The 59552-nt window shown below is 37.6% G+C and overlaps 1 protein-coding gene across 1 annotated transcript; it reads right to left on the minus strand.

The window, feature by feature from the left end:
* Positions 1-2242: 2242 nt before the first annotated feature.
* LOC141441688 (uncharacterized) lies at positions 2243-53822 on the minus strand. Its single transcript, XM_074106496.1, has 8 exons — positions 53000-53822; positions 51261-51447; positions 33368-33467; positions 31160-31268; positions 14126-14217; positions 12952-13144; positions 5657-5805; positions 2243-2642 (listed from the first exon to the last, which is right to left on the minus strand). The coding sequence occupies exons 1-8, from the start codon at positions 53820-53822 to the stop codon at positions 2511-2513; spliced, it is 1785 nt and encodes a 594-aa protein (XP_073962597.1). The 3' UTR covers positions 2243-2510.
* Positions 53823-59552: the final 5730 nt, after the last annotated feature.

The raw sequence follows: 59552 nt of genomic DNA on the forward strand, positions 1-59552 counted from the left end.
TTTTGAGTTGATACTGCTCTTAATCTAGATGTGCGATAAAAAGTACGGCTAAATGGTAATTTACCATTTTGAATTTGGACCAATGACAGTAAATAATTTCGAATAACCAAAGAAATATTTTATATTCTGTCGTAATATTTATTTATAATAATCTTTAGATGTTTTAAGTCTAAAGTTACAACAACCTACTTACATAAATAGGGCAACGGTTTATAAAAATACATTACATATTGTACAAAAGTTTTGAAAGTATTCATAGACGGAGAGATAATTTATTTTGGGTCGATATCGGCTCGCATACTTATGAGAGTCCGAATGTAATGTTTGTCAGAATGATCGTTTGTCATAACTCTTTTTTCTCTGAATCCAGTAATTGATCAGAATTGGTATAAAATAAACCTAACCTAACCTACAGTTTTCTAAAGACATTTAAAAATTTCAGAAAAATGTATAGGTTCAATCGGAAAAAAATATGATAAACGATGATTCGGATAAAAATTACGGTATGACTAGCGAAGAGTATGCGAACTTTGGCGCTCCCATTTATTTATATCAAATGTTACTAGACGTGTGTGCAGTAGCGAGTATCAAACAATTTAACTTAACCAATCACAGTCAAGCAAGTATTTGAATTCAAATTAGAGAAAAGTGAATACCATAATTTATTATGTTGAAGAAGTATTTACACAACCTAAAAATAAAATCGTAATTTACTCAACATAAATAACTAGGTTTGTATAAAAAGTAAGGCGTCTTTCATACTTAGCATGCGTGGGCGACATTATCATGTTCGAAAGAATATAAATTTAACAGATGACACAAAAAACAGAGTTTAGGCAGTCGGTCTAGAACTATCGACACATTGAAATGTATTTTCTGAATTAAGAATAAAATAATATTATTAAAGATTAAGTGTGTTATTGTGGACCACCGCCAGTCCACAACAGTATGTACCTATCTGTCGTTACCACAGAACTAATAATAAGATGAATAGAAGTGTCGTTCTAAAAACACGACCACGCATATCAGCTATATTTTTAGCTACTTGAAATGCCACATTACTATCAAATTTAGAAATTTTACTACTCGATTTTTGCATTTATTTTTGCTTTTCTCATTGGCTACGAATAAAATACAAATCATTAGCTGTCTGGAGAACACATTGTTTTACGGATTGACGAGGACCTAGGATTGATTCCCGGTTTTAGCTTTTCTAGTTTTAACAATTTGTTCCGGTAATAGTATAATTAAGAAAAAAAAGCCATACATATGTTTATTTTCTCCGGCCAATCTGCAACGATGTTAACGGTTTAAAAAAAAATACGGCGGCAAGCCTTGTAATTTTTTCTCTGTGTATCTGTTTTCTGTATCGCTTACTAGGTCTGGTGTACAATAAAGAGTCTTTGTATTGTACTGTATTGTATTTGTACGGAAAAACGTGAGTTTATTGACAGCACGTCAGCCAAAAAAAGCCAAAATTACTTGTGAAAGAAAAATAAACACGATAACATGGATTCTTCTTATTATATTTAGTTATGTGGCGAAATCAAACAGGTAAGTATATCTGACATTCCCTCGATGCTGATAGCTGAAAACATATTTTTCCCCATCCATCAATCAATTCACGTTAGATTTTCAGACAACTCGTAAAGATATAGATTCTTAGGGTGTCAGAAGCGATCGGCATCAAATCATATACCTATTCACGTATAACTCCAAGCGTATTAGTCGGGAATAGAAAATCGTACATATATCGTACCTTACTTACCTTAGGGCTTATTTCACCACTTGTCGAATAATTTTAAGTGTCAGATAAAAGTAATGCCGTCTTTGTTTATTCGGACACAACAACAGGCATCACTGATATCCGTCACTTAAAGTTAGTCGACAAGTGGTGAAACAGGCCCTTAGTATTTCAAAAAAATTCGAAATATTATAGTTAAAGCAAATGGTTGGGCAAGTTTTAAACTAGTCAAAAGAAAATTAGGGCCACTTGAGTGTCATCGGTTAGGTGAAATAAAATATATTTGACTTAGGGCCCGTTGTTTGATCAGTAGTTAAACAAACTTAATAGTTAAATGTATGGCAAACATAACAATACCTAGTCAACGAATTTCAAAGGAAATTTGACTATCTTTAACTATTGATCAAAGAACGGGCCCTTAACCGATTAAAAAATATTTGCGTTTTAATTATTTACATTTAATTAAATGAAAAGTATTTGTATTGTGTATGTCGTATTTGTAAAAGTAGAAGTAGTTTTAGACAAGGAATGGTAGGTATGATGGATTGGTAATTTTCCAATAAAATTTAATCATATGGATTTCATTTAATATTCACATCCTTAAAGAACATAACGTACCCACCAAAGTTTTTTTTAGTTACCTACGTAATAGGCCCCTGCGTACCAGGGTATCATGGAATACAACAAGTATAAAACTGTCCATTCATCATCCAATTCCTACTCAGCGAACGGGCTCGGTAAGAGAATATACCAGGCAAGCAGAAGATTACAGGACGTGTAGATTTTCGCACGACTTGGACTTAGAGATGTCATTGATGCAGATCTTCTGGAGCAGTTCCCGGGCGATGTTCAGCGAGATATGTGTCCTGGAGCTTGCTAATTTCGGCGGTTTCGCTTCCTGTAGAAAATAAAATATGGTAAATATACTCAAGGACTGAAATTCCTCGATGGTTTGACAAGATATTGAACATCGATTTAATCTTAATTAAATTTTAGTGTATACTAGACTTTTTGTATTTTTCCCTTTTTTAGGGTTCCGGAGCGAAAATGGCAAAAACGGAACCCTTATAGTTTCGCCATGTCTGTCTGTCTGTCTGTCTGTCTGTCCGTTCGCGGCTTTGCTCAGATAATATCAATGCTAGAAAGCTGTAATTTTGCACGGATATAAAAGTAAACAATGCCGACAAAATTGAACAGTTAAAAATTAAAAAAAAAAATATTTTAGGGTACCTCCCATAGACGTAAATTGGGGGTGATTTGTTTTTCTCATCCAACCCTTTAGTGTGGGGTATCGTTGGATAGGTATTTTAAAACCATTATGGGGTTGTTCAGACGATTTTTCGATTCAGTGATTTGTTTCCGAAATATTCAAATTTAAAGTGCAAATTTTCATAAAATCGAGCGTCCCCCCCCGCTAAAATCTAAACTGGTGGGTGGAAAAATTTGAAAAAATTCAGGATGGTAGTAAATATCAAACTTTTAAGGAAAACTATAACAGCTAAGTTTGCTTGAGAATTATTAGTAGTTTATGAGTAAATAGCAGCCTAGGGTATAAAATATACCTAAACTTGGAAGATTCCGTATAAAATACGAAATCCTGGAAAAATTAAAATATTACTTAATTTTTCGTAATGGCTACGGAACCCTATTTTGGGCGTGTCCGACACGCTCTTGGTCGGTTTTTTTAAAATACCGAAAAATAAAAAATGGACACGTTTTTAAATCGAAACAAATATTTGGATAATCCGACGGGTTCGAATGTGCACCTCCTAGGCTTTTTCACTTTAATAATTAAGATCTTGTATAGTCGACAAAGAAATGCCATTACCAACCTAAAATTCTATGTATATCAGTCGTACAGCTTAGAACATCAAAGGCTATATTCACTTACTAGCTTTTGCCCGCGGCTTCGCCCGCGTGGAATCCGGTCATCGCGCGCTGTTCCCTCGGGAACTGCACATTTTGCGGATAAAAAAGTAGCCTATGTCACTCTCTGGCCCATAAACTATCTCTGTGCCAAAAATCACATCGTTCTGTCGCTCCGTTTCGACGTGAAAGGCGGACAAACGTACAAACACACACGTTTTCGCGTTTATTATATTAGTATGGATAAGTCAGTCAAACAATCAGCCATATTATATTTATTCTGATGTAGGATCTGCTATAAGAAATGGTAAACACTTAATTGATCGACTAAACTTTGGAGGACTACTTTAAAGTTAGAAACTTGTTGGTATATTCGAGCCCTTTCCACAAAGTGCGAGGTCATTTACCTGCTATATTCGTGCACAATAGCTCAGTCTGAGATACTATATACTATCGTATTTATATTTCCTTTTCTAACCAGTGGGCGTGTGCAAAAGAGATGGTGCTAGAAGGTTGTAAAAAGCGCTTGCACAAAATGTTTTAAATTAATCAGGAATATTTGAGCAGATGGTTGGGTTTGTTTGACTGGATATCTTTAAATATATTCATATCAAATGTTTCCATACATGTACTGCGTCGAAGACTTGACTACATTTTTATTAGGAATTGCGATGCAAAACTACAAGATTTTTTAGATAAACTACTTAACCAAATCATTTACATATTCCACATTGATGTTCACACATTGTATGTGAGCTTGTATCACATTTTGCGTGTTAAGTACCCTGTAATAGGATATGTTTAAGTTTCGATACTATACTAATCATATACGACAGCAATACAATATAATACAATGACTCTATAATGAACACCAACACATACGAGTATTTAGTAAGTAGTTCAGAAAGAAGGTTATTGGAGATTTAATCATCAAAGAATATGTTTTAAATTAAAGAGCGGCTGCTATCAAAAAGATTGAATAATATTGAATCACAATTCAATATTTTACGTTAAAAATACGCCCGACCCGCCACAGAAGATATTTTGTATAAATATTTAAATTTATAACGACATCTGAAAAGGTTTAATTAAAAGATTTTACTAAAAGCGAATCTTCAAGGTATTTTGCGGCAAGGGCCATTAGAAAATTCACCAATAACTCGAATTGTTTGCTCTTTGAGTCTTAGCGGGGAATATTGCTAAAGTTGCGCTTCATTACGGGGTTGAAAAGGTGTTGGTTTACAAGTGATCCTTCGACCAGGGCAAGGTATCGTGATTCCCAAAATATTTCTCTTCCCCTGTAATTAAGGTTTTATGATGGCCGCTTCTTTAAATTATTCATACGAAAAATCTTAATTAATTTTTGCTAGTGATTACTTCTCTTCGGTGGTTTGGTTCTGATCTTCCAAATAATAATTTTCATTTCATTACTGATACCTGTTGGACGGGAGCGATTTATATAAGTAGTATCCTTTGCCCGCGGCTTCGCCCGCGTGGAATTCAGTCATTTGGAACTGGCATTTTTCCAGGATAATGAGTAGCCTATGTCATTCCCTGGCCCATAAACGATCTCTTGTCAAAAATCACGTCGATCCGTCGCTTCGTTTCGACGTGAAAGACGGACAAACATACAAACACACATATATAATATTATAAATGCGAAAGTAAGTAGTGAATATATATATATATTTACACCTTAACGTCGCCTTATATAGGATCCTACTTCAATTATAAATGTGAAAGTTTGTGACTATGTTTGTTATTCTTTCTCTGTATGAATTTGCATAAAAGTTGTATGTAGGAGCTGTACCTACGTCTGGAATAACGCATAAGTTATTTTCTCTCCCAATATTCCGGATACGTATCAAAATATAGGTTTTAAAACAGTAATGGACAAAATTTGTTGAATTTTTGCATAAAGTAACGCAAATCATAAGTAACACGTTGTGTAAGTATTTTTGCTTAGTTTAGTACTAAATTAATGAGGGCTACTTGACAGGCGAAATATCGATAGATCATCACCTTTTTTGTCATTATTGTCATTACCTTGACTTTCTTCGCTTGCTTCTTCTCCCGGCTCTCCTTGAGCCGGATCTGCTTGAGGATGCCGACCAGCAACTCGTCCACGTTGTGCTGGATGCCTGACGATGTCTCAATGAACTTGCAGTCACGCGACGTGGCCAGCGCCTTACCCTCTGCGACAACACAGACATGAAACCGGATACAACCCGCAACTTCTTTTGCGATGTGAAAATGGTTCGTACGTGGCACTAGGAGCCTCTGCTGCCTTTATTAAGATTTTTTGTTTAAGTGCGGTAGATGCTGACTGCAACAAGGTTCTACCGTCACATACGAACTTATTAAGGTATAGTCCTGCCCCAGCCTCGTGCCATGCCATTATTTTTTATACCTATTAAGGGGCAAAGGTGGGGGGGGGGGGTTGCACGCAGCTACTGTTGTGCGTTATTGGTTTCAACGGAAGACCAGCGTCGGCTGCAAGGCCTATTATTATGCTGGGTTGGGATCATTTCGTGACAATTGTATCTGTTTTCGTTTTCCTCTTTAAACAATGTTAAATCGAAGAATTTAAATCTAGTGAACTTGTCCTGTAGATGTTGATTATTTCACTTACAAAACATAATTAAGATATATATATTATATCGGTTCGGATAGTGTTTACTTCCAATTTTATGACAGTATTTTAAGAGTAAATAAGTTTTACGAAAGAAAAAAGCAAGAAAGAAGACATTTACTCACTAATACGGAAGACACACGAATACAATTAAAAAAATATACATAATGAAAAATAAAATTTCCTTTTTAACACAAGCTTTTTTGCAGACTGTACTTTTTGTTGACTGTACGTGCATTGTCATCTAAACTACATATCCGTACCGAATTTCAAGTCGGTACTATTAACCGTTGTGGAGTTCCCTCCTGCAGAGACGATCCTGGCAGGACCACCAAAATGTCACTACCAGATTATTGTATTGTTACCAAATTTACATAAGTATACCAAATTTCAAGTCAATCAAACCATTGCAAGTAGGTCAAATTAAGCTTCCAAGATTTGACCCAAACAAACAAATAAAAAAGTCGTTTAACAAACAGGGCCAGGGGCCTACCACGCTCTCTTAATACGATTCAGTTTAGGCTCTAAACTGAACTGCATCGCTATTTCGTACCACGACGTTACTTTTGCGATTCAGTTCAAGCACGGTTCAGCGACAGCTATACAGCATACACTTCAAGCGGTTTTCGTACCATGACGCTAACTTGAGTGGGAATTGAATCGCTTCAGTGTCAAATTTAGCGATTCAGTATAAGTTACCATTCTGTCAATTCTTTTGGAATTTTAAGTGTTTTACTTGGAATATTTTAAATTTCAAGAACTTTTAAACTTTTATTCAAGTCTTATAACTTTTCATAGACATTGTGCTTCTTAACTCCTCATTGATCAAACTAATTTTTCAGTGAGAAAAGACTTGTGGATTACTGACAGCGTTAACATTTTATTTGTAATCAACACAACGGTTGCTAAGAACACGGAATGACATAGAGTTATGGTTTTCCAAAATAAAGAGGTTTTAGTATACAATATTTGGTTTGCATATAGCGGCATCCCTTTCGCGACTTAGCGTTTCAGTTTCGGACCAGAGACAATATGGGTCTTTCATTCACTTGTAAACCATTGAGACTCAGCTCTGAGAAATAAACGTCGTGGTACCAATTTCGACAATAGTTTAGGTGCTAAATTGAACTGCTCTGCGTTTGGATCGTTTATGAAAAGATCATGGTAGGCCCCCAGTTAAGTAAAAGCTTATAAAAAACTAGCTCAGGACAGGGTTTTCTAAAATTAGTAATTTGAAAATTAACTAACATTTAAAGTTTAATTGTCTGCATTAAAACCTAATAAAGAAATAAAATAAAATAAATATAACGGGACAATTAACACCAATTAACCTAGTCCCAAAGTAAGCTTATAGCAAAGCTTGTGTTATGGGTACTAAGCAACGGATAAATATAATTATTTAGATAGATACATACTTAAATACATATTAAACACCAAGACCCGAACAAACATTCGTATTTTTCATACAAATATCTGCCCCGACACGGGAATCGAACCGGGACCTCAAGCTTCGTAGTCAGGTTCTCTAACCACTAGGCCATCTGGTCGTCAATGCACTGAATTTGCCTAGAAATGCGTTTGAAACTACAACTTTTGCCCACCAGTTACCACCACACCCTGTCCACCCTGTATTAGTTCAAGGGGTTATATTACACTCGTAGTACGCAATATTCTATGTTATATTGTGAACCCGACCGCTTCTCCGAGCCATTACATTACATCGTCGTATCCTACGATAAGAGCCACAATTACAAAATGCTCACTTTTCAGGAGAAGATTTTTGTGTTTCTTTCAAAATATAAGTAGCGAATTGATAATTTTGCAATTAAATAATGTGTATTAGGGTTCTAGGGTTCTGTTAAAACAAAATTTATGTTCTTAATGATACATTATAGATAGATTTTGTCTTTAAATCCTTTTTCGTCGGACTAAATGAGTTTTAAAGGGCCATAAGCTACATTGTGCCTTTTATCGTCGAAAAATTCGAGGCCACAACTACCATTAGGACCAAATTGTAGTTGTTAAAATATTTGCGTTTCAACATTTTTTTAATTTTAGTATTTTTCTTGTAATACAGAAAGAAGTGGCAAATAAGAAAAATATTTTATTTTTATTTTCTAAGATTTTTTAAATCATAAAGCGTAGGTACGTAGCCACAGTGATTCCCTAAAATAAAACAAGTCCCATTTAAGGAAGCATAAGTGAAACTAAAAAAAAATCATACTTAAAATAAATATTTAACTTCTGAAACTCAAAATATTCTCTACGCTCTTAATATAAAAATAAAATTGCACATTATTATTTACTCAGTCTTCAGTACTCATTGGGGATCTTTCCTTATTCTTTCTCATCGTCTGTATCACCCGCAGTAGCAACACCTCTTTTCTCATGAGGTAACGTTGTAAAAAAGTCATGAATCCTTCAGGGTTTTTTTTATTTTATTTTTTGATTGATACAAAGATACTTGTCTTTATTCACTTTTATAGGGTCCGTGCTTGCTTTTGCAATATTTGTAACTAAACTCCTAGTCCCTCTATTCGCCTTTTATTATATAAGTCGTTATTGTTTTCTAGTCGTCGCGAAAATCGTAACTAAGTATATTAATTGGTAATAGGGACCAAATATTGGACAGTGTAAGTTAAGAAAATAAAGATTAACTACATTTCTTTAAAGACAACGTTTCATTATTTCTTAATGTGGTGAAAGATTTTTTTTGACATTCATAAGTGCTTGTTATAGCCTAAATTGAATAAAGATATTTTGACTTTGACTGAATATTTACAGACTGTTACCGACAACAATAGCGGGCTTGATGTTTAAGCAAACCAAGTTAATCGCAGCGCAGATTTTTGTCAGAGCTACAACACATAAATAGAAGACAAATTGATAAAGACTAAATTTTAAATAAAACTCAGATGCATTAAAAAGCAGTAGCCATCATTGTACAAATTAAATGAAAAATAAAATGTTGGTGATATAATTTTGGAAACTTTCCCGGAGTCACACCGAAGTTTTTGTCAACTTGAAAACCTTCAACTTCTCGCTACTAACCTATACCTACTGAATTATTTTTGCATAATGTCATCGTCGAAGAAAAAATTACGAATAATTTCTTCTCTCTGCATAACTATATCATCTAGAACTTCATCGGTTTCTTTTTGTTTTCTACAAGGATAAAATTTTCATTCTGACACGGAATTGAGCTAAACTCCAAAATTGTCTTTTAATCATTGCACATTCTACATTTTTGCCAGTTTTTTCAGGCGAAAACAATTCAGCAGTAGCAGAAAGTTAAACTTTTCAAGTTGAAGAAAACTTCGGTGTTGCTCCTGGAAAGTTTTCAAAATTATATCACCAATATTTTTTTTCGTTTTATTTAAAATTCGGTCTTCATCAATTTGTCTTCTATTTATGTGTTGTAGCTTTGAAAAAAAATCTGCGATTAATTTGGTTTGTTTCAACATCAAACCCGCTGTTGTTGTCTGTGACGGTCTGTAAATAATAAGAAATACTGAAACGATGTCTTTAAAAAATATGCTTAGGTAATCTTTATTTTCTTAACTTATGTACACTGTCTAAAATATGGTCCCGATTGTTAAACAAATAATCTAGATCTTGTTCTTTTCAGGTTCTACTTGAAACTTCTCGTTTTATTTTTTCTGTAAATAGAAATTAAACAGCACAGGCAAAATATTATTAATAATAAACAGTCACAGAAACCATGCCGAATTTTATAAGAAACATAAGAGAATAATATTCTAGCCTATTGGCCGACTGACAAGAAATTAGAAGGTAAATAGATATAATAATGCCAAAATATACAGCGAAAAAGGCCTCAAGTGCCATAAGAACCCAAAAATCAGATATGTAAAATCACACCTTCCAAATAATTATTGTTATCAATAAGCAATTATGTTCATTCTATGAAGCCGAAATGTTAGTAAACTGCCCAAATATATCTTTAAAAAGCGAATATTTGAGCAATAATTCAACAAAACATAATTCGTACATAGAAAAAGGACACTACCGCAATTGTGGCCACACATTTTCTATACAAATAAAATTGAGCTATTACGCGATAGAAGACCGCAGTAGCCGTTCGGGCTTTATTCTAGGTAATATTAACTACTTCATTAAATTGTGTGAATTTCTTCATTAAACTATGTAAATATATAAATAAGTAACCTAAAAAATAAATAATACAAAAGTAAACCTAAAATAAGTAATAAACAGAATCAGAATAATGAAAAACTTTATAAATCAATTTCGCTAAATTTACTTGGTGTTTACTTCTTTTGTTCAGCGCCATCCTTTGTAACTATTTTCATTAGTGTAAGTGCTCGACGATTCGTTTTATGGTTTTCATTGTCAATTAATGAAAAAATAGATGATCTTACAAATTAAATAAGCATTACGAATGCACGCCACTCTTCCGGCGCTGTCCGCCGAGTACCGCCGAAACGGCGCTTGCGCCCCCTCGTCGCACCCGCGTGTCTCCTTTTTGCACGGCGAATAAGGACAGCAGCGTATTTCTGGCTTTACTCCGCGTTAGAAGTGAGACATACGTAATTGTGGCTTTTTAAAATTATTTTTTTACTATTTTATAAAAAATATTAAAATTATAATTTTAAGTTATAAACATGTATCTTGATGTGTAGAATTCAATTTTACAATAAAAACTAAAAGCCCTTATGGTGATAGTGGCTCTTATCGTAGGATACGACGACATTGACTTAGGATGTTTGCCTCAACTTGAACGGTAACACTGTTTATTTAGTTATGTCCAGATATTACAGACGTTGGAAGGATGGCTGCAATATAGGTACAGCGTATTTTTAAATAAACACAACAAACCAAACGCGTATAATGCAATCAATTTTAAGTTTAGCGTTTAGCATGGCCTGCCAGATCGTACCTACTTAATTAATTTTTGAAAATTATTCGTTGAGCGGAGCAATGTTTGGCGTACTTATAAATTAGACACGGGAGAGAGAAGTGGATTTCGAAACAAAGTAACGATCATCTAGTGATAGATTGCGTGCTGATTTATTTTAAAAGGAAAAAAATCGTATTTTTTCAATTTTTTATTACGAGTCTTTGGGGTCTTTACTAACTTCGCTTAAAGTTAACGGCATACTTTACAGTAATACACGCGTATTGGTCAGTTTACGAGAATATAAATCTTTGCAGCTACTAAATAGAATCTTAATTTAGGTATTCAAGTCTATTGAACAAGATAAGGGACTTATAATCCTGTTTTTTTAATGTTCTTATGCTGCCACATACTTAGAAAGTGCTTTAGTATATACGCACGAGGTTTCCATTTGGAATTTATCACGAGCTTTACGCTGAAAGAAAACATCGCGAAGAAACCTACACAAAGCTACAAAGCAATTCATAGGCGTGTGTGTGAAGTTCTCAATGTGCACTGGGTCTGCGTGGGAACTACGGTCCAAGCACTCTCATACTGGGAAGAACTCTGTGACTTGCTGTTATATATATGCTGAGATGTTAGTATATGCGCGTGTTAGGGCGAGAAGGATAGATGAAACCTTTTTCCTTATAGGCAATGAGCCTGTAAAAGAAGTGGCAGTCGTAAATAAAAGTAGTAAAGTTCCTTTTTCATGCACACGTGCAAACAGCTGTTATTTTAGGGATCCGTATCTTAAAAGGACAAAGGAATCCTAATAGCATTTGCTGACGCCGACACCAATTGTTACAAACTGTAATAGAATCTAATTTTGTAAGGAATTTTTTGTAATGCGTTTTGTGGCAATAAATAATTTCCTTATTTCTTTCTTACTTAATAGGATAATTTCGTTATTCATGGAGGTATCAAGTTGAAATAATTATGAAACATTTAGGGACTACTCATAGCTCTTGGAAGTGTAAAATAAATACGTTTTAGGGTATACGCAATCCATACTAATATACTTAAATGCGAAAGTGTGTGTGTTTGTGTGTATGTTTGTCCGTGTTTCACGTCGAGACGGAGCGACGGATTGACGTGATTTTTGGATAGTTTATGGACCAGAGAGTGACATAGGCTACTTTTTATCCCGGGAAAATGCACAGTTCCCGAGGGAACCGCGCGCGATACCCGAATTCCACGCGGGCGAAGGCACGGGCAAAAGCTAGTTAACATAGGTATATAACCTTTAACCTCAGCCTTTGTATATTTTCACACATAAACCGGTATGTGTTTTTCTTTTCACTTCTATAAACCTTCGAGCTGTTTTTAGCGTAACATACACACACACACAATACAAGCTTTACATCATCACAATCATCATCATCCTTCTCTCAGAATGATAGAGCTTGGGCTGTAGTTCCCACGCGAGCCCAGTGCGGATCGGGAACTACACACACACACCAGACATTTTTTTCCTTCACCACAAAGCTAGGTAAATTTAAAATGTAATTTTGTATACCTATGAATTTAAACAAAAACAGAATTTGTTTTTTAACAAAAATTACACATTATTTTTTACATTTGAGAATGACAAAAATAAGGAATTCTCGAAAAGATCGTCAAGAAACTGGGCCTGTAGCCTGTAGGTACTACGAAGTGCAAAATTCGAACTTCGTATCTTGCCGTCACGCTGACGCTTCTATAATAACCTACGACATACGAACTTCAATTTTAGAATTTTGCCCATGAATGCTTCAGTTCATAAAATTCAGTAACTTTGTTTAGAACCTTGCTTACCATTAGTAGAAACCTGCCGCGCCCTGGCCAGGTCAGCCTTGTTCCCCACCAGCACCACGGTCCGCTCCGTGGTAAACAGCTCTCGCGCCAGATAAGCCAGGATCTCTCCAGCCCGCGTGAACGAACTCTTGGCCACCACGGAGTATATCACCACGCAAGCGTGAGGCTCGTACGTCGACAGGCAGTTCTCAACCTGTAGACAGGGGTATTCTTTAGAAAGGCTGTTAGCTGATGGTCTTCCTGTGGTCCTAAAAGGCGGTTAAGGGAGTTGATGTGGGAGTAGGCAGCAGCATTCTCTATTGCCAATGGGTGATTCAGGTGTCGTGAGCAGGATCAGCCCTAACGGATTCACTTAGTTAAGGGGCTGTTTTACCATCCATTGATTAGTGTTAACTGGCGGTTAGGTGTGATGCCGTCTCTATTTATTTGTTCGAATAGACGGAGACGGCATCACATTTAACCGTCGGTTAACGCTAATCAATGGATGGTGAAACAGCCCCTAAGGCTTACTTTTGATCGTACCAGTATTAATGAGATTAACGTTATTTTTTTTAATGTTGCAAAAATAAGAATCCTTCATTTAAGTTGCCCCTGCCGAACCACCCATAAAAGATTGCCATAAGCACAGCCGCAACACTCTGCAATTAAAAGTGTGGGGTTTTACAAAAATATGATTGAACGATCCATTATCAATTACTGATGGCGTAGGGTTGGTCTTGCTCTCGTCTCCCGAACCACCCCGTATAGGCTTGCATTGAGTCAATTCCCTGGTGACCCTGACCCTGGTGATAATGACCCTGGTGTGGGGGGTAACCTCCCTACCCTGAAATTGACCCAATGCACGGCCATGTTAATTACGAACTCTGAACTCCATCCCTGCGGCGTGGAAAGCAGGGGGAAACTATTTTTCCACAAAAGTTGTCAAGAAGATTTGCTACCAATCCTCTGCCAACCACCCGCTTTGTTAATAGTGAAGTAACTCAGAAGATTATATTATGCCTTCAGCTAGATTTTAAGATGTAGCGATACTGCCACCGCAACTTAATACAGCAAATGTTATGAAGACCAAAAATTTTAACATTATGCTCTCTTATTTTACAAAGACACTAATTAGGTATTGTTACTTTTCACTAGAGCATAGTCAGAAAAGAACAGTTGTTTTTCTATTACTAACCGACATTTCAGTACTGGGGTGGTCTATAAATATTAGTTCAGACTCTTCGCCGTCCAACAGGACGGACACAGATTTCTCTCCGAACTCATCATCTGGAACAACAGGCATATAGTTCAACACCGTGCCTTTTAATCGGCCTTTTTGTTTATGACATCATCTACCAGTGGCGAAGCATCCATAGAGCCCTATTCCCACCGACTTGCCCATATTTACAAATTAGGAATACAGGACATACGTGATTTATGAAAGATGCATCCGATCTTTGCTTCGGCTTTACCATGGAAATATCAGACGCTACGCCACTGTCATCTACGTAAACATAGCTCATGGCGGATAATGCTGCAATAATTCTCTTCACCGCAGATGTAAGAGATACATAAACTGTGAGCAAGTGATACACGTAAATCAGAAAATGAAAAGGCGCCATTTTTCGCTACGAATTTCGTGATCTGGCGGATTTTACGATCGGCCGCCGACGTATACATGTTTAGCAACATTTTTGGTAAGTAAAAGGAGCAATCCGACATGCACTACGTAAAATCCTTCCCGACTTTAGGACTGACTTCATTACGTCTTCAATGGCCCATCCAGCGTACTCGTACAATAGAGGTCAATGTCTACCTAATTCCAGCCCAATTTTGCCGAGTTTCCCCTCGTCTCATCAATGGGAGAGAAAGAGTGGCATAATTCGCGCGTGTGGTATGCCTGCCACGTAAGGGTGAGGCACGCCATGATTACACGTCCTGTATTCGACACAGTGTAAGTGATATGGAATGGAGTGTAAGTAATACAGCTCTATACGCCTAAACTTGACTGGTGTTATGAAATTCTTATTTAGATTGAAAGTGAAAAAATAAAACAAGCAGGGATCTACCAACTAGTCCGGGAAACCGTCTAGTCCTATGCCGTAATATTCGGATATTCGACATTTTATAATATACTAGATTTTGCATACGACTCCGTTCGCGTAGAAATATGAAAAATTTGTGTCCTATTCAAAAAAAAAGTCGGTCAAGCCGTTCCGGAGGAGTTTGGTCACAAACTTTGTGACACGAAAATTTTATATATTAAAGAAAAGAAGATTAGTATAGTCACCAGCATTAATATCTGCCACAGCGGAGCGTGCAAAAATATCTGACACGTCCTTCCACCCCTAGAAATGAGTCGTATGCACGCTTGTTGTGTCAGATATTGGTGCTGGTGACAGTACTTATTCCAAGCAATAATTGGATCCTGGTGGCAAACTGTCGTTTACTGTGGATTTTAAGAGCGAGGTTTTTGTTCAGCAGTGGACGTATTCCGGCTAACGATGTATAACGGTGAGACAGAGCATCTGTTTTTCAGTCCACTTCTAAATCACTTAGACAGTGCCGAATAAGAATCGGATAACATTTATAAATAATTTTGTTTCGGCAATTTTTGTACGTTGCAAATGAGTGTGCTTGTTAATAAATTGAGTATTTATAAGGTTTGGTGGATTTAATATCAGGATTTAACAACGAAGGGGATTTAACAAAGAAGGCAGTTTTATTCATAAACGAAAACTAGATGATTAATGTGATTTTTAGCGACAGGCAGAGGAATACAAGCAAGTCAGTCATCTGTTGATCACCACCAACTGGGTACCCCTCATCTGACATAATCTTGTTTGTTCGAAACTCACTTAGCATAACACGCGTCGTATAAACTTTTTTAGCAGAATAATTACTTCACATAAACTGCATTTGCCATAAGAATCATTTGGCATAATTATGCATAACAATATCACCGCCCTATTTTCTCAAGAAAAACCCCACAAACGGTGTGTTTCCACTAGTTCCATTGACAGTACTAAAATAAAGCTCTATAATAGTACTGGCAATGGAACTAATGGGAACACAGAAACGAACTGCGAGGCTACTCCGAAATTTGAAAATTGAAGTTCGTGTCGTTCCGTCCCTCTGACACTTATACTATTTAATACGAGAGTGAGAGGGACGGTACAGTCACCAGCATTAATATCTGCCACAGCGGAGCGTGCATAAATATCTGACACGTCCTTCCGGCCCTAGAAATAGAATCGTATCAGATATTTATGCACGCTTGTTGTGTCAGATATTGGTGCTGGTGACTGTACGATACGAATTTCGATTTTCGAATATCGGAGCAGGCCCTCAGCTAGCAGAAAAATAGGTTAGTTAGGTTACAACTGAGATTTCACAAAGAAACAAGCTGGTACCAGCAAAGTAGATAAGTTAAGTTAGAACTGCGAGCCTATACAGAACTTAAATCCTTTCTCACACCACACAAGGTGTTAGGTCAAACAAGATTAAGTATGCGATATTTACCAATATCGCATAATCACGCGATATGAGTATCGGCGATATGGTAATTCTGCCAAACGATACTCACACGAATACTCAACGTGAATCTTTACAAAATTATGTTGAATACCCACGGTCTATTTAGTTAAAAAAGCTTGGCGAATTTTGTACACAATATTAGCGTTTCAAATCTCATTTATTATTCACGTCAAGCTCGTCCACTAATGGCTCGTCAGTTTTAATATAAAGTCTGAGGTTATTATTTTAAGCTAATAACCCAAAGGTTAAACTGGAACACATTGAATTACTGTGTGAAAGCGGTGGACCCAAGTGGCGAGTTGTCGTTCCGCGTGGTGTTTTAGGGGGGGGGATGGGGGGTCTTTGTTCAACAGTGGACGTCTTCCGGAGATGATGATGATACTCGTAACGATGTTAACTTTCACAACAGTCAGAAATATAATATAAACATAATGATTGTGTTCATTAATATTAAACCTCATTATCACATTGACATACATACGAGGCTTTGGGCTAATAACTTGTAAATTGCATTTTACCTTTTTATATTATCATTTTTTATTTTTATTTTTCACGTATAAAATATTAATAAAATTGTAAGGTATACTCCCACTCAAACCACGTAGCTGTGATTTTGTTTCGATTCTTTAGCTGCTATGGATAAGGAGAAAAACGAGTTTGGTTTTTTTTTAAATACATTTTTGACATTATCTCTGTGACGGTTCAAGATAGAGGGCTGAAAGTTGGAGTGATTACTAGTAATGAGGCGACAAACAATTGACATTCACCAATTCAACTATTCCTCACAGGGGCCACATGACCTTCCTTAGCCTGTTAAACCCTTTGTACGTTAAACAGGAACTATACTAAGTCAATAATCAACACAAATTTTTCAAACACCGCCCGTGAAAAAAAATAGGCATTTTGCCTTTTGGGTGTTTTCGGTTTGAGTTGTTTTAATATTTTGTCATTTCTGTCATTCAGTATTTGAATGAATTGTGCATTTAAATCTTGAGGTATTTAGATAATATGACATTTTAAGTCAAAGTCGTAATGAATTTCGTTTATTTTAATACAAGAGACAATTTGACATTTTAGGTATTATGAGCCCATGGTTATTTGAATATTAGGGGTATTAGTGAATAAGGTAATTATGAAATTTAGTGGTTTTAAGCCCAAAGCCAAACGAGTACAACATTGACTTTATAAAGTTTGCTATTAATGAACTTAGACGTCAATATTTAATATTTCAATAAAGATAACAACTTACTCGATGCCTAGACGACAGTGTTACTCGTATATCACTGCATTTGCACCAAGCATTCATCCAGTAAATAATCTACTAACAATTTACAATTTTCACACGCAATTTTTTTTTTTTTGTATAACATAGGTAAGTTACAAAGATTTTTAAGATTTAAAGGATTCTCTATGTTTTTATGATGTGTGTTGTCTCTATTAATGCGCAACTACTCGTACTACGCTTAAGACTTGACGATTTTCTTCATTCCTGAATCGAAAGATGTATTATGAAGAAGAACAATAGTTTTAGGGGCTGTTTCACCAACCATTGATTAGTGTTAACTGGCGGTTAAATGTGATGCCGTCTCCGTCTATTCGAACAAAACAAATAGAGACGGCATCACATTTAACCGTCAGTTAACAATAATCAATGGATGGTGAAACAGCCCCTTAGAGTATCATGAGAAGAATAATGTCGTCACGCGACCTCCGCGACAATAGTACATAGATACAAAATGTATTAAAGGCATATACGAGTATGTAATTATCACAATTATTTTAATGCTGTCAAAGTTTCAAAGATAAATAAATTCGTTTTAGTATTCTAAATACATTTCCTTTATATTTTCCTATCTTTAAAACACAACAACATTTTTCGCATGTCATAGAATAGTTACAGGATGGGGTTGAAAGAAATGATGCGCGATTAGAAAATACAGCTTCAGGTCTCATCCGTGCAATACGGCGAGTGCAAATTTCACGCATTTCGCATTATTTGCAGATTGTTTACTGGATATAGATACACTGTGTCAATTCCGCCTGAGTAAAAATGTCGCACACGAATTTCAACTTCAAAACAATCCTTTTCAGTACACTTTTCCTTAATTTAACGACACATAGGGTGGAACAGTCTGTAGGAAAAATCTTAAGCAAATGATGGCTCCTCGTGGAGCCATTGGTTTTAAGGATATAAAGGGCTAGGTAAACGGAACTTACCACGTTTAGCTTCACCACACGAGAGCAAGTAAAAAGAAGTTGTGTTATTCACAAAAAAGTCAGCGCCAGTCAGCCAAAGAGTTAAAACTAAGGTTGCGGTCACGGGCATAGGCAGGAGCGATTTACAGCCAAGCAAATAAAAAGTCACTTTGAAAATAAATAGTGAAATTATTAGTAAGTAGTCTGGGGCATTTCAAATACTGTCATGTTGACTTTGAAGAAACAATGCAGCCCTCAACTTAGTGTACACAGATCTATTGAATAATGTTTTTCCATCGTATTTTGTCGGATAACTTCGTTTTTATCTTGCTATCTCAATTAGCTGCAGTAAACTTAAGTGAGCTAGTTGAGAAAGCAATGTTGCGAAATACGAACTTTTCCGACAATATACGATGACACAACATTATTCACTACATCTGTACATACAACGAAGAGATATCTTTATAACTGTAATAGTTTTTTCTCAAACATGACATGAAATATTGACGTTGTGTTACAAATAATAGGCCGAGAAGTATCGCGCTGCAGGCGCTGCGGCTCGCCTGCCTACGCGCGGTCACTCTAGCGGCCTGCAAAGAGATTTCATACAACTTTGCAGGCCGCTGGCCGGCAATGCGACCGTCTATTGTTTAATTCAACGCGTGCTCTGCGACACGGCGCACGCCCACACCCAGCACCACCACCTGCAGCCGCCGCGCCAGCAGCCAGCTCGACACGCGCGCACACATTAGGGCGACCAGACTAGCGTCCCGCCAGCTTGATTTCTTGTTTTTTTATTTTATTTCATATCATGTTCGAGAAAAGCATTATAAAGTCTTGGCCGGAACGTGGGTTTGCCGGCCTCGCATCCCTATCCGGCCTCGCTACGCTCGGCCGCCTATATCTGCTTGGCCGGCAACCCCCTACTTCCCGGCCTTAACAGTAATGTACTATTTATAATGAAGCGGACAATGTGATAGTTATTTGAAATACCGAAAAACTGACGCATTTACAAAGCAAACAAACTAAAAAGCAAGCATGAGAACAAACGTGATAATAATGAAATAGGGACGTAAACACGTACTATTTTTAATCTATTTTTCTCAAAAATGTCCGTAAAAGTTGACATTATTCTTTACATATCAGAAGGTGAAGTGCATAGTTTATGGTCAGCGAAAAATTAAAAAGTTAAAAAGATTGCAGGCGCGCTAGCTCGACAATAATGAATTAGCGCGCCTGCAATCAGTCACATTTTTTTTTAAAGTTAAAAAGGCCATGGAAATGTTGGCACAAGTCGTATACAGCCAAGTCTAATGGCCGGTATCAGATAGTTTGTTGGAACTCCGGACTTTTTCTATTGGGTTTGAAATAGCTTGTGGTGTTTTCGGTGGAAAAATACACCTGCAGTTTATTTTTAATGAAAAAAGGCGGGAAAGCATAAGAAAAATATTGGAATAAAATTAAATTTTATAATATATTTTGAGAAAAAGTTTATTCTATTTCAGAATTATTCACCATTTTTGAGAAAAGCTTTATATTAGTCTCAGCTGGAATAGCAATTGCTGGCTTCGTATTAGTTAAACGGACTCGCAAGCTCGTCCGTTTAATACTCATACTCAGACAGCAATTGCCTACTTCCAGGCCACGACAATAATCTACTATTAAAGTCTTAAAGAAATCAATGTCTGTGGCCTTCCTTCTAGAAAAAGGACAAAGCTCGAAACATGTCAAGCAAAACTAGATCGTAATGTTATTATCATTACACGATTGTGAGTTGCATGCCAAACATACAACGTGAATCTACAGTATACCTACGAGGGTTCTAGGATTTGTTATGTACATACAAAAATCTAGTAGATCACATTCAATAATATGGGTATTGTCTTACGCGCATTTGCAATCGCAATCATTTCGATCTGTCAAACAGTATAAAATACTCGTAGCAGCGGAAAGATATGATCGCTAGCACCTGCACATTTTACAATAATACTTAGTCTCAGTTTGTTTCATTAGAAAAATATTTTTAATCTTATTACGGTTATGGATAAGCCAAATGTACGATTTCTTTTCAGCATTTGATGTACCTAAAAGGTGAAAAACGTGATACGAAATTAATATTTCCAGCTAAACTCTAGTATTATAATGAAATAAACTCAATTGTTTATACGTAAATTGTCTGTTAGGGTATTCATACTTGGTAAAAATTAAATCACAAACTCAATGCATTGGGCATCTCAAATCAAATACGACAAATGAAAATAATTTAATTAATTGTTCAGAATTAACTGAGAGAAACTTTAAAATTCCACCTTGTAAACACATTATCCTTGTTGGTCGCGGCGCAGTTGGTCAAGAAATAGAAAATTAAAATTAATCTGTTTTCTAATTTTCGAATTCACTAACGTCGAGTCGGGAAATGTGAGGAGCAATATGTTGGAGATTAAGTAAAGTTTGACCAAATCTTTTGGTTCTATCAAAAGTAAAGGAATAATTTGTGTAACAGTGTGAAACGTGTGTACCTAAATTGTGGAGGTGATTAGGTATCATGAACGGGACTTTCTTTTTTTATTTAAACAAAGAATATTAGTGTAAACAATATCGCTGATTCCATTATGTGGTTAAAAGACCCAATCATCATACATTTTTTTTGATGGTGGAAGCATTTTATACCTACTTTTACTGAACGTAGTAACATTCTTGTAATTTTTATTTAGTTACCTCTATGCAAACTGCCATGTTTTTCCGAAAGCGCTCGTAGTATTAAAAACCGGCCAAGAGCGTGTCGGACACGCCCAAAATAGGGTTCCGTAGCCATTACGAAAAATATAAGTAATATTTTTCTAAGGATTTCGTATTTTGTACGGAATATTCCAAGTTTAGGTATATTTTATACCTTAGGCTGCTACTTAATTTTAATCAAAATTTGCACTTTAAAGTTAAATATTTCGCAAACAGATCACTAAATTGAAAAATCGTCTTAGCAAACCCCTAATGATTTTAAAAGACCTATCCAACGATATGCCACACTATAAGGTTGGATGAGAAAAAAAAATCATCCCCACTTTACGTCTATGGGGAGGTACCCAAAAAAAAATTTTTCTCAATTTTTTATTGTACTATTTTGTTGGCATAGTTTACAGCTTTCTAACATTGATAGTCCCTGAGCAAAGCCGCGGACGGACTGACAGACAGACAGACAGACATGGCGAAACTATAAGGGTTCCGTTTTTGCCATTTTGGCTACGGAACCCTAAAAATGACGTGTAAAAGAGTCCTTTGTGACCTACTTACAGAATAAACGATTTGTTTTTTATTTTATTCGATAAATTGACAACTAGAGCCAGAAGTATGACAGGTCTGTGCGACGTAGGCGACTTAGTCATTGGTCATTCGGTTGACTAGACTCAAACGTGGGAGCAGCAACATGGCGGCAACTCAAACATAGTGGCGCAATTAGTATTTGCTCTCACACATCGAAATTGAGTAATTAAGTGGGGCGTGTCACTTTAGCTCAGTTTATGTCTGTATTATACACCGTATCATGACATGCCCGTAATAGGAACGTGTCAGGAACGGAATGTCAAGCGCATACATGACGTAGATATAGTTTAGATATAAGTAGTTAGTGTTTAGTATTGTAACTAAGGGACCCCATACATCCCTGTATTTTTATTATTATTATTTTTTGTATTCTTTTTTCTTTAATTGTATAATATAGTTTTTAAGTATTTTATTTGTAATTATATAATTATGAAAAAATGACTTTCTGCCAAGTTTCTTGCGACGCATTCTTCTTGGCAATGATGGTCTTTCCGAAAGCGCTGGTAGTTTAAAAAATGACTTGTAAAAGTGCCCATTGCGGCCTATTTACTGAATAAATCATTTGAATTTTTTTTTGACACGCGGCGACGGTTGGTTACGAAACGTGCTAGTGGGCATAGTTTCATACTTTTCAATACAAAGAATAAGTATATATATGGCTTATGCCGCCTATTGCTTACCTTAGAAAAATCTCTATGTATATACCTTTGTTTTCTGTAAGCATACTGTGTTGGTGTGCAATGAAGAGTTGTTGCTTTGTATTGTACATATTTTTGCCTGACACATTGCTAATGAGTAGAGACCTTTAGTCTTTACCCGCGGTTTCACTCGCGTAAACTATTAGATCTATCATACGCGCTAGTGTAGCGTGAGGTCTCCGAAATGTCAAATCTCATAGTTTTTGGGTGAATAATTTTATGAATATTTTGCAATATCTGAAATTAATTATGGCAAATATGCGTACGGGGGCAATAAATGTCTGTGTTTTGAGACAGTTTTGTTTTTCGGCAACCTTTTTCCTCCCTTTTTTCCGAACACTGTGGCATGCTCGATATTTTTATGGTACGGTTTTAAGGTGTATTAAATATGATTATAATCTAAACTTTGTCTTTACGCCCGTAATAACAGACTTCGAAAGCCATACTTAAAAACCTCACGCAACAGTGCGCCATCTAGTGAGACAAAAAACGATAGCCCTCATTGATTTCCATGAGTTTAACCAAATTCCCGTGCTTCAGGTACTCCAATTAAGAAAAAACAAAGAAAACCTTCATCATATCCGTATAGGGGATCTACTACGAAATTCGAAAATCGAAGTTCGTATCGTACCATCCCTCTCACTCTCGTATTAAATAATATTAGCGTCAGCGGGACGGCAAGATGCAAAGTTCGAATTTTTGCACTTCGTAGTATAGGGCCAGGGATCGTAAAATGCGAGCAAAATCGATTGAAATAACGTATGAAAATTATGACAACCGTAGTACTTAGCACTTTTTTTTATAATGACGTTTCATAATGCAAGCGGGTCATCTGATGTGAAATCATCACCAACGGCCATGAGTCAAGGAGAGTCATTGGTCCGTTGCCGGCCTCTTAAGAATGTATAAGCTCTTTGATAATGTATACTACTCTTAGATACTCTTACAAAAGTAATGTTTGCTATATTCTATAAATATATACCAGTCTCCATTAGGAAACAACGTTACGCAGCTTGTATTATATTTACCAATATTGTAACATTAAGTACATTTGACACAAAATGACAGCTGTCTTCGTAATGAAAGTCCACTCCCAGTACAAACATCAATTTAGTGAATTTAATATTATCGATGGGGCGTAAAAGCTAATGGTTTCCTTCCACCTTAACAAAATGGGATTTGAGTGAGGTAAAGTAGAGGTAGATGTCAAATATATTTCGTGTCTTTTTTCACATTGTTTGACACTTTTTGCGAAACAACGACAACGAGGTCTGTTTTTTTGTGTCTTGAGTAAAAAAATTGCTTCCCAATCGAGCCAGATATTAACTTCCCTGCACCATATATCTTTAGTAGCAAAATAAAGTAGTAAGTATACAAAGTTCATATTTTTTTTATATGATGATTATTAGTATACAACAAAGTCAATAAATAACAATCAAGTTGTGCAAGTATTTTGGATGGCGAACAATTTTTTGATTTGCATCCTCTTTGCTGTCGGTGGCTGATTGGCGCAAGTCCTTTGCCGCGCGCCTTCGATCGTAAAAAAGGCGGCAGTCAGCCAGACTTCAAAAAAAACTCTCGGCGGATATATATTATTGCGGTTGTGCTCAGTTTTGTAAAATAAATATTAATTGTGATTGTAGACATTGTAAATAGTTTTGTGTGTAAATAATAACAAACTTTATACGCCTAAAAACTAGCTAGTGAAGTGGCGGTGCGGACTATTGCGGCTTTACGGACTTTAGCGAGCGTCATACATCGAAGTCGGTTTCATTGAGGTATGTTTTTCATGAATTGTTCTCTAGACATAATGCTGCACAGAAGAGCAAATAAGCCACGGCCTTGGTAGCAGTCACTATTCGAAGGTTTATTAAACACAAGTCATACAATGTTAATGTTTTAATGATTGTTTATTGTATTTTAAGTACAAGTAGATCTTATGACTTAAATCATTCGATATATATATATATATATCGAATGAAAAAAAATCGAAAATTTCTTCTTAGGAACCATGACATCGATTTTAATAACAAGAAAAAGTGCATTCATGCATTAATAAAAACCTATACTCAGCTCGGGAATCGAACCCGGTTGTTTTGAAAAAAAAAAAACTTCGAACACCTACTAAAATAAATTAAAGTATGTGAAAACAATGCATTTTATTCATTTTAGACATAATGTTTCATATACACATTTACTTCTTAAGACGTACACAATCGATATCTAAACAACCGGGTTCGATTCCCGAGCTAAGTACAGGTTTTTTTTTAAATGCATGAATGCAGTAATTCTTGTTATTAAAATCGATGTCATGGTTCCTAAGAAGAAATTTTCGTATGTCGTATAGTTTCAGACTTTCCTATACTGACCGATATAAATGGGCCACCCTGTATATATATATAAAGTTAACTAAAACGAGCTTTTATATAAGTGAAATACTTGAAGTATGAATTTTGAAGTCAATATGGTCACTTTTTACAGTAATTAGTCGTCGGTCAGGTAAAAATATAGCCAGATAGTTAGTTTTCTCGACTAGTCTTTACATGATTATATCTAAGGGTCTACTCTAACTGGCGCGGTAAAATTAGTCGCACGCGACGCGTTGCAGTTAGCGCTGCTCATACTATTATTCCTTTTATAATAGGCGTCAACCCGCCGCGCGCAAACCGCGTCAGTTAGCGTAGACCCTAATAGAGTCCCAAGGTGGCCCTCGCACCTAATTCACCCTTTCCATAATAACCTAACTTAATCAATTCCTACCCGCTGTTTATTGCTCCAACTAAATTACCTAAATAAGCTAAACGCTTACATAAATACTTATCTCTGTTAACTTTACTCCCAAGGGTCTGAATTCAGTTTAACGACCGAACGGGCAACTATCAATCTTAATAGACTTCGGGGTCAGGGCTGTGACCCCGGGGTGCTAATCTTCGGGGTTCCGTGCTCAGCTGTAAGTCACTGCTTACATCTCTGTCAGTCAGACGTGGCCTTAGGTTTTGAAGCTGTAGGGTGAACGAACATCAACATAGGTAACAGTCGAGGTCAAATATCTCTTAACGCTTTACTACCCTGTCGCTCTCACTTTCGTATTTGAACTTTTGTATAAAATTGACAGAATGCTATAGTGACAAGGTATTAATAGTAACCTTACCTTACACCTTAGTGTAAAGATATTTTTAATCTCGATGTACTTACCTAAATGAACGGAATAATATTTTCGTCCTACTAATATCAGAACTGACTACTGTACTGAGGTAATGTACTGAGGTACATATTAATCAACCAAAACTCGAGAACAGACATTCGAATTTTTCATGCAAATATCTGCCTCGACTGGATATCGAACCCGGGACCACAAGTTTCGTAGTCAGCTTCTCTAACCACTGGGCTATCCGGACATTAAAACCATGCTACCATTTTAGCAGAGAAAGCAACAGACACTCACACACCCATGTGCATACTTACACTCCACACACTCCGACAAGTTTTTGCAGTTTGCCTTGCAGCGATGTTGATCCTTACAAAGAGACTATTCATTTCAATTCTTGAAAGTATAGCTCCATCGATATTATCGATGATTCCGCCAATGTCGAGGTTGGAAAAGACACAATCAGTTTAGCCGTTGTACGGTAAAAGAGACTATCCACCCACTCATGCGGTGTTTCCGTGTCATCAAAATGTCAATGCTGTTAATTACTACCCCATCCACACTCTTAGCTAACGTAAAAATAGCGCGGGCGTGGGCATGAACAGGGTCCGGCGTCAACGCACCCTCGTCACGGAGCCCAGGATTAGTTCTGTGCCTAATTTAATTTGTAAGGATAACTTTATCAAACGCGGCCGGCTGAAGTTTTTGCGGAAACTGTTTACGATTAAAAATGCCCAGAGCAGAGTGGATTATTAATTTGACTGTAGGCCCTCTGGGTGGTTTGGGAGTCCGTAGTTAGAGAAAGCTACATTTTAATGAACCTCAAGCAGATACATAGTGTGAGTAGAAAAGCTGTTCCATGTTACGTTATAATTGTTGTACCATCAGCCAAATATGTGGTCTACCACCCTAAAGCTGATAATCGTTTGCATGTCATGAAACAATAATGCCAATAGACGTGTCTGTCAACTTGAAAGTTCGACTTTAGCGACATATTCATTTGATAGGAACTTGTTTCAAAATTGGTAGACCACTTATTTGGCTGATGGTACATTAATGTTAAATTGAATTAAGCTTTATATTAACGTAATCCTAGTAATATTATAAATGAGAAAGTTTGTGAGTGAGTATGTTTGTAACTTCTTCACGTTGAAACAGTTAGGCGGATTTGGATGAAATTTAGCAAAAAGTTAGTTTATAATCTGGATTAAAACATAGAATACTTTTTATCCCGATATTCCCACGGAATAGAGATACAATCTCGAAATAACAACCGCTGGATTTAGAGTCATGAAATTTGGTATGTAGGTAGCTGGACGTCTCGAATAACACATACGCTACTTTTTATCTCGATATTCCCACGGGATAGGGATACAATTTCGAAATAACAACCTTTAGGCTTAGAGTCATAAAATTTGGACGGTACCTCTGGATTAACACTTTTTATCCCGATATTCCTACGGGATATATAATCTTGAAATTTCAACTGCTGGGTTTAGAGTTGAAATTTTGAACAGTTGTTCTTAACACCACCTGAATTAAGACCACGATATAAGTTTGGAAATTCCCAGGGGAATTTGGTAAGATCCCGGAATTTCAATTGTAACTACCAGGTGGAATAGTTTACGCTTATTTATATATTAGGTTACGCTATTTATTTTATTATATTTTTAGTATTTATTGTTATAGCGATATGATATTCACGGTTCATGAGATCCAACCTGGTGACAAACAGACGGATAGTGGAGTCTTAGTAAATAGGGTCCCGTTTTTACGGCGTTTCGATCAACTCTCAAAATGTAAAAAAATAAGTTATAGTGACATACGTAACTACAATAGTTGGATATTATGTTATCGCGAAGTTTTTTGTAGATATTTATATATTCTTTAATATTGTAGAACATTTTTTGTTATATCTTTAATAGTTTCCGCAGCGCATGCGATGAAAGACATTTTATGTAATTTTTTTACCTTGGGTTACATCATTGAAGTTTTAGTAAGGATCCCTAATTTCTTTTTTAAATATAATATAGCCTAAGTCACTCGCAAATAGTGTAGCTGCCCAACGGTCAAAGATTTTTTTTTAATAGGTCCAGTAGTTTCGGAGCCTATTCAATGCAAACAAACAATTAAATCTTTTCTCTTTATCATATTAGTATAGATTATCTTACACATTATTATCCATCCATCCCATCCCAGCCTATATACGTCCCACTGCTGGGCACAGGCCTCCTCTCAGAACAAGAGGGCTTGGGCCATAGTTCCCACGCGGGCCCGTGCGGATTGGGAACTTCACACGCACCATTGAATTACTTCGCAGGTTTGGCCAGGTTTCCTCACGATGTTTAACCTTCACCGCAAAGCTCGTGGTAAATATCAAATGTAATTCCGCACATGAATTTCGAAAAACTCAGAGGTGCGAGCCGGGGTTTGAACCCACGACCCTCTGCTTGACAGGCGATAGGTCAAACCACTAGGCCACCACGGCTTTTTTTTTACACACACACACACACACACACACATTATTAACTTTTCCAAAAAAAAAAGAAATCGTGATAATTAGGGACTATGTAGCAATATGTCAATTACTGAAAGATTTTTTAAATCGATTCGCGAAATTTGCTCCTGAAACAAAAAAATATAAACCCAGAATATTTCAAATGGTACGAGTAGGATTAGTTCGACTGAACACCCCCTTCCTCGGAATTCAATTCAATTTCAATTTGAAATTACTGCTGCTAATTATTATTTGCTGGGGTGTTTATTATTAACGCTTCAGCATTATGCTGAGCCAGTGTCCGATTCACAACCGCAATGACACATACTTTCCTACGTGTTGTCTATTTGTACTTAATACTATTGTTGTTCTTGTGTTGTGAATAAATGTATTTTCTTTCTTTCTTTCTTTCTTTCTTTAAATTGTATATTTGAAATGTAACCAACATTTTAACTGAATAGATCCCGATACATACCATACTCGTGTTGTATTAGTGAGTTTATTCATTGAATTTCAGAAAATGTACACACTTTTTCGCACGCGTTGCATCCAGATTCAATTTACTCACTTATTGGAACAGCAGGGCTACCACGAAACTCGAAACTCGAAGTTCGTGTCGTGCCGTCCCTATGACACTTACACTGTTTAATACGAAAGTGAGAGGGACCGCACGACACGAACTTCGAGTTTCGAGTTTCGTAGTAGCCCTGCTGGATGTACATTCCATTGCATTGTATTTTACAAATATTTCGAGGCACGTACAAAATGCATTTTGTGCAAGCAGTTCCTACGTGCCGTTTTGAATCAGTGTTTGGAGATTTTCCTACAAGATTTTCGTAATATTGTCATGGTAAATTGAATTTTGCTTCTATGTGTATTGTATTGATTGTGTATTTTCAAAGCTAAGTCCTAAAAGTTTCTATTGCTAAGGCTTCGCTGTCCGTCCGTCTGTATAGAACTGTAATAGCGATACTTAAAATGTTCCCTAAGTACCAAGAAACTAACTTATTCAGCGTTTTCGCTGAATCGGTAATTAAGTTGGTTTGTGAAAAATAAAGTGGCTACTTAGGTATTTTCAAAGACAAATTTAAATGGTTTGTTAATTTAACATCTGGCATGATGAACGGTTGTGTAGCTCTGATGATTAACTCTGGTCGAGTTCGAACCGTGTTAGCGTAGTCATGGTGCTGTGATAGTTAGGTTTATGTGATGTGCGTGTTCTTACAGCGTGGAGCTGCATGAGCACACTTATGATGTATAGACGTAAATATCGAGGTCGCGGGTGTGTAAAGTAATTACAATTTATATTTAATTCATCAATTGACAAATAGTATGGAAGCCGTCGCATGTAAGAATAACTTTATCATCATAAAAAAACAGGATGTTTTATTTCTTTGTTTAATTGTACCTACTTACTCAAAATAAGCATTGTACAAGAAATTACAAGAAACCGAAGAGGAAAATTGAATATTTTAATTATTGACGCTTAAAAGCTTCTTCAATTACGTATTTAAATCTGGAATAGCTTTTATGGACATTGTTGAGGCTTCTCGGCTCATTCATTTAAGAGATTAATATAGTTAATGTAGGCTTTTGTCAACTTTAACCAACTGCGCTGAAACCAAGGAGGTGTAATGTGTTTACGTCAAAGTGATGTTTTTAGATAATCTTAGGCCTTATTGTCTAATACTGACACTTGGCACCATTATCGTTTTCACCACTTCTTTCTGTCATAAGACGAAGGTGGAAAGAATAGTTGGAAGAAAAGATCATTGTTCATATCTCATGTACAATTAGGACTCAATTACGTGTTATTTATATACCTACAGAGTTGTAACAGCATGCAAATAAATGTAACGTCATAGGTAATACACATCACAATGTACATACCATGATCTCATAAATACACGTGATTTACTATGCATTTAGAATATTCAATTGATTATTGAGCAAGTCTAGCTAAAACTAAATTAGTGACATGTAAGTTTTATACACAACAAAATGTATCACAGGCATTCGCATTAAGGCCATCTTTAATTACTATTGACAAAATGACAGCGCCTCTAGCGGCGCGTATCGGCAACAAACTGTTCCTATAGTGTTTGACGCTTTAACGTGAAGCTGTAAGAGACAGTTGTTGCGACAAATACTTACAGGAGTAAAAAGTTGTCTCAAAAGATAAACCACGTGTGATTGATCTTTAAGCATTTTAAATCAAAAGGATTTGCTACACTGAAGCTCAAAATACGCTGACGTAAAGTGTACACACAGACACGTCGATTGCGTCATGTTTATAACGTAGCCCGACGTGATCATGTATTATAAGAACACCATGTATTTTCTAATTGCGATTTTGACGCTGATTCTTTTGAACTTCGGTGTAGTCCATCGTAAATTTCTTCTCCTACTGTTTACTTCAGCAGTTCTAAGTGTTATTAGATCGCATTGAGACTAGGAATGGAACTATCAGTTGCGATACAATAACGTCAAACTTTATATAAAATATAATAAGATGTTTCAATCCTGGGTCATTCTTTGAGCGTTTGTTCCGCATGATTTTCGTGGGCACATTTTATGTTGACATAGTAGAAGATTCTGTTACAGTTTCCAGGTTATCTAGTAGGGCGTATAAAAATAATCGAAAATGACATCTAATTTTACAGCCCATTCATAAAAAAATGTTGACCATGTAAATTAAGCGGTTGAAACTCTCAAATAATGACCCTTCTACTCTCACCGCAGTTTAATAATAAAAACTAACATGCAAAATTAAAATAGCAAAGCACGGGGCGGCCAATGTCTATTATTGAGTCAGGACAGTAAGAAGCTTACCCAAGCTCGCGTCATAAGTGTTCATGTATTCTGACGTCATGAACTGCGAGACGAGCGCCGTCTTGCCCACTCCCGCGTCGCCGAGCAAAACCACCCTGTATTTAGGTATCTGTGGATGAAATTGTAATTTGAATCTTTTTGTATGAATTATGATTAGTTTTTTGGAGTCTTTTTGTATTTTTTATTTCAACTCCAAATTTGTTACTTTTACGGGTATCCCGTGAAACCATAACCCATACGGGATACCCGTAAAAGTAACAAATTTGGAGTTGAAATAAAAAATACAAAAAGTCTCCAAAAAACCAATCATAATTTGATTGCTTAGTAGCGACATCTCTTGTCTGGGTGAGCGGTTGGTTCCGAAAGAGTGTGACGTATCTCGATGAGAGCGGAGCATAGATGTCGCTACTGCTGCTGCATAAATAGCGTAGTAGAAATAAGCAACCTGAGATATGTATGCATAGGAAAAAATTGTGTCTAGATTCCTGTCCAGCGGTGGTGGTGTAGGGGCAGCACGGATTGCTGAGGACCTGGGTTCGATTCCCAGCGCTGGTCTCTTTTTCTGGTTTTTCTGTGCATCCATGTCTCAGTTTGTATTTTCGATATGTTTTTGTATGAAGTTTATAAACAAGAACCTAACCAACCAAAAGTTGGAAAACCCCCGACTTTGTCACTCCAAAGTTCAATAGCTCAAAAACGGCTTAACCGATAAGAATAAAAATAAGAATAAGAATAGTTTATTTGTCAAACATAGGTACAGATGTAGAGATGATAAAATAAAAATTGTGATAAAGTATTTCTAAGGACCATCGCTAAAAACCAACTTTGAAATAAAAAACCGCATTCAAATTGATCCACCCGTTTAAGAGCTACGGTGACACAGTCAGACAGACAGACACAGAGACACACAGATACACAGACACACATAGCGGTGAAACTTATAACACCCCTCTTTTTGCATCGGGGGTTAAAAAGGTTAAATTCTTAACCCCCGACGCAAAAGGTGTTATAAGTTTTATGCCAATGTTTGTATGTCTGTTTGGGTAGCTATATAAGCTCTGAAACAGATGGAGCGATTTTGATGCGGTTTATTTGCGTGAAATCGAGTTTTCTAGCGGTGATTCTTAGCTCTGTTTCATTGATATTGGTTCCGCCGTTTTTAAATTGAACTTGGGAATGACAATGTTGGGGATTTTTCGGCTTTTCTAAGTTGTTTAGGTTATTGAGAAATTATTCATCGTAAATTTTCCCCGCCGCCTGTAAGTGGGGATGTATCTTCATCTTTATCCCAGCCTATATACGTCCCACTGCTGGGCACAGGCCTCCTCTCAGGACAAGAGGGCTTGGGCCATCGTTCCCACTCGGGCCCATTGGGAACTTCACACGCACCACAACGCGCAAGCAGAAGCAGAGGAGCAGAAGGAGAAGGCGGAGCAGGAGGCTCGTGGGTTCAAACCCCGGCTTGCACCTCTGAGTTTTTCGAAATTCATGTGCGGAATTACATTTGAAATTTACCACGAGCTTTACGGTGAAGGAAAACATCGTGAGGAAACCTGCACGTTTGTCGACGTATCTAAATATCAAAAAATAATATATCTAACAACCACCACCAAGATAACCACCGAGTGGACGCCCACCAACTCGAGAAGGCGACATTGGCCGACTTAGTTGGCGATGGCGGGATGAACTGAACTACTTCTTGAAGGACTGGTTCTTATATGCAGGGGACTGAGAGCAGCGAAAGTGTCGGGGGGAGGCCTTTACTCAGCAGTGGGACCGAATAGGCTAGTAATAATAATAATATATCTAAAGTTGAAAAGTCGACGGTCAAAATATAGAAAGTAGTTTAGGTGTGAAGGAAAACATCGTGAGGAAATCTGCACCAACGTGCGAAGCAATTCAATGGTGCGTGTGAAGTTCCCAATCCGCACTGGGCCCGCGTGGGAACTATGGCCCAAGCCCTCTTGTTCTGAGAGGAGGCCTGTGCCCAGCAGTGGGACGTATATAGGCTGGGATGAGTTTAGGTAGGTTAGGTTCGATATTTTGACCGTCGATATTTTATCTATCGATATTCCAATTTTCGATATTCAGATACGTGCCCCTATATAAGTGCCGCACCGCCGTCCCTACCGCCCGCCACCACTAAACTACGTCAGTGTAATAATGATGATAATGATTTTCAAACCCCCAGCCCAAGGGGGGACTCACCGGATCGAGCTCGTCCTCGTCAGGGGTGTCCAAGCTGGCGGAGTCCACGGGCCGGTAGCCAGAGCAGCACGATCCGTCGAACGGGGACCGGTCCGACGCCCTGCCGAACGACTAACAGTGAAAAACGACACGACCTTGTTCACACCAGCGTTTTGCCGGCGGTGGGAACGCGGCGTGCACGCGGCGAGCACGCTGCCATATCATCGCGATTATTTGCTGCCAGCTTGCCACTGCGGTGACCACCGTTAGTCACCGTACGTGGCTTGATCGCCGCACCCACGTGACGGCGCCGCGGCGGTACAGTCGAGTTCATAAACATGTGAGCAAAAATTTTATCTAAAATATCTGAACACGACTCTATTGTTAACGGCGTAGAAGCGAGTTTAGATATTTTTGGTCAAATTTTTGCTCATAAGTTTATGAACTCGACTGTACGCTTGCGGCTAATAATCGCGGAGATATCGAAGCGTGCTCACCACGTGCACGACGAGTGCACGCCGCGTTCCCGTTCCGCCGAGAAACCGCCAGCCGAAACGCTAATGTGAACAAGCACTAAAGAAATCATAGGCACATTGATTATGAAAAGGTTCCACCCCCTGTTGCGTGATTCAGTTTCCTTGACTGTTCAGATGTAGTTCATAGTGGTTTCCCATCGGGAAAAATCGCAATACGACGGCACCTGAAGTGTCAATCAGTTATAGTATTAAATAACTGTCACTTTCATATTCATTAATAAGGAACTATTTATGTCAAATGTCAAAATGAAAAATGTACGGTTGTACTGTACAGGTCACGGGGGCCCTATACGAATGAGTATTGAAATTAATTGAAGATTACATGATAAATAGGAACTTTTCCAGTAAAATACGATGGAAAACCATTGTACACTATACTTATACCTACATCTGTACGCTAAGGGGCTGTTTCACCACCCACTTAATTTTATTTGACGGATAAATGTGATGGCATATCCGTCTATTCCAACAAAACAAACAGAGACGGCATCACGTTTATCGGTCAGATAAATTTAATCAATGGATGGTGAAACTAGTTTGCTAAAAATTTCGCTTGGAACTTGAATCAAAAGATCGGTTTTGTGTTTCTTTCTCTTTTTAATTAGTACTTAGTATTTTTTTTGTACCATCAGAACCTAGTTTTGTATTTAATGTACTGTAACTATTGTGTACAAAATTGTTTAGGTAGGATGAGTGTTTGGTTTGCCAATGAATTGTTTTGCAATTTGGCGAAATATTTCTTACGATAAATGTGTATTTTATGATGCACGCTGCGATATTTTACAATAAATTAAAAAATATATTAAAACAAAGAAAACCGAAGAGTCCCGAGCGATATTATAACATTCTGAGGTCACATTGTCTTTTAACGCGTTAATGCTGGCGGTCGCCCATCCATCCATCTTCACAAACATTCACGTTTTTAATATTAGTAGGATAGGATGTAAGGCTGCGTCCACATTTGTATCATTTTGCCGTATCGTATCTCCGTCGCGTTGCACCGACGCGTATCAAGATCGCTAGTGTGGACGCAAAAACGGCGCGATCATGCGGCGCACCGTATCTAATCGGTCGGGATTGACGTTGACACGCGCTTTTATATACCCCGCATAGATCGGTAAGTATGGACGTGTTTTGATACTGTATCACGATACGAAGTTTTGATTTGATACGCGATACGCCGTGATCGCTCTCGAGACGGTTTTTCCCCAATCATCAAAGGTGATACGGATAGCGTCCACACTTAAGAGTCCACCCACGCCAAACTGCGCGAGCGGTTTTGTACCTCACCCCCGCGACCCCTCTGAGATAGATCGCGTGCAACCGCGATTTGTTCGTAGGCGTTATCTGACAGCAACGCGTTTTCGCGCGCAGCGCCGCGAAATACGGTACCGCTAAAGTTTTTCAGAAATGTCAAAACGATCGTTTGTTATGGAGTTTGTATTGAATACGTCATAGACTGACTGCTATGACAAGGCTATGACGTTACAATTTCCCACGTTCAAACTGATTCAATTTTATGTACTTAGGTACTTAGGTAATTCGTTTTTATTAACTTGAAAATCGCCGAAATTACGAAAAATGTGAAAATTCGGTTATTATGAGTATTTTCAAAGCTGCATTCCAATACAATACAATGACTCTTTATTGTACTCCGGTCTGAGTGGAGAGCCTTTGGAGAGGCCTATTATGTCCAGCAGTGGACGTCTTTCGGGTGACACAATACTAAAGTTCACCTAACTTTTATTTTCTTAGGTACACTTTAATTTAACTATGGCCTATGAAATACACCTACATTTCTAAAAGTGTATTAGTAATTTCTTGCTAGTGAAATACCTATATCAAAATATTAAAAATTAAGCAAGATATATTTCTCAAAATGTAGACAAAACTGAAGATAACTTATAATACCTATACTCATTTAGGTAGGTATACACTAAAATATGGATCCATTTGCAGATAGGTATCGATTTTTTATTTGAAAACCAAAAACCTCATTTGCTTCGTACAGTCGGATAAAACATTCAAAGGACATAACATTGCCTGGCGGGCAATTTTTTCAATCACAAGTGGACATTATATTGAGTAAAATTACCCACGTTTATAATTTTATAAAGCACTTACGTTTACAAACTTAAATTTTAATAATCACAAAATAAACATTGTACTTTGCTCTGATAACTGTTATTTTTATATGTTTTATGTACAATAGAGAGTTATATAAGCCCTTTATTGAACAAAAAATACTCATTCGTGACAATCGATTTTATAAGAAAATGGCCCTAAGGCAAAGTTGACGGTTTTTTGCCCAAATTCAGAACCAACATAAAAAATACAACCGAATTGATAACCTCCTCCTTTTTTCTGAAGTCAGTTAAGCTCAGGCTTCTAATAGACTCTCGTTAATAATCCCCGTCTCGTTAATAATCTCGTAAATAAATTTTACAGCCCTTAATGCACAATGTACTTTTGTGTCAATATTAGTTCCAATTCCAAATATTACCCGCTATGATCCTGTTACAACAAGGCCATAGTCGGTAGGAAATACAAACTGAAATATAGATGCACAGAAAAACCAGAAAAAGAGACCAGCATCCTCAGCATGACAGAGGTGTCAACTTCTAGATTTTTTCTCGCCTGCTTGCCTAAATATCAAAATTTTCCAGGCGTTACTCCAAACAGGGGACAGGGGGTCCTGTCAAAAATCAGCAATTTGTATTCAATCAGTGTTCTATCAATGTCGTATGTATACAAACACCTCTATATTATGTTTGAGTTTTCTAATAATTTTATCATATTTATGAGTTAAACGCTAATAACCAATAACAAATTATAACAACAACAGTTTGTATATGACACTAAAAACACCGATTGAATACAGAACTAGGCCACGTATGTCCCTTATTTTTAATAGGAAGTACCACCTACAAAACTTTGATATTTCGGCAAGTAGTAGGTCAATGTATGGTTAATTCTTAGAAAAAAAGTTAGAGGTGTCACTACTTCAAAACCAAATAAAAGAAATGTGTCTTTTATTTGGTATTTTTTTAAATTTATATGATTTTTGAGTGGCGATGTAAATCTATATAAAGAACAACTTTAAAATTTGAAACAAATCGCTTGATTACATACTGATAATAAATACATTAAAAAACAAAAGTCAAGAACTGACACAAGTAGGATATTCATACTCAACATAAATATTCTTGGAGATACGAGTACTCGCAGAAAAACTGTGCCCATTTGATAAAAGAGACGGCTTATTAGCAAAACCAAACTATGAACTGTTACCTAACGACTAAATGCAATCACTTTGTCTGAATTAATAAATTATTTACTATTTTAATTGTACTTTAGATTTATAAAACTGGAGTTCCAAGAGTGGAGAAATTACGTATAAAGAAAGAAAGAAGGATATTTTATTAACACTAATACAAAAAGCACAAAGTGCAGTATTTGAACCTGTAAGTGAGAACTTTTTCTACTATTATAACGCATGTGGGCAATGTTGTCTAAATAACTTTGCCCGTTATAAAATTCAATCAATAAGTTACTTTGCCCAACGATTAATAAAGTAAATATTTGTTTTATATAAGTCATGTTATTTAGTGGGTGTCTCAAAATAATGTAGGTACTTACTGTACTAAAATAGTGCTTGTGTAGTGTAGATGTATCATCATCTGGTTCAGAGACCTCAGTGCGTTTTTTTTACTGTAGAACATGTTAATCCAGGGTATTTATTACCTGTATGGCAAATTTCATGCAAATCCGTTCAGTAGTTTCTACGTGAAAGAGTAACAAACATCCATCCATCGCCATACTTAAAAAAAATGTTTAGATTTTTTTTTTGTAGAGAATTTTATGTAGATTACTTATGTTTTAGAACATTTTTTGCTGTGGTTTACGAGTTATTTACGAAAAACTAAATGGGACTTTTACACAAACTCCTCCCCACCCGTTAGCTCTACCCCCACCCATCAGTACCTACTTTTAGTATGTGGTCTTAAACACCATCCCCTACAACTATGCCAAAATTGACTTATACGCGAGATTTCCCCGGAGAGGCAGTTTTTGGTCTTCGTTGGGTAGGCTATATACTCGTACCAGACACGTATTAAGTTTGAACACATGTCCTATATTCCTACTATGGTAGTTATCAGTTTATAAGTAATAGACAAAATATGGAGCCAATAAAACTATTTAGACTACTAACCAATTTTTCTGTACTTACCTAATTCTTGTAATAAACAACACACTTACTTTACAACTTCTGACATCTTCTGACATGTTGTCTGTCATTGTACGAGTATGAGGGCTTCTTGTTTTTTTTGTGCGTTATTTAATTTATTTCTCGGTGTTGACTATCCTAAAACACCTTAAATACCCAAAATACAGTGATAACGTAATTTAATAATAATTTCCTTACTCATAGATTGAGTGTTATGAAAGAAGTGTAAATGTAAAAGTTTTATTTCGTAAATGAATTTTGTGGAGAAAAGCGACGCAGGTCAATCAGGCAGAGCACCTAAGCGCTCACTGTTTCTCTGCGTTGAAGTGACAGAGAAGCAATATGTCGTCGGCGTGGCGTAAGTCTTTGCTCATCAAAAATTTGGAAATAAAATAAATGCAAAGAAATTACGATTTAGATTTAAGAAATAACACGACAGATATTATTATTACGTTTTGTTTGTAAATCAGACTTAGTAATTTGATTATAGTGTCTTTATAAATAACGGAGTATTTTTGGTTTCTAAATCAAAGTAAGAGCTCACTTTGGCAATAAAATCTATCGAGCCAAATTAGTTTAATCGTGTTTTGAAAGCAACGACTAACTCAGGAATACGATCAAGATTATCGTAATATTTTTTTTATTGCCACGAAGTACACCAATTTTATACCACGTCTGTTTAAAAATAGCAGTGACTGGCGTAGGTCGCCTCTTAATGATACGGCGTTATGATACGATACGCTGCTATGCTACAGTTAGTATGGACGCATTTTTTCACGCGACGATGCTAGTGATACGGTGTGCCCAAGTGAGCGTCCATAGCTCGATACGATACCTACACGTGATCGTGATCGGCAAAATGATACAAGTGTGGACCCAGCTTTAGATTTCGTTGAGCAAACATACTTCTGATACAAGCAAATAACAAAAGCCCTAGGGATAAACAGGCTATTTTATACAGAAGCGGAATATCACTCGCTTAATTGTCGCTATTTAGTATTTCCCATTAGTAGCCCTGTAAAATACTTATCATTATCGTGTGACCTTTCCAGGAATTCAAATTATTCGGCCCTTTCAATGCTTATTGCAATTGTTATCCCTATTTAGAGGACGGGAAGGGTCAGTTCCGGGCCCATGGGCCCGAATGTCCCTTTACGACCCTCCATAATGGGTATTGTCAAAGCGCACGGGGTATCAGAGGCACAGTTTAAAGGGTTTTGTGTTAGCGGTCTTTTGGTGTACAGTCGAAGGAACGTTTAACCCCTAAGCGGTTACGATTACGCTCGACCGGCAGTGAGGTTAGTGTTTACTCTACCCATTGCTAATGCTACCAGGTTAGCACTGTGCAAGGTGTCTCGGCCCCGCAGTGAATAGAGAGATAGAGAAATCTCTCGCATTTTGAGGGTATCTCCAATAGACGTAAAGTGGGGGTGATTTTTTTTTCTCGACTAACCCTACCCTAAGGTGTTGGGTACTTAGACAGGTCTAAAACCATTGGGGGGGTTGCCAAGATGATATTTCGATTCAGTCATCTGTTTGCAAGATATTCAACTTAAAGTGCAAATTTTCATTAAAATCGAGCGTACGCCCCCCTCTCAAATCTAAACTGATGGGTGGAAAAAAAATAAAAAAATCAGGATGGTAGTAAGTAAGTATATCAAATTTACAAGAAAAATAATAACGGCTAAGATTGCTTGAGAATTATTAGTAGCTTAAGAGTAAATAGCAGCCTAAGGTATAAAATATACCTAAACTTGGACACATTACGAAATCCTTAGAGAAACCCCCACATTGAAATAGTATAGAATAGATATTATTATGTAAATTTATACCGCTATTATTGTTTAATACGAGCGCAGAAATGGTGTTTTAATTGCTCCCACAAATGTGGCATGGCATCTGTGGGTTGTTTAAATTTTTACTACTTGCTATAAAACTGGAACGTGGAACACATTGGGAATGTACTTTTTACGTTATATTAAATTATGTTATACACAATAAAATATATATTAAGAGAGTATAATATTAAGTAAAAAAAACATTTTCAATAAAATATTTTTTTTTGCTGACTGTAATTTTTGTTGACTGTACTTGTATTGTCACCCAAACAACATTTGTATACCAAATTTTAAGTTGATCCAAGCTGGACTACCAGGATATCACTACCAGATTATTGTATTGTCACGCAAGTTACATAAAGTATACCAAATTTCAAGTCAATCCAACTACTGGAAGTTGGTCGAATTTAACTTGCAAGATTTAATTAGAGACAGACAGACAACAGGACAGGTGAAACTAAAGAAAAGCTTGTAAAAAGGGTAACAATTGTAGTCCCTGGCTTCTCGTGACGTTGCGTGTTCGAGTATCTGTACTTAAGTGGTGCCGTACCGTGGTGGTTAGGGTCATATTGTCATGTCATAGAGTCATGGTGTAGAGATCGGAACTACTAAAGGAGCCCACGAATACGGATACGTCCCACTGTTGGGCACATGCCTACTGTCAGAATGAGAGGGCTTAGGATTAGTTCCCATGCAGGCACAGTACCCACGCACCTCCCCTGCTTCCCACTATCCTCTGCTTCTTCAAACCACTAGGTTACCTAGTTTCGCTATGTCTGTCCGCGACTAAGCTTAGAGACCGTTGGTACTAGAAAGCTGTAATTTGGCATGAATATACATATCAGTCATGCCAACAAAGTGGTAGAATAAAAAAAACAAAAAAAAAATTTTAGGATACATATTACTCCCATAGACGTAAAGCAGGTGATTTTTTTCTAGACTAATCCTTTAGTGTGGGGTATTGTTGAATAGGTATTTTAAAACCATTGGGGGGTTGCTAAGACGATGTTTTGATTTAGTGATCTGTTTGCGAAATATTCAACTTTAAAGTGCAAATTTTCGTGAAAATCGAGTGTCTCCCCCTCTACAATCTAAACTGTTGGGTGGAAAAAATTTAAAAAAAAACAGAATGGTAGTAAGTATATCAAATTTACGAGGAAAATTATAACGGCTAAGATTTCTTGAGAATTATTAGTACCTAGTTTAAGAGTAAATATAGCAGCCTAAGGTGTAAAATTTACCTAAACTTGGAAGATTCCGTACACAATACGAAAGCCTTAGAAAATTATTACTTGATTTTTTGTAATGGCTACGACACCCTATTTATCTATCTATCTATTGGCCGGTTTTTATTTATTCTTGTTGTTTCGAATCAACACTTGGCACTTTGAGCGTTCATTACATTAGATTCCCTTTCGTTAGGAATTCCAATCTTTGTTTACGATTTGTCTGCACCGTTTATTTCAAGTCCAAGTTAAATGAAGAACTGTTGAAACGGACTTTCAAGTTGTTTTCACATTGTTGCGAGATACTTTCAGGCTGCCTTGAAATATTAACTTTATTGAAAAATCATAAGATTGTGTTTGCGATTGTTTGGTCGAGTAAGATCCAAGGTTTCGGAAGTTACTGTATTTTATAGTCAAAATACCATTTACAAGTCCCGTATATGGAGGAGTTAAGAAGCACAATGTCGTGAGTACCTATGAAAAGTTAAAAAACTTGAATAAAACTTTAAAAGTTCTTGAAATTTAAAAATATTCCAAGTAAAACACCTAAAATTCCAAAAGAATTGACAGATTGAGTAACTTATACTGAATCGCTAAATTTGACACTGAAGCGATTCAATTCCCACTCAAGTTAAGCGTCATGGTACGAAAACCGCTTGAAATGAGTGAATGAAAATGTCTGTATCGCTGTCGCTGAACCGTGCTTGAACTGAATCGCAAAAGTAACATCGTGGTACGAAATAGCGATGCAGGTCAGTTTAGAGCCCAAACTGAATCGTATTAAGAGAGCGTGGTAGGCCCCTACATTTATAATTTGTACTTGTCAGTTGCGCTTTGACGTTTTTCGAAGAAAATCCACTCCCACTCACCATACGAAACACGGTAGCAAAACTACTATTAACGCCGTTATTCTGTGGAGTGTGGTACTAACCCGGTCGAGCCGGCCCATTTACTGCAGCCAGCAAGCGGTTACAGTAAGGCTCTACCACATAAAAAAAATAACTAATACTATTTGATTGTAATTTTTATGCCAATTGGACCATGTTGACGTTTCACAAAATTCCCACGGGCTAGCGCAGTTCAATGAGGCAACGCCACGGACGTAAACTAGTTCTTGATAAGCGTCACATCGCAATAAATAAAAAGTTATTCGAACAATCGCAGCGTTATCAAAAAGCACGCGTAATTACGTTTTTCCGTTATCGTGATGTCATCTATGAAATCGCTTTTATATTGCTTTTAGCCAACTTTTCTATGTTAAAGTAAAATGTAAGTTTACTTGATATGTTTGTTATTATTGGTACATTACATTCTTTATTAAACATACATAACATAGTAAGCAGCAAAGAAAGAAAAAGGTAGGTACCATCAGTCAAATAGTGGTCTATCAATTTATAAACAAGTTCCTATCAAATGAATATGTCGCTAAAGTAGAACTTTCAAGTTGACAGACAAGTTTATTGTCATTATTGTTTGTGCATGCAAACGAATTATCAACTTTAGGGTGGTAGACCATATTTGGCTGATGGTATATACAATTTTCCAAGGAAAACAATAAACAGTCTTATCGCTTCGGTGTTTGCTTTCCATCAGGTGCTTCGCTTTCTCATTTTCCTATCGTTCAAAAATCAAATAACTTTATTTCAGCGGAAAAAAATTAAATACTGAATTTAATCAAAACAGGTCTAAAGCTCCTCATACAAAGGGTTTATTAAAGAAATTAAAAATAACGGGACTGTGAAATTGTTAAAATTTAATTTTCACTGACCCTTTTCCTTAATTTCACATTTCCTTTCTAAGTTCCGAATAAAAACTTTATTTTTTTCAGAAACGAGTATATTTTTGTCAGACTAAAAGAGAAACAAGTGACCATAAGGCTGGCTATTTCCTCCGTTAACGTATTGGCCTTGCCATACAACGAGGAAACGCAGCCAGCCTTATGGCACCCTGCCCAATAGCAGCCACTTGGGTGATATTTGTAAATATAGACTTTTTCATCACACTTGCTCGTAAGCAGTGTCGTAACATGCAGGCTACCTTGGTTGCAACCCCCCAAATAAAACCCTCGACACCCTCGACCCTCGAAATATATTCTAATACACTCTCGTTCGTAATTCCTTATTTACCGCCCTTAAGACACAATGTACTATTAGGATTAGAGTAAGTTAGTTTAAGTTCAATTTTTATTTATTTTTGTTAATTATTGTATTATTATTTGTTTGTTTATAAATAAAAATATTAGTTGACAAAGAGAAAAGGCGAAAGTTTCGACTTTTTTTTAAAGGTTCTGCCAAAATAATTCTTATATTTGGCCAGTGGCCCCGCTTACTAGCTTTGCCCGAGACATCGTCTATCAAAGTTTGTCGCTATTCTGCCGAAACTATGCAACTTTCCAGATAAAAACCATACCTTCGCAGGTTTTCAAACTATTCCATATCAAATTATCAAATTGGTTCAACAATTTAAGCGTGTAGAGTAACAGATAGACAAACATACCCGTAGCAAATTACAAGACAATCATTGGACTAAAGTAGGTGAAATTAGACACCAACAAACAAACTTTAGAAGTTGCAAAACAAATATTTCAAAAGGTACAATTTAGGTAATAATACGGTACTACTAATTTATGCATTGCCACGAGATCTACTAATTCGGACGTATACGTGCATAGAAATGGGTGAACATTTACATTTTGTGTGGATCAAGTGGTGTTCTACGTGTGCGTCGTGTACATTCCTCCCAGTGCCTCTGAGGAAACTTATTTGCGGTGGTTTGGGAAAGTAGAGTCCGTGATTGATACTCTTACGGGTGTAGTGCTTGTGATTGGTGACTTGAACTTAAATCCGGTGTATACATCTCAAAGTGTACTTAGCTATTATGGTTATCTCTTATCTGTTTGTGGTTTGAATGAGATGAACGAGGTAAATAATGTGCATGGAAGTAGACTGGATGTTGTGCTAGTATCTGAGCGCGTCGCAGTTACTGTGGTCTCAGAGATGGCGGCGAGGGACTGGTCACCAGACTTGATGCATACCACCCTCCATTGAGATTTCGGTTCCCCTGGGCAACTTTGCGCGCGACCGGCTGCAGAGCGTCTGGATCCCAGCAATGTTAGACGCATGCCGGACTGGAACTTTGCTAAGGGTGATTTTGAGCTCATGTATAAATTAATCTCCGAAGTAAGTTGGCAAGAAGTTCTCAGTGCTGGCGATGTGGACATTGCTGTGGACACATTTACAATACATTGTATTATTTTTGATCTCTGCGTACCTAAACGGAACGTCCAACAAGTTCGAGTAGACGATACCCTGTGTGGTTCACGGCTGACCTAATTAGCGACATCAAACGGAAAAAGTGATCTACATCGGCATTGGAAAGCTACGCGGATAAAGAAATCTATAAAAAGTTTGCAACTTTGAGATCAAATATTAAAGAGCGTTTGGTGCTTGCTTATGATAGCTTCATTAGGCGAGTCCAAAGCACAGTTAAAATCGATCCCCGTTCTTTCTGGCAGCACGTAAGCAGTCTCAAGGCAAATGGTGGTTTTGTTTCTAGGTAATGTATAGAGGCGAACAATTTGTCGGTAGGGATGTAGCTGGTGCTTTGCTGACTTTCTCAGAAGTCTTCTACCTGACATTCCGCTTCTTGAACCGAACTTGTTGAAAAATACCGATACAAAGGCTAGTGTCAACTGCATTGATATTAAATCAATTATTAATCAATCAATAAAGCGCCTAAAGGCCAATAGTTCCGTTGGACCTGATAATTTACCAGCGTATATTGTAAAGGGTTGTATGGAGTTCCTAAAGATCCCGATACAATATATTTTCAATCTAGCGCTCTCTTCCGAGTCATATCCTCGAATTTGGAAGGTGTCTAGAGTGAGACCGATCCCGAAGACGAATGACGCTTCTGTCGTTGAGAGTCATAGACCCATAGCTGTTCTTCCCACTCTTGGCAAACTATTTGAGGCCGTACTTCATCGGACTCTGTCTTACAGGTGCGACCTTTTTGTGTGACGCGCAGCACGGCTTTCGACCTAGACGCTCGGTCAACACAAACCTATTGATACTAACGGACAACATCGCCGTGCATCTGGACAGGGGTATTCAGGTCGATGTACTCTATTTTGATTTCGCGAAGGCTTTCGATCGCGATAACGACGTACTGCTTGGCAAACTTGATAAAATTGGTTTCACAGACAAGTTGCTAGCCTTTTTTGCCAGCTATCTGCGCGATCGGCAGCAGTTCGTACGACATGGTTGTTTTGTCTCGGCTCCCTACCACACCAGGTCTGGCGTCAGTCAAGGTTCCATTTTGGGCCCTTGTTTTTCAATATCATGATTAACGATCTCAAATCTGTTCTTCAGGCGGCTCACTGCCTCTTGTATGCTGATGATCTGAAGCTGGTACATGGGGTTGAGCAAAGAACTGATTGCGAGACGCTGCAGAGGACATCGACTTGGTCTTTCAGTGGAGTAAGGAGAACAAACTTCACTTTAACACAGCTAAGTGTTGTGTTTGTACATTTAGCCGCTCTCGTACCGCTATTTATGCTCAATATATGCTGGGGTCTGAGCCCATAAATCGTGTCTTCTCCATCAAGGATCTGGGCGTGGTGTTTGACACGCGGCTCACCTTTCACGAGCATATTACATCTCTTGTTACTAGCTGTTTTCGAAGACTTGGTTTTGTGATCCGAAATCTGCGCCATTTTCACGACCCTGTGGCCATAAAAATGGTTTATAACGCCTTAGTAAGGAGTAAGTTGGAGACTTCATCGATCGTATGGAATCCCTATGAATCGACGTATGTCTTACTTCTTGAGAAGGTTCAGAAAGTGTTTTTAAGGTTCCTTTATAAAAAAAATATTTGGATTCTACCCGTATCTGTACCCTACTAAGTATCTTCTTGGTTCCCTTGGGTACAACTCCTTGGAGGTCAGACGGAATTATCAGCTTCTGATCGCGGCATGTCAAGCTTTGCGTGGTGAGTCGGACTGTCCCGAACTTGTAGGACGTCTTGTGCGACTGCATGTCCCGGATATCCCGAGGATAGCCCTCAGGCCGCGACGACGCGATCTGTTGGCCGTGCCGCCGGCGCGCACCGTGTCGTGCAGAAACTCGCCGCTGCCCCGTGCCCTTACACAGCTCAATGCGCTCCTGGCATCGACACCTGAGTGCGATTTGTTTGCGTGGCGATGGCCGGCAATTTGTACTGAATGCTTGAGGTACTGTGAGGCGATGGACGATAGATGTTCTACTGTTCCAGTATAATTTGTTTGTTATCTGTTAGTGTTTAATTGTTATTCTTTAAATCAATAATCTTTCATAGTTAGTTAAGTTTCATGATGAATTGGTCATTAACTGTAATGTCATGTAAACGTTTTTATCAATAAATAAATAAATAAATAAATAATTTAAAAATGTATCCCACAATACATCCCTTCGGTTTCCACAATGTCATGGAATCCAAGAGTCAAGGACAAACTTATACCACCCATTATGCCAGGGTTCAACACGAACCAACACAATTTGACAGATCATTTCTCAAGCTGTCAACCGGCGGCCACTGCGCCGCACTTAATGGCATTTTAATTGTGTTTTATTAATAAAAGTCCGTAATTAATGAGCCAGACTCATATAAATTAATATTAACGTCAAACGGAAACGCCTTTGCGGTTTATCGTATACTGTGGGATTTTATTGGGAATATAATTTGCATTTGATTGCCAAAATGTTATTAAAAAAATGGTTTTTAATAACTTCGAAAATCGGGTTTAATAAAGAATAAAAAAGTTTTTTTATTGATGAACAGTGATTTCTTAAACTTGTTTATGGATACGTTTTTAAACTAAAATAAAATCGTCAAATACGTGTGTAATCGTTACTAATATATTACGACTAGGACGACCAGATGGTGGTTAGAGAACCTGACTACGAAGCTTGAGGTCCCGGGTTCGATTCCCGTGTCGGGGCAGATATTTGTATGAAAAATACGAATGTTTGTTTTCGGGTCTTGGGTGTTTAATATGTATTTAAGTATGTATCTATCTATATAATTATATTTATCCGTTGCTTAGTACCCATAACACAAGCTTTGCTAAGCTTACTTTGGGACTAGGTCAATTGGTGTGAATTGTCCCGTGATATTTATTTACTTATTTATTATAAAAGTAAAAGTAAAGTAAGTATTATGACGACCAGATGGCCTAGTGGTTAGAGAACCTTACTACGAAGCCTGAGGTCCCTGGTTCGATTCCCGTGTCGGGGCAGATATTTATATGAAAAATACGAATGTTTGTTCTCGGGTCTTGGTGTTTAATATGTATTTAATATGTATTTAAGTATGTATCTATATCTATATAATTATATTTAGCCGTTGCTTTAGTACCCAAAACACAAGCTTTGCTAAGCTTACTTTGGGACTAGGTCAATTGGTGTGAATTGTCCCGTGATATTTATTTATGTATTTCAGACTGAAATGTATAGGATTGCGTACACTTACCCACTGCGGCGTACGCTTACCCCACCACAGCACTCTATGGATATATTTTTTTACCACATTTTCACGTCTAAACTACTCAACCGATCGTGATGATATTTGGTATGAAGTTTTAGACCCCTTCTCAGTAGTTCTCATGGGTGGTTTTTATCCTTCATTGGACAGTTTTTATCCCAAACAATTGTATACCTAGTTTCCGCGGGCGTACGTTAAAGGTATCTTTTTTTTTCGCAAACGAAGTAGCGGGCAACTGTTAGTAGGTATCGATATAAGTAAATTGCCAACTCTTGGGAATTATGTACCTATCTACCTAATAAAGAAATTCATTCTCATTTGCATAATAATATGAATTACTCCGTGAATAGTGTTCGTTTAATGCAAACGCCAGCCGACGTTGACTGATTGTTCTCAAATTACACTAATTCTTTCGGGTGCGGTTAAAGTACGACCCGTAATTGTCGACCAGGAATGAACGACGAAAATGTATGACCTAGGCCCTATTTCACCACGCTGACAGGTGCGACTATACTACATTCATAGAGAGCCATTTTGAAAATACGCGTATGCAAATCACAAAACAACAATTTGTAAAGAAAACCTGACCCAGTTTTAATCTCATGTTAAGATTTACCAACACATCTACAACAAGTAACTGTCGAATTATAGGAAAAATAATTATTTTGTTTTATAACATAATTGGTATCATATTTCATATAAATATAAAGATCCCTTTGTCTGTTTGTCTGTCAAGAACCTTTTTTGCGGAGTCTGGATTAATGAATTTGAAATGAATCTCAAATCAAGTATTTAATTTATTAACAACGAAAAAATTTAATTTTGATATCCACGCGACCTAAATACACAATCATTTTAAAGTAGGTATATTTTAGTAGGTACACTATAAGTGGGATCGAAAACCTATAGAGTTCCATTCTTTGACGTAAAAATTTGAAATTTGTTAAGAGGTGCCTCAATAAGTAAGAAGTGCGAAAAAAAAAACGCATATATGCGTCGGTGGCAGTGAATGCGTTAACTGTATTTGCGTTGTCATCACATAATATTTGCACCAAATTTAAAGTCGATCCGATCACTGAAAGTGGTTCAAAACTAAGTGTAAAGCTACACGAGCGTAACACTTTGTGTTGTGAGTATTTTCGGTCGCGTAATTTTGGGTTTATACAATAACATTACTTTTAACAATACTATTTGTTTACAACTCATTTTGAGCCGCCGTGTGGCACAAACTGGGCTCTTGTATAAAACCTAGTGCAACAGAAATAACGCGACCGAAAATAAGCGTCTCACAGCTGAAAAAATGACGGCTTCACCCTAAGTTAGGTACAAGCTTACAAGCGGATAGAGACTCCTTACAAACGATAGAGTACCTATTAAAGTAGATAAACATCCCTTTGAGGTGCGACGACTAATACATATTACTGGCAGTAGGTCAGCTAGGTCACGCGATGCGGTCATCAGTCACAAATCTAAGGTAATCTGATACGCTGGCCTACTGTTCATTAACTAAGCAAGGTTTTGTGGCCATTGTAGTTTTGGCTTAAGGTGCTCGATTTAAGAAAATGAGGAACTTCGGTAATTTTTGGGATTCCGTACCTTGAAATGGTAAAAACGGAACAGTTTTGGTTAAAATATTGTTTATCAAGGTCCCCCGTCCCACGTATGTGATTTTTGTGAAATGGAAATGGGTGAATTTCTGAATGAGCATACGTTGGTTTCGCCATCTCTGTATGTCCTCGATTTAGCTCAAGGAATTAAGTAACGAAGTGTTAGAATGAAATATTGAAAGTTTGATTTTTTAGGATAGGTTTACCCTACCCTGCATAAAGGAGGATGTTTTTTTTTTAAACGGAGAAGTGCGGGTTTCTGAATCACACATACGTCATACATACTTTCTTACACGTGTGGTAGCAAATCTCAAGGTAAAATGTTGTATAAAATTATTACTAGGAAAAGCTAAAATTGAAAAAAGCTTTTATAATGTAGACATAAGGACGGATTTAACAAAATTCCCCTAGGGATAGAAAATTTGCAATTAGGGCAGAACTGTGTGCATAGTTTGGTAGGTGAATAAAAACAGTAAAAATTAAAACATTGGCATCATCATCATCATCATCACACCAGCCGTAAAACGTCTCTTAGACATGGCCTTCCCCATAACAAGGTTACTTGTCCAAAAGCTTGAAAAGATCCCTTTTAGGGATGAGTTCGCCTTTGTTCTTTGTATTATTGTGTTTTATGTACAATAAAGTATGTACAAGAAATTAAATAAAAGTACATTTTTATGGCTGTGTCCGCTGTTAAATAACAATGTGTTTTTTCCTCCTCAAAGGTAAAAGATGTTAATATTTTATTTAGCATTTTCTACTAGTCCTCTTTGTGCCGGCTTATTCAAACTTTTGAGCCGTAAAAGAAAAAAAGTATTAGTCCACAAAAACGAATTATGCTACTAAACAATTTTTGTTCATAAACTTGAACGAGCCGATTGAAACACCCACACAATGGCCTTGTTTCTTCATCTTGGGTGTAAAAATGTTTGTTATAGGCGTAATTAAAACGTTTTTAGATTTCAATTGAGTGCTTTTACGAAATTGCTTTTAAGGCATGGCGCTTGTTTGTTTCTGATAGAAAACTCGTGAGTTTTGTGTGTATTAATTTCCTGATATTAAAAATGCATATGCGAGTTGCGACATCCGAAAACATCGCGAGGAAACCTGCACCACCTGCGAAGAAATTTAATAGTGTCTGAAATTCCCGATCCACATTAGGCCCGCGTGGAACTAAGGCCCAAGCCTATAATATTGGAGCCCCGTGACATCATCTCTAAGTGAAAACTGTAGTCACCAGTACCAACACCTGACACTACAAAGCGTGCAATAAATATCTGATAGGTACGACTCTATTTCTAAGGCCGGTACAACATGTCAGATATTTCTAAGGCCGGTACAACATGTCAGATATTTTTGCACGCTCCGATTGTGGCAGTTTTAATGCAGATAAATGTATACAGTCAAGTGCAAATATGTATATATTCGAACCACTCAAAAATATGTTACCACTGCCTTATTTCTTTGGAATAAGAGTCGGTGGTACATAATTTTTGAAACGTTGAATAAGTTCATATTTTTACACTTGCCTTTACATAGGATGAGAAGGTTTATGTATAGGTACTAATATATTATATGTTTGAAGCAGTGGCGGCCGAGTGGTTTGACCTATGGCCTCTCAAGCAGAGGATCTTACTCGAGAGGATCGAGGCTCGCATCTCTGATTTTTTCGAAATTCATGTGGGAATTACATTTGATTTTTTTTGTACCTAATAATATTGTTGTCTTGAGTTGTTTCTTTCTTTCAAATTTACCACGAGCTTTACTGTGAAGGAAAAACATCGTGAGGAAACCTGCGCAGCAATTCAACGGTGTGTGTGAAGTTCCCAATCCGCACTGGGCCCGCGTGGGAACTACTGCCCAAGCCCTCTCATTCTGAGAGGAGGCCTGTGCCCTGCAGTGGGACATATATAGGCTGGGATGATGATGACGATGATGTTATTATATGTAAATCAGTTACCTGCTATTAGTAGAATTAACAGAGGTATTGGACCGCGACCGACGGTTGCAGATGGAGTCGCCGCAGTTGACCACTCCCCCCTTCGTGGTGATGCTGAAGGTGCGGAGGCGGTAGAGGTCGTCCGAGATGCGAGGGTTGTACGGCTTCTCTGGTAAAGAGCAGACGCGGGGGCGGGAGTGCTCCACCACTGAAAGAGATGCGAGATATCAGAGGTACTAAGAGGAAGGAGTAGAGAGAGGTAAGTGACCGAGCTTCGCGCCGGCTGAAACTCGAAGACACGTATTTTGTCGGAGGACCAAACTGAATCGATTTTTCCCCACACAGCACTACTAGACTAGTATTCTGTCAGTTAGATGGTCAAAATTTGAACACGTTTTCTTTTGTCAGTCAAACAAAAAATGATGGAGATAAAGCCAGTTCAAGTCCCGCGTGTTTACTACAGTACAAACAAAATGAACAATGCTGAGCTTCGCATTGATCTCATAGCATAATAAATAATGTCAATTTTACACTGTACATGCTTTTTATGATGTGCTCGAATAAAATATTTAAATAAACAATAAATTTAAAAAATCAAAACCCGACTGCGTTAAAAAATACTAAAAAGAAAACAAAGACGTGGTCTAGACTAACTAACTTAACTCAGCGTTTTTTTGACGCAGTCGGGTTTGATTTAAAATTTATTGTTTATTTCATACTTTTTTGATATTTCTGTGAAAATGGTAAATAGAAACACATAACTTATGTATATTTTTGTAATCTGTTTTTAAATCCCTTCATTTTTTTTAACCTATAACAGGTTTGAATAAAAAAAAATTTAAGACACAATTTGACGCCAAAAATCCGCCATTATTTTTTTAAGAATTTTATGTACCCTGTGTCACTCGCATCATTAAGACGAATGACGTATCATCAATGACGTGAATATTTATGATAGATAACATACATACATTGAGTAGTATGGGTCAAACACATAACCCTCCTTCTTCGCAGTCGGGTAAAAAGTGACATTTTAGCAAAGCCTGATTTCACAGACTCCCGAACTTTGATGCGCTTCATCTTTTTAGTTTTGTCTGATTGACAATATATTCGGTCCAATATTTACTCACAATCTATCTGAATCTGTCGAACTGAGTGGAATAATATTTTTTCCAGAAAACTAACCAACTGTCGAAATCGTTACATTCGTTTCCGAAATACCCTCTAGTAATATTATAAATGTTTAAGTTGCGTTTATGTTGCGTATCAGTTCTCTCACGTACTCACGCTACTTTACCGATTAAAAATATTCCAAAGTTCAAATGCCAGGAAAATCTGACTTAAAATGCATTCGTTAAGTTAGAAACTAGAAACATTTGATTTAGTAACTCCTAAATTGTGAGTAACGGACGCGAGTACTTAAGTACTTAAAAAACTTCCAACGTTAAGTCCAGGAACTTGGTTAAATGATGAAAAGTTACCCCGCGCTATAACGATGTTATAATTCTAATGGCATTTTGTTATCCAACTTTTCGAATCTATGTTAAATCATAGTCAAGTAAGTCAAAGTTTTTCCAAAACATTCGATAAACTCGAAGGTATATCGGAATTTGAAGTTCGTTCAAACTTGATTTAAAATTCAAGAGGCACGAACGAGCTTTCGAACACAATGTTGGAATAATTACATTAAAGACTGAAACGTCCCGAGTAAGTAATTGTCTGCTAACGTTTAGGTAAACGTATAAACGTGGGCGGCTCACCTGGCAGCTCAAGGAAGTTAGAAGTTCGCCGCTGCCGGCCGCGCATCGTGTTCTGAAAGTTGAGAGGGCCAATATCCTCCACGGAGTCGCAATTTGACACCGTCGATTCTCTAGAGCCCCTTCTACTAGCCAAATAAGCTAGGCCTCCCTTCATTGAGCCTCTTCTCATTGGGGAACAGGGTCTGCTTATGCTGGTCGATCTGGTTTGAGGGGTATCGTCAGTCATGTCGGTTAAATCTGATGTAGATTTGCGACAGATGCGCGATGAGATTGTGGTAGCCTCGTCGTCTGCGTCGTTTATGATGGCGGAAGGTGTTCCTGGCATCGCGTCCATGGAGTCGTCCGTGTGGCTCGATACGATGCTTGGAGACGTCACCAGCCTGGGGGAGCTCACTGTGGAAGTTGACCCGTATAATTTTCTCGTGCGATTAGGGGAGACGTAGCCAGGGTTGGTGTGTATGTGGACTGGCGGTGGTTTTGGTGATCGGGACTTCTCGCGACGGCTGTGCTTCAGAGACGCGGAGTAGTGCAAGCCTTGATGCCGGTCGAGAGGGTTGCAAGGGCTGGAGCGGCCCGATGGAGATTTTTGAGGGAAATTAAAATGTCTGGGACTCATAGGACTACGATGACCATGCGCTATAGGGGATTTGGGTTGGTTGTGCTTGTCGTAACTGCATCCGGACTGGGGTGTGTAGTAGCCAGACGATGAAGTGCTGGAGGTGATTGAGGGGCTTTTTTGAGGGAAGACAAAGTGACGCGGGCTTTTAGGGGTATGGGGTTTGGGAGAAACGGGGGGGTAGCCGCCGGGGCTGTTCACAGCCATCATGAATTTTTACCACTGGAACACCGCAATCATCACACTTTTACCTGAAAAAGAGAAACATATTTAAACAAGTGTTTCAGATGAAATTCTTTTGGGAATCCTTAAATAATTAATGGCGGGTCTTAGACACTTAAAGTTAATTTGAAAGGAGCGAACAAGAGCGAAACTGAATCACAAAAATTACAACTCAAAGTAAAGTAAAGTAAAGTTTGCGGAAAATTTAATTTTCCAATGTTGTCGATAAATCAATTAAGAAATTCTTGGCGGTGTCTAATTAATGTGAAACACGTGGAGTTGCAAAGTTGGACGCGGTAAAGTTGTGAAATGAAGTATGTTCCTAAAACCACCAGATAAATATGCTTTTTACTCGACTACGGCAAGTTAAAGGAGGGTTATATACATACGCATTGGGTGCATAGGAACTACAGCCCAAGCTTTTTCACTCTGAGATGAGGCCAGTGCAGTTGGTCGTATGTAAGTATATAAATTATTTTATGCTGGAGTTGATAGTGTATGTACATACCTACATTTTATTTTCTGGGATAATTCGTTCAAATAGAGAGATTGTTTCAGCCACTGACTTAAATGATTTCGAGTCCAGTTTATAATACAATACAATACAAAGACTCTTTATTGTACACCAGACATAGTAAGCGATACAGAAAACAAATTATATATATTATAATTTGTATTTTCAAACGACATCAAAAAGGGTGAAGTTCTTAATTCGTCTCTATGTTGTTTTTGTGGTAATCAAATATCGATTTCCATTAGTAAACAAATCAGGTACAGCATTCCAAATGCTTGAAGGACTTTCAAAAACATTACAATATTACCAAAATAAATTTTCGTTTTTATTTGTTTTAAAAATATTAAGCTTTAAAGTCCTAATTTTTTTTAGAGTTATATTTTTCCCCTCTATTAAGCTAAACCGTTAGCATGAAATACACGACTTTATACACGTACACAGTGCTCAGCCTGTGCAACAGCTTAGACAACTTTACAATATCCATCAAAAGCTAATATTGAATATTTATAGCATTTCAGTATGGAACCCGCAGCGCGCGTTGCCCGGCACGCATTTGGGCTATTTTTTATTCATTATTTAAATTAAAGAAGGCGGTTTCCAGCAGGCACTGGGCGACGCCAACTTACGCTTCGCCACTGAACAATTCCTCAAGTTTTTCCCTTCATTCCTTCTCATAACGAGGTAGAAATTTGTCCCTTTGTAGAAAAGCATTAAGTTGGCTGAATCACATCATTCGACGTCTAAATTACACCCACCTATGATTTCACTAATCAATTGCTCAGTCAACCGCGTGAATCAGTGAGGTGTACGTACACTCACCACCAAAACGGTTGAGTTCATTAAAGTGAAAGTGTTTAATAATTCATGATATACTCTAATTCACCATTAGTGCGCATTAGACTTGATATTAAACTTTTTAAAGAAAAATATTAGTAGCGTTAAAATATGTCTTTGTCTGTCTACAGTGACATATTTGAGTCAGACGACCAATGGTCGCATTTTAACACGCCTCTGACTCAATGAAAGCATACCCTTGCATGAGTAGGTATCACAATAAGTATATATGTAGCTCTCACAACTTCTCATCCGTCTCTCTTTTAGCTCTATACTGTCCTCATAAAGAAATAGACGAGACCTATCTCGAAAAAAAAAATATTACCCTGTTACTAACAAATTATCGATTCAATTTTATTGTCTGAAACAAATGGTTTTTATTTTTATTTTTTATACCATCGTGTAGCTTTCTGCACCAGATGAATTAAGTAAATAAGCCGTATCTTACCTATCTATAGCATGAACAAAACAATATTTATCATATTTTCATTTTCCCATGATTTACCAAGTGATTTACTATTTCTACGATGTTAAGTACTGTAACCATAACTAATATCAAACCAGTCTTCAAATCAAAGATAAATCATCAACCTTTGGCCTCATCTGCACTTAACATCAGGTGAGATAGGGGTCAATCACGGTCAGTTTTTAAGTAAAAAAACTGTCGCTAAGTCAGTTACCGGTAAACTAAGAAAAATAACATCCAGACCAATACGATATTTTACTATTTTTTATTTATTTCATAAATCAAAGGTAGATAAGATGTGCTATCTTATCGAACAGAAAAACAATTTACATAAATTTTATTTGTAACAGAGTTAGAAAGATTTGAAAGACTTACTAGGGTGCGAAGTAACACGCAACTAGCACCATATCTACTGCATATAGAAACGCGTTTTAGAAAGGGCTTATTCACTAAACATTGTCTGCTGCAATTACAGGATATAACAAATTCAGGAGTCGCCAAATATCGTATGGGCAGAATCCTATTTCCGATATACATAAACCGAAGCCGTAAACACTTCTGCGGGCGACGGTACTCAAGTCAGATCGGTGTTCAGTGGCGACGAACTAACGAATGGGCAGAAGTTTAGTGCCTGCGATGTTTCCACGGCGGTTGCGTCATTGTTACAGGCGCCGATTGGCGCAAGCTATAAGCGATAAGAAGAAAAGTATTGAACACAACTAGTAAATATAAACGGTTGAGATACCTTAGGTATTTTTTCACCAGCGAGGCGAGACGCGACGAGGCCAGGCGGGACGAGAATTGAAATCGCGCGGACCCATTTCCACCAAAAATTACCACCGAAGATATCGCGCGAGCCGGCCGGCGCGATGACACGCGAGAATCGTTTTTTCGATGTAGAGTTATACTCTATGTCGGAAGCAATACGGTTCATTTTTATACCAACAAATAATTCAATTCAAGTCTCGCACATCCTCGTCAATCCTTACTAATTCCACCAAAGATGCGCTAGGAGAGGATTAAAAATCTCGTCTCGTCTCGCCGCGCCGGTGGAAAAAAGTCCGCCTTTGTACAATACATGTATCTGAAAGTTAGTCAACTGTATTTTGTTTCTTTTCTTTTGTACAATAAAGAGTTTTTCATAGTCTAACAAAGCAACACAACCGTTGACCATGCTACCAAATGTTAGTCTAACATCTGGTTGAAACGCGCCAGTGTAGTTAGTATGCTGATAGATGGGTTTGTGTGATTTGTGTGTGTTCTTACGGTGTGGAGGTGGAGAAGCTGCATGAACACATTGTTGCATAGACGTAGCTATCATAAGGTCGCGGGGGAGCAAAGTAATTTTTTTTAGTTCATTGATATGGACCTCCCCGCAAAGAAACGCCTGATACAATATATTGTTTTCACACCTCTCCTTCAGAAAAGTAACTTTTCCTCCCTGTCGAGAGGGAGCAAAGTGCAACTTTTCTGTTCAAGGCTTTTCTAAGTGTTTTATTGCAAATGCCATTTTTTGAAGTTGATAATTGTTAGGCCACGCCATTTTCTATGCTGGTTGTTCTTTAATAATATTTAGATTTTTTTTTCAAGTTTCTGAATGCTCGGTGTGAAAAGTTGTATGAGCCACTCGGGAGCAAAATTATTTTCATCTTGGGCGTTAACACTTGAATCCCTCATTACGCTCAGGATTCTACTTAAGAATCCCTCGCTACGCTCAGGATTCTATTGTAGAATCCTTCGCTACATTCTGGATTCAATGTACGCCCTCGCCGTAAATACACCATTTTGCTCCCTTGCGACACAAATAACTATTAAAAAGGGCCTTGACAGACGGACGGATGGAACACAAAGTGATACCATGACCGTAATAGTAACGAGTGAGGTAAAAATATACACTTTGTATTGAAAACTAAGTAGGTATGAGACTATGCTCACTCGTTTCCTAACCAACCGTCGCCGTCGCGTATCATGTACCATCAGCCAAATATGTGGTCTACCACCCTAAAGTTGATAATCGTTTGCATGTCACAAAACAATAATGCCAATAGACGTGTCTGTCAACTTGAAAGTTCGACTTTAGCGACATATTCATTTGATAGGAACTTGTTTAAAAATTGGTAGACTACTTATTTGGCTGATGGTACCTATGCGCTTGACAGCCGGTTCCTGACTGGGTCCAATTACGGTCACGGTATGATAAATAGGTAGAAACTTGAATCCTCACAACAAAATAACATACGATACGACACGATGATACGGTGTAGTGGGTAGAGACCCTAAGAGTTCCGTTTTTGGTGACTGATGTACGACCCTAAAAAGTAATCGCTTGTAACTTGGCCCAGGGAGTTAAGGGCCCGGATACAATTTGCCGCAACATTCTGCCCCACATCAGCGCGCCTTGACGCCAGATCAAAGCGGCGACTGATGACCGTCATTCGTGGGCGTGGCCTACTTATGAAAATTATTTACTTCTAGCGGGTGTGAAAAAGTCAGATATGACGTAAGAACAGTAAGGTTTGAAAGTGGATGCCATACGAAGGTATTACTAATGCTGTAGTGCGAAAGTTGGTGATTATGTGTGTTGCTATTTCTTGCTAAGTTTTCAATTCCCATCCCCATCCTGGCCATCCAGGCCTCCTCTCAGAACAACAGGGCTTGGGCCATAGTTCCCACGCGGGCCCAGTGCAGATTGGGAACTTCACACGCACCATTGGTTGGTGCAGGTTGCCTCACGATATTTTCCTTCACCGCAAAGCTCGTGGTAAATTTCGAATGTAATTTCGAAAAACTCAGAGGTGCGAACCGGGGTTTGAACCCACGACCCTCTGCTTGAGAGGCGATAGGTCAAACCACTAGGCCACCACGGCTACAGTATTCAATTAATTTAATTTAATTTATATAAAATCATATAGATTAGGTTAATAACAATGACTGACGAGTTAGTGTAAGTTATTAGTGTGGATCAATTTCAACGTCAGGGATAAGCAGCTGTTTTTTTACCCCTGCGGTAGCTCACTGACCCCCCCCCCCTCCACACAGCAGGGTAGGAAACACTAGGGCTGTTTACCCTCAATGCACGCCCCAGATTGAGACGGGTCTCCACTGAGCGATCCGCCATTTTCGGTGCGTTAAGCCCTGTGTCGAACAAAATCATGACTCATGCGCATCAGAATTGGTCCATGGACCAATGACGCATGAGTTTGAGAGCTACGATGCCAAGACAACCTGACAATGGCGTTTAACATAGGCTACAAACTTATAACACGTATCGTACCCCTCTTTTTAGCGTCGGGGGGTCTGTTTGTCTATATCAGTAAAAAATCTAAAATTACCCTATTGCGTACATTTTGCTTATATTAGAAGCAAGACTCTGCTAACACTAGATTGGGTATCAATAGATATTTACAATACAGAACCCTTGGTACGCGAATCCGACTCGCACTTGGGCGATTTTTTGGATATTACATGTGGAAAACGGAACGTAGGCGTGAGTAAGAGAGAGGGATGCCATACGGCAAGGATGAGCGAGATAGAGATATAGAATGGGAATATGGCGGATCTCTCTGTATTACAACTTGGCACGGCAAAACGGTTGAATTAGTGCCACTTGCCCCATGGGACTACTGGGAGTAAATCGTCTCAGTTGTCCCATCAATGGGACAACTCAATGGGACTAGTGGGATAGACGGGAGCTTTTGAATAAATTTATAAAAAAAAACATTATTTTGTTTCACTCTGAGCAATCATCCCCACATTACATTACATGTTACACGTTTTAACATTCCGTATCCACCATGAGAGTGGATGCGATCACAAAACTCACTTAAAATATTTTTAAGCTGTTTTCACTTTAGCTCCTATTTGAATTTTATATTCACTGCTTTTATTCTCCGTCGATGAG

This window comes from Choristoneura fumiferana, chromosome 24 (assembly GCF_025370935.1).
Source record: "Choristoneura fumiferana chromosome 24, NRCan_CFum_1, whole genome shotgun sequence".
NCBI lineage: Eukaryota > Metazoa > Arthropoda > Insecta > Lepidoptera > Tortricidae > Choristoneura > Choristoneura fumiferana.

Excerpts from the sequence above, each read along its gene's own strand:
- LOC141441688 (XM_074106496.1), bottom strand. The coding sequence starts at position 53,822 with ATGGCTGTGAACAGCCCCGGCGGCTACCCCCCCGTTTCTCCCAAACCC. Across the intron at positions 31,269-33,367 it reads ACGAGGACGAGCTCGATCCG|ATACCTAAATACAGGGTGGT; the intron begins GTGAGTCCCCCC and ends TTTCATCCACAG. Across the intron at positions 13,145-14,125 it reads ACCCCAGTACTGAAATGTCG|GTTGAGAACTGCCTGTCGAC; the intron begins GTTAGTAATAGA and ends CCCTGTCTACAG.